The sequence below is a fragment of the Canis lupus genome, chromosome 7 (genome assembly GCF_048164855.1).
Source record: "Canis lupus baileyi chromosome 7, mCanLup2.hap1, whole genome shotgun sequence".
Classification (NCBI taxonomy): domain Eukaryota; kingdom Metazoa; phylum Chordata; class Mammalia; order Carnivora; family Canidae; genus Canis; species Canis lupus.
The window spans coordinates 15,256,137-15,317,084 of record NC_132844.1 but is presented as its reverse complement, the minus strand read 5'-3'; the positions used below and the strand labels follow the sequence as shown (position 1 = coordinate 15,317,084).

At 40.3% G+C, this 60,948-nt stretch overlaps 1 long non-coding RNA gene across 1 annotated transcript; it reads right to left on the bottom strand.

The window, feature by feature from the left end:
* Positions 1-21,458: 21,458 nt before the first annotated feature.
* Positions 21,459-22,342, bottom strand: LOC140636234 (uncharacterized). The gene is made up of 2 exons (XR_012033532.1): positions 22,192-22,342; positions 21,459-21,828 (listed from the first exon to the last, which is right to left on the bottom strand). It is a non-coding gene; the product is annotated as an uncharacterized lncRNA (long non-coding RNA).
* Between the last annotated feature and the right edge of the window lie 38,606 nt (positions 22,343-60,948).

The window sequence follows — 60,948 nt, the reverse complement described above, 5'->3', positions numbered from 1 at the left end:
AGTCGCAGGAAATGAGGACAGAAAAGTTTTGCACGCAGGAGAAGGAGAGGTTATATGAGGGTACCGTGGCTGTAACTGGAAGCCCTGAAACCCTGAGCGTGTTGTGACACTGTTGTGACATTTAAGAAGAGGTACACCAGACAATTTAGATTTCACTGTGACATATGCTGTATAAATTCTTTAATGTTTAGCTTATCTTGCACTAAACAGCAGAAGAATACTTAGTAAGTGCAAGTAGGTCAACATCACTTTAATTTGCATTATCAGTTCAGAAGAACATTTTACACTATATGTGTTGTGATAAAACACTGTGTCATTTCTGTCACCCGATGCAGAGTATTTTTAGGTCTTTGCACATTATGTGTAGAGATATTTGGTATTGCCTTTAATGTAACTTGCCATCTGTGTTCTAGTTTCTAAGCATTGGCAGAAGTAAGCTAAAAGCATTGGCCAAACTTCAAGGGGTTAAGATTTTTGCTAACAAATATGGACTATTTGATATGAAAACCATCATTGTTTGATATGTCAAATAAAACATTTGTCAATCAAAAGTCTTTAAGCACTGGGCTATGTGACATTTACTCTTTTATAAACCAACAAAGTCCCTGGTGGCATGCCTTTTTTCCTCTCATTTAAATAGTGGTAGGAGAACAAATCATACTTCAGGGCAAGTTGATAACTGCCAGTCACGATTCCTGCCTTGTTTACTATAATGAGGAGGGTAATAAATGCATCTGACCATTTCGGCTGGCATTTGCATAGATGAATGATTTGTCCAGTCAGTCGCTCTCCAGTGATTTGGGTCTTTTTGTCAGCACAAAGAGCATTCAGTCTCTCTGGAATTTACAGCAGCCAAGCTCTCATTAGCAAACATCCTTTACCATGAATGATTCAAATAATTACCACTGAAATAATAAACTGTTTCACAAAAACATTTTATTTGATGGCTCCAAACATCAACTTTTCTGAATTGTTGACATTCAAATAAGCCAGAGAGCTTCATTGTTAAGGAACAATGGCTCTCTTGTTAAAGGGTGGGCATTGTTTTACCTCCAATAGACCTTTAAACTTGGCCAGCTATCAAATGCGTCCCTCAAACTGCCAGCCAACATTCTGGGTAATCAGAGGGCATGTACCAGATGGAGCTGTTAAAACTTTACATATTCAAACTCCAGGAAATTTTCTTTAGATTTTCTTTTGAGGTTGCAAACCTAGAACTCCAGATTAATTAGCAGCTGCTACTTTGTATCTTTTTGCACCTAGTGGAGCCAAATAATATTAAATGTCCTCACTTATACTAAGCTATTCAAGTGCGAGTTCTTCACTGTAATGGTATTCTATGTGTATAATTAAGTGTTATTTGATATAGTTTTGGAGTTCAAACAAATGAGCAAGCAACAATTATACCTTATTATGATCTTCTCTAGTGCATAGCCATAGGGTTGCTCTCAGTGCATTACCAAATTCATAGCACCAGGCAGGCAGCAGTTCCTGTTATCAACTTTTTTCACCCTCTGCGCCATGCATAATTTAGAGAGTTTTATTAATTTTGAGCTGGTTTAATGTATGCGCATGTTCTAAAGATCTAGGTAGATTGTATGACTAAGTTTAGCTTTCATAGTGCAATTGTTTATGCATGTAAATGTCTGAAAAATATTTTCCCTCAAAGCTTAAAAAGCTATGGTTTCATTTAAATAGATTAACTTGCACATTGCACCTTCTTCCTTACCTGCAAGGAAGAATTCAGGAAGGGAACGAATGGAATATATTTCTGTGCTTTGCAAATTTCCTCATTACTTTGCTTTCACTTTCAAATTTAGACATGTTATATATAGCAAGAATGGAAAACCGTCAACAATACTGAAATACCTTGATGTTTCTACAAAATTACAACACGATGAGGGAAAATCGTGATCATCGGGACGCAAAATTTTTAAATGTTAACTTTGAGGGATAGCTTAAGGATGTTAATAATACCAAGTAGATTTTATAGACTCTATAGCCACGGTCTCCTAGAAGTCAAGGATATCAAAATTACCCTTTCAAGATGTGCTTGATATAGGCGGCCCCTTAAAATGGCATACCAGTGCTTAAGCTTCCATTTCTATCCCACAAAGATAGATGCAAACTAGAAACATAATTTGTCATACTTAAAATAATTTACTTTGCTTTATCAGGACTTTGTGCCCAAATTCTCAAGTTTCTCCTCTGCCGCTAGCTCAGAACCTTTGCCTCCGAACGGTGTGGCTTTTCTGTTTCCCATTCCCTGTGCTGCCTGCTTTGGTTGGTAATCATGGTCAAGACTACAGAGCCCATTTTTCATTTTGTTATTTGGCTTGTCAAACCAAAGGTCAAGAGATGATGAAGAAACCCTAAAATAGCCCAGGATTGGCAGATTTTCCCCTAAGTTTTCTAGTGGAATTTGGTGCTTATGAAAGTGAGGGAATAAAGAACTGACTCTAGCCATAAATCATGCAGGCGAGAGCTTTCCAAGTATTGCACGGTTTCAACTGCCTTGTGCCCAGAGGCCCAGAAATGAAAAGTGGGCATCCTACCATTAATAGTGCCATCCTCATGATCTTAGGGCTGAGGGCATGTGAGAAGAGCTTTCTGACATCGACTCATTGTTTATGATGGGAGATGTGGGCAACAAGTAAGTGCAGCCTTAACTCTTTACGTGTGACGTGACAGGATATACAAGGCGTGACTTGATACACGAGGGCTATAGGATTCCAGGATGTTAGTTCCAGGAGCGACATCAAGATCACAGTAAGCAGCAGAACTTGTACTTGAATCCAGGTCTCTTGGCAGTGAAGGCAGAGGTCATTCTCTGAGTGAGACCATAGTGATATGCCCCTGAGGCTCAAATCTTACTTGTGAGGACCTCTCTTGTTACAAACTGACACAATCACGTGCCCTATACGTACCCGAATTTCCTTTCAGGTCAATATAAATGATTCTGCACAGTGCTTGGCCAACAGGTCTTTCAGTGATGATGTGGCTCTAGATGCAGTGACAAGGATCGTTTGTGGTAGTGTTGGCAGTCCTTCCCCAGTGCTCTGAAAATTATAAATTCTCTGGTATTGTGCCACTGGAATAAGGGAATATGTATGCTCTTTTTTTTAATTTTTTTTTTTTTTTTTTTTTTTTTTTTTTATTTATGATAGGCACACAGTGAGAGAGAGAGAGGCAGAGACACAGGCAGAGGGAGAAGCAGGCTCCATGCACCGGGAGCCCGACGTGGGATTCGATCCCGGGTCTCCAGGATCGCGCCCTGGGCCAAAGGCAGGCGCTAAACCGCTGCGCCACCCAGGGATCCCCTCTTTTTTTTAAAACGCAGGGATTTTTGTTTGTTTGTTTGTTTAACAAAATATTCCAGGGACAGCTACTATCAATTGCTGAAATGTTTAAGCCCAGATCTTCAACTCACGTGGACAGAATATTATTTTCAGTTCCATTTGGAGGGGAAAAGAGAATGATCCCTGGTTCCTTTTGAAACAACTAATTCAGTCTCTTGAATTGTCCCAAAACTCTGATGTAATTGACATTGTGGTTCGGTTATAGAATTTATGTAAGACTTCCCTCCTTAATCAATGCACTGATAGGATGAAATTTTGCTTTAAGCTCTGTTATAGGCTGAATTGTGACCCCCCCCACCACCACCACCAATGCATATGTTGAAGCCCTAACCTCCAGTATCTTAGAATGTGATTGTATTTGGACCTAGGGTCTTTAAAGGGGTGATGAAGTAAAAAAAAACCTGTTGGGATGGGCCCTAATCCAATCTGACTGGTGTCTTTACAAGGAGAGGAAATTGGGACAAGAAAATATACCAGGGGTGCACTCACACAGAGAAGAGACCACTTGAGGAGGGAACAAAGAGCGCAGCCATCTGCAAGTCAAGGAGAGAGGCATCAGAGGAAACACACCCTGCCAACACCTTCATCTTGGACTTCCAGCCTCCAGAATCCTGAGAAGATAGATTTCTGTTGTTTAAGCCACCCAGTCTTTGGTATTTTGTAATGGCAACTCTCACAAAATGTGTACAAACTCCTTGAATGTATAACTTTCTCTTTCTTCTAAAATAGCCCTTATGGAGCCCTTGACCTCAGCCATATTTCCTCCCCCATCTTTTGCCTAGCTCACTCCATTCTCATCTTTCAGTTTTAAGCTTAGTTAACACCTCCTCCAGGAAGCCTTCCATCACTGTGCTGCCCTGGTCCAGCATTCCTCCGTTGGGTTCAGTTGCTGTCCCAACACTTATCCCACGGCGCCACGCAGCAAACCCGAATTAACTCTTGCAAGCAATAGCCAAGGACTTGCTCACTTGGAAGAGAAAAGAACATCTGTTATAGCTCTTAGCGGCATTGCTGGCTGTGTCTCTGTAAGGAAAACAAGAGAGTTCCGAGGACATGTGCCCTGTACTAGCTTTGGTGAAACGTTTTCCTGATCAGGACTGGTTTAAAAAGTAGAAAGCAAAAAGAGTTAGGGTAGGCAAGAAAAGTTGCAACCAAAGGGTTTTGTAAAGCCAGACATATGTCAGCCCATAAGTGGGAACAATATAAGCTAGAGAGAAATGTGGGGAAGTTCTGTTGTTAGAACGCATATGCAACGGAAAATTAGCAACTTGAGAAATAGAATAAATAGTAGTGTAAAAGTAGGATTGTTGGAGTCCTGGACTTGGGCTCTCAGGCTTGCAAAATGCCATGCCCTACCGACTGCTGGTCTCCTAGAGGCATATATACACATGTGTGTACACTCACACACACTTGCACACCTGTACACACACACACACATGTGCACGCACACGTGCGTTTAAAGGAGAAGCAAACTGGATAGTCCCAGAAGGCAGCTGTCTCTCATTAACACTTTACCTAATAATGTGTACTTTCCCTATTCAGCCTTTATTAGCTGCTTTGAGACTGTTTTTTTCATATCTGGTCCGATGTGGAAAGTCTTCTGATTGCACTTAACTAAAGCAAGAAATCCACCTACTAGAACTGCCTCCCTACCCGAAGTTCCCTGAGAGCAGAGGCTGTTTCCATGGCATCGTCAGTGCCCAGGGGCACAGGACCTCAAGCTCACTGTCCCCAGTAAATATTGTTCTTGAAGTGGAATGAACTGAATGAGGGAGAAAGAAAGAGTAAAGTCTAGAATGAGAGGAAGCAGAGAGGATGCTTTCTTGCTCTGGCTTATTCCTCAACTACTTGCCACAAACCCAAAAGCCTCTGGTGTTTGCATTTGTTCACTCTTTTTGTACTTGAACCCCTCTTGAATGACCGCGTGTATAATAGTCTTTTTTCATTTTGAAAGAGATGTATCCAAGTTTCCAGAGTTAGAATGACAAATTGTGCCCTTCCTAGCTTACTAGATAAATATACCGACATGACCCTTCCGACAACTTTTCCCATTTGACTCGAAATAGTTATCATGAAATAATTACAGATGCTCTCTCCTGTTACGTGGAATAATTGTCTCTCCCACCCCCACCCCTGAACTTAATCTCTAGGCTTTAATCATCACAAAAAATTTATTTATGCAAGGAAATAGCAAGTTATTCACTCAGCTCATTTTATTCACCATTGTCTTCTGATTTCTTCACACTACTTAATTTAGCACGTCAAGGTGAAACGATTAGTTTATCTCACCTTGACACGGCTATAGTCCACTGACAAAACACGTTTGTGACATTCTTGTTGGCTACTTCCTTTCTGGTAATAGCTACCTCCTGAATTACTTATCGGTGGATGATATTTCCAAGTCAGAATAAGTATGTGACCAGCAGGTAAATCTGGTCGATAATAAATCAGAACAAATAAGGGCATCAAAGCAAATGCCATCTCTTAGGACCACTGCACATGATAAGTGGTTGTTTCGGATCAACATCTGCTTTTACTTCTCTTGACGATAAGAAAAGCCCAATTAACACCCGCAGTTTAAAAAGATGCAACTTTTTATTTATCTAAGACTCTACTGCTAAAAACCTTGCCAGATTTACAATTCTAAAGACAACAGCTTTTTGTAAATGTGTTTTATTTGCAGTTATAATATCTATAGTTAAATCAGTTCATTAAAAATAGAGTTGTAAACTATCTCTCAAACTGCCATATTTGCGTGTTTAAAACAAAATGATTAAATCATATTCTTACACTGCATTTGGGTAGAACTGTGAAGTTGTCTAGTATTCAAAATAACGTCCTTAGTTAGGAAATCCTTTCTTAATTAGGATAGAGGTTAGGACAGTGTAATTTTATATTACACATCTAGTCACTCAAGCCAGGATTAAGTAAGTATGGTCCCTAAGCACTTCACCATGGTCGTATTTGCTACGCTTAACTGGGAAAGAGCTGTTACCTGTCTAGGTCTCAAGGCAAATGAGCAATAGGCATAGAAGCAGTAGAAAGAGTGACACCGTCTTAAGCCCAGAACAGCCCTGAACTACCCAGAGGTGCAGAGCCTTCAGTCTTGGGGAAAGCAGGTTCTTGCCTTTTGAATTATATTATTTCTTATAGCCCTACTTGGCTTAATTCTTTTTCACAAGAAAGCGAAGGGACTTTTTTCTTTTAATAAGAGCTAAAAAGACCCTAGAGTTTCCACGAGGCTCTGTTGTGGAAGAGATCCTATGAGCGAGGGGTGCATGGGCAGAAGGTGCTCTCTGGAAGGAGAGCCAGAGACCTGGGTCCCCAAGCGCAGAGCCGGCTCTGCTAATTGTGTGCTTTGGGTTTGCCTCTTAATCGCTCTCTACCTTTATGTCTTCATTGTTAAAATAGGAATACTAATAGCTGCCCTGCCTGCATAGTTGTTATGAGGATCAAATGAATTAATAAATGTGAGAGTGCTTTGGAAAAGTTAAAAGTGCCACTCAAGCGTTAGTTATTCTTATTTGGCTTTCATATTCTTCGGAAACCCCATTTATAATAAGGCCCTCCTGGAGAAGTAGCTGTTTCTTGAAATCCCATGAAAGCTTTGTCTTTGTATTATCTCTTACGGGTTCCTTTGGAAGTTCAGCAAGTCTGGCTGTTCCCTACTGTGCTGTGCATACATTGCCCAGAGCGATTCCAGGGCCGGCCTCCACAATGGGCAGTCTGCTCCGTGCACCGTCAGCTCATTGAGGATTGGTGCTATGGTGAGGAGATTAAAAATACATAGGCTATTTTTTGTGTTTTTCTGATTACAAAACTAATACTTTTTGTGTGCGTGTGGGAAAGGAAGGGTTTGTTTTACTTGCAACAAGCGTGGAGAACCAGGGATATTTACCAAAGCATGCCCCTTGAACAACAAGATTGGGGAAGTCTTAAACTAAGGAGGTACACATTCACGAAGGGGCACGATAAAGGACAATTCAGTATAGAATTGGGGCAGAAGTTATCCTAAGTCAACAGAGTCCAGGTCCTAGTTGATTAAAGTCTCCAGGGCCATCGAGGGTGGGTATCAACAGCTTTAGGGCTCCAGTCAGTTCTGTGTTCACATACTTAAAGGAGTTTCCTGCAAACAGGATGCAAGAATATGCATTACGTTAATCTTTGCTTTTGAAAAGGCAATGGGAGTTTTACTACTGATTTATTGTCTCTTATATGGTTAGGCTATCTCCTGGCCTGATAGTGGCTGTCTTTATATTCTTTTGTTCCCTTAAAATTTTTAACTCTAGAGGTCTATTTTTCTACAACTTTAACATACTTCAGGGGTTCTGCAAAAAATGGGCTTGGGCAGGTAGCATGCATCTTGAGAGAAAAGAACAAAACTGGAGGTATCACAATCCCAGATTCCCAGATACACCACAAAGCTGTAGTCATCAAAGCAATATGGTACTGGTACAAAATAGACACAGACCGATAGAACAAAATAAAGAGCCCAGAAATAAGCCCACATTTATATGGTCAACTAATCTATAACAAAGGAGGCAAGAATAAGCAATGGGGAAAAGACAGTCTCTTCAACAAATAATGTTAGGAAAACCGGACAGCTACATGCAAAAGAATGAAACTGGACCCACCTTTTAGCACCATGCACTAACATAAATTTAAAATGGACCGAAGACCAAAATATGAGGCCTAAACCCATAAAAACCCTGGAACAGAATATAGGCAGCAATTCTCTGACATCAGGCGTAGCACTGTTTTTCTAGGTAAGTCTTCTAAGGAAAGGGACACAAAAGCAATAATAAACTATTGGGATTACATCAAAATAAAAAGGATTTGCACTGCAAAAGAAACCATCAACAAAATAGAAAGACAATCTGCAGAAGGGGAGATGATATTTATACATTCTTAATAGAACATTTTGAATTGACAGAAACTCACAAAGAGAGAATGTAAGTTACCTACTACCTCAACACCAATCCTTCAATCCTACTACCTACACATAATTATTGTCAATATTTTGATACATGATCATGCATGGCCTTCAGGCCTCTTTCCATATATACATAATACAGTTGTGTATTTGGAAATATACATGTCATTAGGGACCATTTTTCAGCAGATAGGGACCAGATGTTTGTTACTTCCCCCTCTCCCCATCCTTATGTTGAAGTCTTAACTCCCAACATGACTATTTGGCAACAGGGCTTTTAGGAGGTAGAGTTAAATGAAGTCATAAAGGTGGGGTCCCAGCCCAATAGGATTAGTGGCCTTTTTAAAAACAGGCACCAGAGAGACAGTCCCCTCTCCTCCTACCCCTCTCCCGCTGCTCTCTCCTCTCTCTCCCCACCACATGAGGACACAACGAGAAGGCAGTGGTCCTCTGCAAGCCAGGAAGACAGCTTCATCAGATACCAAATTGCCTGGCACCTTGATCTTGGATTTTCAGCCTCCGGAACTGTGGGAAATAAAGTTTTGTTGTTTAAGCCACCCTGTTAGTGGTTTGTGTTCTAATAGCCTGAGCAGACCAAAACATGCGTATTATACACTGCTTTATCATTTATTTTTTTCACTTAACAAGTAGATGATGAACATTTCTCTGGGCATTAACTATTCTACACTGTGATTTTTAATGCTTAAAATATGACAAAAAAATAGATGCAACCTAAATTTTTAATAATCCCTATTGGACATTTTAATGATTTTCAATTTGGGGTTATTATAAATACTGTTGTAATGAATACCCTTGGATATTTATCTTTTTTACATAGCTCTCATTCCTCAAAGTAGAACTGCTGGATCAAAAGGAATGAATATTTTAAAAGTTTTTGATATATGTATTAAAATGTCCTCCAGAAAGATTGTATCAATTTATACTTCTACTGACAGTTATCTGAGGTTTCCTACTATCAAGAACTCCCACCAACAATAGGCACTATCACTGTAAAATGGTATCTGTTGATCTGAAGGCAAAGAGGTATCTCATTGCTATTTTAATTTGTATTTTTAATTCCTAAATTAATGAATTATATTTTTGGGACATTCTTTAAGGATAGCAAGGAAAGAATGTCACTCTTAACATATAAATATTAACAATTTTATTATTAAAATTCTAATTTTTCAATATGACATATACCTTACCACTTGTAGAGCACACCTAATCTACTCACCAACCCTGCAGCTTCCTTTTTTTTTTTTTTTTAAGATTTTATTTATTTATTCACAAGAGACACACACACACACAGAGGCCGAGACACAGGCAGAGGGAGAAGCAGGCTCCATGCAGGGAGCCTGATGCAGGACTCAATCCCGGGTCTCCAGGATCATGCCCTGGGCCAAAGGCAGGCGCTAAACCGCTGAGGCACCCAAGGATCCCCAACCCTGCAGCTTCTAATACAACTTCGCTGCTTTACTTTTCATGATTTTTAGAAGAAATATGGAATTTTTATAGGTTTTATGGAAGCTGGAATTTATGTCTAAATTAGCCTTAGAGAAACTTCTAGGAATCCTTAATACAGAAGATTATGGAATGTTTCAACGTAAATGATGCTGGTAATACAATAGGGTCTTTAAAATAGGTCTGTTTAATTTTACTACCTGGCTATTTTTTTCCACATGCCCTATATATCCATTCTTACTCTTCATTATGACATATACCAGGTGCTAAATAAATATCTGTTAGATCATTGAATGGATTAATGAGGGAATAATCTATTGTTTTCTCACTTTAAATTGAAGCAAATTGTATCTATTCTAAAACAATTCTACCCATTTCTATTCCCATGGCATCCTCCTTTACGTTCTTCTCTGCTATGATAAATTCTACTTCTTTTCTTGCACTATCTCCTGAAAGTCCCTCTTTCTGGAAACTATTGGACGGCTAAAGAGTCAAGGAATTGTGCTTCTCATGCTCTAACTCTGGCCAAGTCTTCTGCTGAGTTTCAAAGTAACAAGGGATAAAATTAAGGAAAGCATGAGTCACAATTTCTCTAAGTCACATGGAGAACAAATGACATGGTGAGTTCCCACTTTATTCTTTTGTTCAATCAGAATTCGCCATAGAAAATTTGCCCTAAATTGGTCTTGGAAAATTTATTGTTTATTTTTTTCAGCCCATTACCCCTAGAGGCTTTTTTTAATCTTTATTTTCTTTTACTGAGACTAACCTTGATCTACCCTCCACTTTTGTCCACTCCCAGTGAAAATATCTTTTCTAAAAATTGGTGTCTGTTTTACAGTCGTTTGTGAAGAGGCAATTGCTGAGAGATCTGTCATAACATTTTTGATACAGTTAAAAAAGAGTTAAAAGAAATTTTCTTCAAAAAGACCAGTACAAAAGTACTCCTACATGTACTAGGCTTTCAGATGCCTCAAATATTTTCATGAATGAAAGCCCTTTTGGTTATTTTCATTATAGGGGAAATTCTTTTGTGGAAAATTCAAACCAACAAAGAAAGCTCAGATTGCAGTTCTAACATTTTTCAGCAGAGTTGACCAAACATGAGTCCTAAATTGACGTATTATGAACACAATAAATAAGGTTTTAAAGGCTGGCTAGCACTGCAAAGCTTTTTGAAACAGACCTCTCCTTTATGTATCTATCTTTCTGGGAGTTCATGGATCATGAGAGGACATGGAATTCGAAAGCCTCTGGTTATTCTTACAATGGCCACAGCTAATGGACAGCTGGGCAGCAAGGGTCGGTCACTTCCTGTAGAATCATCTGTGATGAATCATCCTGGTTGCCAGCTTGGGAGTGCAGGAGCTCTTACATTGCCGACTAGAGTTATTAAAAGACTGCACTGGCATTGTAAAAGGTTAATTGCTAATGGATAAACAATTCAACCCAAACCATTTCTGTTGAATTCCTACTTTGTACAAGACACAAAGATAGTAGTGTTGGCAGCTTTGACATGAGCAGGGTGGTGTTGGTGATGGAGGTGGAGGTGGTGGTGTGTGTGCCTGTGAGGGAAAGAGAGTTACAAAGAGGAATGACCTAATCTCTGCCCTCAAGTGTGGAAATACTATAATGGAGGCAAAGCTAGGGGCTGTGGGAGCAAAGAGATGGGAGATACGTATTCTAAAAGATAGGGGACAGGTATGAATCACACAGAGGAGCCTAGTCAATGGCTCTAGTATTACGGTTTAAAAGATCAAAATTGAACTCCATGAAGTGGGTCAAGAGGAAGTGAATAGTTTCAGAAAGAAAGCGGTCTTGTAGGTGGCCAAAGAAATACAGCTTCCACAGACTAAGGATTAATTAATGAGCGAGAGGGAGAGAGAGACAAAAGAGACACACACACACACACACACACACACACACACACACACACAGAAAATGGCAGAAATCTCATTGTAAAAGAACCAGAATCTGGAAAAGCCCAAGCCATTTAGTGAGACCTACCTTCTTTCATGTTCTCATCTGTAATAATCTACCCACATATAGAATGTCTGCTCCACCGCTAGAGTGCAAGCTGCAAGGAGGCAGCCAATTTGTCTGTTTTGTTAATTGCTCCCCAAAGAGTATATGACACTAGTAAACACATAAAAATACCAGCAGAAAGAATATGTGAACATATGTGATAGATGACTTATAGAACCACAAGGGAGGCCTGTGTTCCAGAAGCTGGGGTTTGAGGACATACACCCCCCCAACACACACACACACACACACACACACACACACACATCATTATCAGGTGGTAGCATAAATCTGTGAACACCAAACTGCTAGAAATGTGTGGGCTAGCAGGAGATTGATTAGCATTTCTTTCTATTCTCCTGGATTGGCGTCTAGGACCCTACTACACTGCCATGAACCCATGGTACCGCATTATAAGGAAAGCAGAAAACACAATTAGAAACAAATGCCATCTTTGGAGCTTATTAAGAGTTAGTCCAGTTGGTTTTACTCCTACAGGGCTGGAGATTCGAAGGGAACACCAGAATCAGAAGCCATCAACTCATTTGGGAGTGCTGCGTGTGGGTCTTCTGAGACGGCAGGGTGAGGAGGGAAGGCTAAGACATGAGACTAGACTTTCACCACGTGCTGTGGCAAGAATGATTGAGCTCCCCATGGATCAAACACATACAGCAAAGGTAGGTAGGCAGAGGTCTGGAGTGAGAGGACACCAGAAGCAAGAGGTAGTGGGGCCTATTGCTGGAGATGAGTGTGAAAGGGTTGCAAGGGATTGAGCTGAGTGGACTTCCCAGGTCAGGGCATTGTGCAGTAGAGACGTGTGACCTCCCTGCTTCTTGGAGAAGACTTGGAACAACTCCTGGCCTGGATGCTCTCCCAGTGACGACCACCCTTCATTCATCAGACTAACTTCTCTGGACTCGTCGATCAGGTCAAATGTCAATTCCTCAGAGAATGCCAGACAATAATTATCTTTGTCATTTGTGATTAATGGCTGTCTTCTCTTCTAGACTGTGGTATTCTCAAGGGCAAAGGACCCTGTGGCTCCAGCTCACTGTGGCCTTCCACTGCCCAGCTGTGTGCTTGGCATGGAGCTGCAGCCTGATGGCCAAGGGGGGCCAGCTCTAGGTTTGGACTGCTTATCTGAACACTAGTGTCAGATTTTCTAACTGCACTGCTTCCCTAGGCCTCAGTCCCCTCACCTATAAAATGGGTAAAGGGATGCCTGGGTGGCTCAGTGGTTGAGCGTCTGCCTTCGGCTCAGGGTTCCCAGGATCGAGTCCCACAACAGGCTCCCATCAAGGAGCCTGCTTCTCCCTCTGCCTATGTCTCTGCCTCTCTCTATGTGTCTCTCATGAATAAATAAATAAATCTTTTAAAATAAATAAATAAAATGGGGTAAAAAGCACACTGACGCGATAGGGTTACTGTGAGGATTAAATGAGATCATACATGGAAAGTATGTGGCTTCGTGCCTGACACAGTTATGATCCACAAGCTAGACAACTTTTGCTTTTTATGACTGGCATTCAGTAAGTATTTGCTGAATTGAATTAACAGGAGCCAACAGTCTTGGGGGCTTACTGTGCCAAGTACCGTGGAAATGCTTTACATTTACTTTTTCTTTCCATCCTTCAATCCCTCCCTGAGAAAAAGGTACTACTCTCACCTTGATTTTACTGATAAGGAAGCTGAAGTATGAAGAGGTTATGAAACTGACTCAAAGTCACACTGTGGCTCAATTGGTGAAAACAGGTTAAGGTGCATCCCAGACCATGACATATATTGTCGGTCTCCAACGGGTTTGCTGTCAATGCTGCTTTATCTTCAGCACTGTCTTTTCTGGCCAAAACCAGAACTGTTAGCAAACAGCCCATCTTATATGAAAACATTTATTTTATATGGCTATGTACTGAAAGTAGATAATTTTCAAAAGCACAAATAGTCAAGGGAACTTCCTCTGTGGTCACATTTATTATTTCTCATAATTTGGTCACATTTATTATTTCTCATAATTCAATAAAATATGTCATTTGCATCAAGGTCATTTTGCTATTTGCTTTTATTGGACACAGGCAAATTTAGACGCTACTTTAAAATCTGCAAACCTTGAAGTGCATAATCATCACAGCATTGATGTAAATATAAATCACTTAAAATATATCAGAGTAGGAATTCTAAGAAAGTTTGACTGAAGAAAACATCATAGACATCTATATTTGGCTATGTTTACATCTACCTATGTAAATAAGTAACTTTCTATTCATACTCATAAATATTGAATTCAGCAGTACTTTATCTTTGCATTCTTACCTTTGAATGGCGCTCACACATTGCTCACTCGAAAGTTTAAAAAAAAAAAACTTAAAAAAAAAAAACAAAAAAAAAACTTTAGAAAGTAGTCCACCTAAAGCATTTGACTCAGAAAGCTAATAATTTTTTCCAGTTGTTTAAATCATCACCATACAGTGGTGCACAGTGTTTCCTTCTAAGTCTCATCTTTATTAAATGCACAGAAATTCAGTAGGCTGAAAGGTTAGGAGCTCAAGCTCTTGGGTTATACTCACCTGGATTCAAATTCTGACATGACTTAGTCAAGATATTTAAGTGGCATAATCCCTAGTGTCTCCATCAGCAAAATGGGATAATAATAGAATTTACTTCCCAATGCTATTATAATCATTAAGGAAGATAATAAGAGGGCACCTGCATGGCTCAGTCAGTTAAGCATCTGCCTTGATCCTCAGGTCATGATCCCAGGGTCCTGAAATGGAGCCCCTCATCAGGCTCCCTTCTCAATGGGGAGTCTGCTTCTCCCTCTCCCTTTCCCTTTACCCCACCCCTCCCCACTGTGCTCTCTTTCTCTCTCTCAAATAAGTAAATAAAATATTTTAAATATATATATATATTTTTTTTAAAAGATTTTATTTATTTATTTATAAGAGACAGAGAGAGAGAGGCAGAGACACAGGTAGAGGGAGAAGCAGGCTCCATGCAGGGAGCCCGATGTGGGACTCGATCCCAGTATGCCGGGATCATGCCCTGGGCTGAAGGCAGGCGCTAAACTGCTGAGCCACCCAGGCATCCCTAAAATATATATTTAAAGAAAATAATATAGCAGGTCCCCTTATTCATGGGGATATACTCCAAGACCCCCAGGGGACACCCAAAACTACAGACAATATGGAGCCCTATATATACTCTGCTTTTTCCTATACATACATTCTTATGATAAAATTTAACTTATAAAATTAGGCATAGTACGAGATTAACAACAACAGCTAATAATGAAAATAGAACAATTATAATAATATAATAAGAGTTATGTGTATGTGGTCTCTCGGTCCCTTTGGTACCATGCTCCCCTTCTTCTTGTGGTGGTGTGAGATGATACAATGCCTATGTGATGAGATGAAGAGAATGACGAAGGCATTGCAACTTAGCATTAGCTACGATTGACCTTCTGCCAATATCTCAAAAGGAGCATCTGCTTCCAGACTGCCGCTGATCTCAAGTAGCTAAAATTGTGGGTAAGATTGGACTACTGTAGTTGTGAGGGGCTGAATGGTGTTAACCTACATTTAGAAAAATAACTTCCAACTATATCTTTTAGTGACTCCCATACACCACTTGGTAGATGTTTAAGTAAATTGAATCAAAATTCAGAAGGTGAACTGTTTAGAGTCAAACAAAATAGTCTTAGTATGAGTTGCTATTTAGTTTTTCCCCCAACACATTCAAGGACTGGTTGTATAGGACTCAACCGGAAAGGTTTTGAAAATTTAGGATTCTGGTAACTCTGAAAATTCTGATTCCGTCAGAAGGTGTGATATTAGGCCACGAATGCATATTTGTAAAAGCCCCTCCAGGGATTATTCTGGTGGACAGCCAGGTTACAGACCATTACCAATGGTCAACTCAATAAAAAATTTCCCCTAGTACTTCCATTGGCGGATGAATGCCCCATAGATGGAAAGCAGATCCCACGAGTTTCCTGGTTAAAGACTGTCCATATCACAGCATCTGCAGCCTCATTCCAAAAATGAGTTTTTCAACTCTCTAAAGGTATGGCCAATGAGAAGAAGTCCCCAAATGGCATGAGAGAGACCAGAGGGAAGGGGACCTGAGCCTGAGCATTTTCCAAGGCGTCAGTGCCCCCAACACAGGAAACAGCAGCTCCTCCCACCCAGCGATTGAACTGAGTGGCATGCAGCCCAAAGGAGACACGCACCCCCACCTCCTCATTGGATTTCTGCTCTCCTGGATCTCCCTGTGCCATCTATCACAAAGGCGGTCAATAAATACTCATCAATTAATTATTGTAATCTTAGAGTCAGCCTCCCATTACAGCAGCCCATTCTGCGCCTCACCTCTGGGATGTGAATTTAGCCAACAAAGTTGATTTAATGACCATGCCTCCCCATTGAATCCTTTGAAAAACTGCACACATTTTATTTCTCCCGCCCTCAGGCCTCCTTTCTCCAGCCATGTGTGCTCATCCCCTGCCACACGCCCTCCTCTTCCTTCCTGCTTTTGTCACGCCTGCAGGCACGCCATGGAGTCATGTGCTCTAGGGTATAAATAACAGACCAACATTCATCTCTGTGGTGGCAGAGAAGCTGCTGCCACTTTTTCTTTTTCTTTTTTCTGGAAACCTGCCTTTGGTGTGACAGTATACTACAGCAGTTTGAAACATTTTCACAAAACATTTCTGAGTGAAGCAGGGAGAGGAGATGGGGAAGTGAAGATACTGCTGTGGCCTTCACACATCAGTTTATAACTTGCCTAAATATTTGTCATCATGTCAACAGCACTTAAACGTGAGCCAATAATTCATTTCAATCCAGATCTGTATTCTCTGAAGTGCTCTTGGGGGAAAAAGTTGCTCAGTGCTTCTAAACTTTTATTCCTTTATCACTGGGAAAATACTTATTTTTTACTTATTTAGGATCTTCTTTAAGAATCTATAACGAAGATGTAAATTCTCACAGAGCAGGCAACGTGTCTGGTGTTGCTCACCATTGAATCCCTCATAGTAAGCCAATGACTGATAGTAGTAGGGGCTTTATTATTATTATTTTTAAGAGTTTATTTATTTCTTCGAATGAGACACAGAGAGAGAGAGAGAGGTAGAGACATAGGAAGAGGGAGAAGCAGGCTCCCTGTGGGTATCTCGATGCAGAACTCGATCCCAGGACCCTGGGATCATGAACTGAGCCAAAGGCAGATGCTCAACCACTGAGCCACCCAGGTACCCCAGTAGGGGCTTTAAAAAAAAAAAAAAAAAAAAAAAATATATATATATATATATATATATAAATCAGGGAAGACACACTTTAGAAGAGTGTTGGGGGACTAAAGAAGACAGATTTGGGATGCCTGGGTGGCTCAGTGATTGGGCATCTGCCTTCGGCCCAGGGCATGGTCCTGGAGTCCCAGGATCAGGTCCCACATCGGCCTCCCCACAGGGAACCTGCTTCTCCCTCTGCCTCTCTCTCTCTGTGTCTCTCATGAATAAATAAATAAAATCTTAAAAAAAAAAGAAGACAGATTTTTTGCAAGGCCATTTCAAGGAGAGAGAACCCTCAAAAGATGGAAAAGTCTTTTCTTCTAGTGTATACAGAGAGAGGGGAAAGAGACAGTAGGGGAGGGAAGAAGGGGAAGTAAAGAGAGAGAGGGAAGGAAAGAAGGGGGAGGGAGGGCAGGAGAGACAGTGGGGGGAGAGAGAGGGGTGGAGAGAGAGAAAGATGGAGGCCGAGAGAGTGTGGAGGGAGAGAGAGAAGAGAGAGAGGAGGAGGGAGAGCATAATAACATGAAGAGGACAGTAGAGTATTCAAGCAAAGGAATCATGTTCTCTTCGCCTTTGTTGCCCTTGATAACAAGGGGAGTGTAGATAACAGATATGTACTTCAAATAGAAGTTCCTGCAATTGCTCCTCACCCCTGCCCCCCACCGCCATGTTAGCCTGACATGGTTTATAAGGCCCCACATGACCTCGTCCCTGCCCAGCTGTGCAGCTTCAGGCCCATCTCCACCATCCCTTCACAAGTGTGTACATTCCAGCCATTCTGAACTTCCTTCACATTCTCTTGGGTATGGGCATTGGCATATGCTACACTATCTGCCAGGAACACATTCCACCCCTTCACGAGCCAATTCTTTCGGGCCTTTAGGTATCTGCTTACATGTCACTCCCTCCAGAAGTCTCTCCAGGCCTTTGGGTTGGACTTCCTTTCGAGGTTTCCCTGTTCTGGCCTCTCCTAGATTGGTCCGTGACTGCTTGCGTAGCTGCCTCTGCTGAGGCCATAGGCTCCAGGGGGCAGTGATCAAGCCGATGTTGTTCACCGTTGATTTTTCAGCACTGAGCACAGCCTGACACACAGTCCATAAATGTTTAGTGAAGGAATGAAAGAAACAAAGAGGAAGGAGGGAATTCTCAGCCTGAGCCAACAGCAAGGGGCCATCTCAGCAAAGAGATGGTGGCTACACTGAGTGGAAGTTGCTTTTCCTGGCCTCTCTTAAGATCCATTTGGTGGAGTCCCAGAGGATGTGGGGAGGTGAACCTGATACAACTGAGCCCGAATTATGTGTAGGAAAGAAAAGAAAGAGTAAATGATTGCTAATAAGACTAATAGGTTTTGAAAATCAAAGACTATTTCCAATTAACACACTCATTTCTAGCTACGTATGTTACGAAGCAGCTCTTTTTGAATAAAATTGTCACTTAACATCAGACAGAAGTTCTTATTTCATTTTTAAAGCTTTATCCTGGCCGATGAGGAAAGAATAGGCCAACCAACATAATTCCATGCAACGATTTCGTACAAAATTTAAAAAACAAATAACTTGATTTTAGTGTATAGAAACAATCAAAAAGAAAGTCTTTAATTCATTTTAAGACTTGTGTTTTGAACATGGAAGTTTTTCCAGCTGGGAGCTATTACCTTGGTTTCTGCCATCTATACTCCTATCTCCAATGCTTACATGCTTGGGGTACTGTCCCAACAAGAACTGTTTTTTTTTGTTTTTTTTTTTTTTTTTTTTTAATCCTGGTTGAAAAAGAGGGACAAATCAAGTCATAGTAATGACGGTGACCCAGATCGGGAGATACCAAAAATGTCCAGACTGCTTTGATTTTCTCATTCCAGTGCCAAGTAATTTTGGGTTGTGTCTTTTCTACGAAAAGGCTTTCAGTTTCACTGCATGAATATAGTGTTGATGTAGCATGCACTTGCCACTGGGGAGACCACAGTCCTGGATGTCCCAAGCACTTGGGGCTCCTGTCTCACTTGGCTACTCCCCTGTTACCTGATGAGAGTTATTTATTTGAATTTTCTTCCCTCATTTTTTCATCTATAATGGGAAATTTTCTTAGGATTTTTTTGCAGTCCACCCATCTTATTTCAAACTCTTACATGATCTGTTTAAGATTTTAACCATTTTGTGTTTCTCTATCACTTAATTGGTTAAGGGCTTTGCAAATAAAAATCGATTGTCCAGAGATTCAAGAAAAGAAAAACCTGGCTGAAAGCATTAATTTAATGAGGATATCTGTTATCTGCAATTATCTATTTGATATCATCAACTGCTTCATTAGAGGGGAAAAACTATGTCGAATAATTCTTTGAATGCTACCAAAGCACTTAGCACATAAATATCCTAATAATACTCATTGATACACTATTCTAATTCTTTGAATGCTACCAAAGCACTTAGCACATAAATATCCTAACTAATACTCATTGATACACTATTCTAAGAATACTTGGCATTAATCAAATATCCTTTATCAGCCTATGATCATTTTTCATCTATGGGATAAGAAATTAGCTGATGAGATTTAATTGATATAGGAATCACCAAGGTAAACCTTAAAAAAATATGGGGTTTCAAGAAACGGAAGAATGGAATAAAAACATCCCATTAAAAAAAGATGCTAGTAATGCATTAAATGTCATACCTTTGAAATTACCTTGTTTCTTAATTAGAATTCTTCAAGCATATCAATTGAACTTGTCCTCACTGAGAACCACACCCTAGGCAAATTCAAAGCATGGAAGGGAATTATTTTCTAGTTAATGGAGCATGTAAGTTTATTTTAATATTCAAGGTTATGATGGGTGAAATGTAAACTGAGAACTTTTCCTTTTTATCACGGGTCATGGTATAATAGCAGTACTTACTTTATGAAATAAATGTCCAATTACCATAAAACAAATGGAAGGTCATTACATTTTACTTGGCTTTTGTATGCAGTCTATGAAATGTGTTTCCTTACAAATTGGCATGCTGTAATACTTTGTGTTTGTAGTCAATCCGGGGAGCCCAGCCTTATCTTTTCCTCATTACAAACCACATGGGCTCCATTCTAGCGGCGATAACTTAAGTCTTTCTCATCACTGAACCTTTGCATTAACCGTTCTCTCGGCTTAAAATGACTTCTTCAATTCTTCCACCAATCTACAAACCTTTTCTTCTTCAAGACATTTCGGAAACTCATCTCTCCCACATATTCCTTCCCTATGTCTTCTTTAACCTTTTGTAATAATACATATGTGAAGCTTGGGTCAGATATCCTTTTTCGCTAGATAACCCAAGTAACAAAGAAGTCCCTTATTTTGGCCTGAGAAAAGATTCCTGGTTCCGGCTCTCTACGTGTTTGTCTTTTGGGTGAGGGTTTTAGGGATGGAAGGGGACTACTAGTTAGCAGTGTGTGTGGCTCAGTGTTAGTTAACATCCTTGGGACAGAGTTTGCAGTATATCCCAATATTACCCTTCACTGTAGTGGGTCCTTGTAATTGTGTGCTTCTCGCATTTGCATTTGCCTGTCTCCACCATTAAATTCTATTTACTTCTTCCATTTATGATGAATCTTTTGAAACCAACAGTGATAGAATTACCATGTGTTTCTCAGAGGAGGAGTGAGGATTCATTGGTTGATGATGCCAAGGTCACAAACTCAATTGTCTTCACAGCCCAGGCAAGTTACATAAATGTGCAAAGAGACACAGTGTTAGACAGGGAGCAGAGGCTATGTAAGCTAGAGGGTACCTGCCCAGCCTAGAGGCATTCAAATGCAAAAATTCACAGCACCCCTGCCAGTCCAATTTGGCCTTCCAGTCACTAGTTTGCAACCCCTGATGCCCTTATTTCTTGCTCTGAGCCTGTGAGGTATGTTGGCGGTGACAGGGAGATTAGCTACATTTTATTGGTGAATGAATTGAGACACAGAGTAGTAACTTTATAGAAGCCACACAGGAAAATCAGCTTCATGCAGATGTCTTGTTCAAAGAGAATAGATTGCAAAAAAGGTGAAATAAAAAAGTATGATCTAAGACCTGGGAGTGAATGAGTAAACCTAATTCCTTTAAAGGAAAATATTCTAATATTTGGAGGTGGTTTTTCAGTATATTCGGTAAGTCTTAAAAACATAATGAAAAAAAAAAAACCATAATGAAATCAGCTAGTCCCTTTACTGTGATTTGGATATATTTACACATACATACACATGAACATAGACACACACTCACACATTTATTTTTATGATTAAATCCTAATTACCCTGGGAAATTTGGCAGCTTGTCCTTCCTAGGAGATTTTGGCTAATACGTGAACTACTTTGATTTATAGGAAACCTAATTTTAAGGGCAGGATTGTTCCTTGCCTAGATATCCTGCAGGTTTTCTTCAAGATGATGCTTTATTTACTGTTGTTACTCTTAGTTGTGATGGGAAAGGAAAGTTGGGAAAGAGATCCCAGAATCCACTATCTAATGTGAACGCTTTGAAATTTTTATTCACTTCTACTCCAAGCTGAGAAGTAGGCAAAGCATATTCTGCAAATCAAGCCCGTTAAAATTCCACTGCAAAGTGTGGACTTGAATGACTGCAAGTGGAGCTGTCAGTTCGTACAGGCATCACTGTCAAGGAGCCGTGTCATCTGTCAGTGTCGGTTCCAGCTCACTGTTCCACATAGAGGGAATGCACTGTTGCCTCCCAATTGATAACACGCTGCCAGAAGCATGTTACTTTCTCATCCGTCTTCTTGTAGCTGTCAAAAATGGAATCCATTAATTAGTTTGTTCTTGTGAATTTTAGTTGTTCTAAAGACATGTAAATTTCAAAGTAAGACAAATAAAAATCCCAACCCAAACCATGAGGCCAATAAGGGCTCAAAATCCCAAAGTGGCAGCTCTTGCTACAGTGGTGAGAACTGACCAGCTAAACTCTGCCTTAAGTGAATGTAATGATGTGGCTAGTTTCCCATCCCTTTTAATGAGAGCATGTTTCCCAAGGCAGCAGAGGGATGGAGAGTTCGAGCAAAAGGCGGGAGACGCCCTGAACATGGCTCTAACTAGTCAGGCAGTTTGACACAACTTAGGGAGCCTGGTTGCTGCTGCTACTGCATGATTACCTTTTTGTATGTTATTCCTCTCCAGTGGCTTTCAAAAAAAGTTTGATGGGCTTTATTTCCCTCATTTTGGTGGTCCCAGAAAGCCTAGGCAATTCCATAAACTCCATATACTTTAGACAGGGTGCCTCATGTGTAATTCACTTCAGCATTCCAATATACAGTATATCTGTGAATTGAAGGAATATTCTATAAGAAAGTTGAAACAAATATATTGAACAATCTTTATGTCTGGTGTAGTATATTGCAAAAATGAGTATGGTTCAGCTTAACCCAATTTTTTCTCTCTCCATCTTTTCGAGTCAGTGATAAAGGATCCCACTGACAGTAAATTATTTTATTCTTTTCAATTCAATAAGCATTTATTAAGTGACTACTCTGTGTAACTCACTGTGCTAGGTACTCTGGGAAATACAAAAATGATTAAAATACAGCTTGAGTCCTCTGGAAGCTCATGCTTTAGAAGAAGAGGCAGCTGCACACACGAAGAGCCCTAATTCAAGATAGACTGCAGGAGTTTACTGAAGAATGGGCTGGAGAAGAGAGGAAAGAGAGATGAGCTCTCTCCGGGAGGGATTCCTGGAGTGGGCAGTGTGCAAGCAAAGATTTGAAAGAAGGGACCGGTCTTCACATGGCTGTAACGTCCTCATGTTTAAAGGCTATGCCACATATGGAGGGAAAAGTATACACCAAAGCAGTGAGTCTGCAAATGACAAGGAAGACTAACCTTGCACAGGTGGAGATGTGCGGGGAAGAACTTTCCAGCATGAGGCCTGCCCTAGTGTGGTGCAGGGAGGACTCCGGGACAGAGACATCCTCCTAGCCTTTTACTAGCAGGTGCTCCCTTTGTGAAAAATGTATGAAGAAGTAGTTGCTTAGGATTACATCTCATGACTTGTAGCATAAATAAGTGTAGCATAAATAAATATAACCAGAAGTATCTGAGATTTTTTTCAGATTTAGGTTTGCTCATCTCCAGCCAGGATATAATAGGGAAAAATATGGTCACTCGAATGAATGGAAAAGAAGGTAAAAAATAATTTAGCAGAATCTTTTTTAAGAGCATCAAAACATTTAGGGAATTTCTGATTCTTTTCCAGCAAACAGCACGGACGGTCAGGATTATTTTAAGGCCCTGCAGAGAAGGGACTTGGTTTTGCTCATTGCCGAATCCCTCCAACTCAGAAGAGTACATGGCTCGTGATAGGGAATTCCAGCAACATCTGTTGATGGCCCTTTTCACAAAACCTATCAGTTGTAGCTCAGCCAGGTCTCAAAAGTAGAACAAACACTGCTCTGCTCAGCCGCATGCTCCCCCTACACAGGAGCGCTAGCTTTAGTTGGAGGCGAAATGCTATGAGGAAGACAAGAACTTTTTCCTAGGTGTAAAATATGGACATTTGCCGATTTGGCCAAAGTTCTTTCTTATGACTTGAGCAAAACAGATTTAAAAGGAAAGAAAACTTAAACCAATAGCTTAGAAAAATGAACTAGGACAAAGGACTTTTGCTAAAGCCAAGAATGATCGAAAATGCTAAGTTTCTTGCTATCAAACTCAATCAAGAAGGTCATACCCGGAATGAGGTGAGATGGGCAACTATTTGGTTAATTCAGTCCCCCTCTGGTCCATTTTAATTCAGTGAGCAAAGTGTATTTTGTATGAAGAAAACTAGTTTGACTTTCTTCACATGAAAATAAACCAGGTGACGGTAACAGGGCCCATCTTGGTATTGACAGGGGGAGGATGTTGATCAACTGCTTCACTGATTCAGCTGCAGATAATTTACAGGTGCTTCTGAGTCCAGAGGAGTCCATGTGGTAACCTCTCTAACCTGAAACAATGGGGGTCCCACCTAAGAAACATTAGTATCTGTTAAGGGCAGAGCACAGATATAGGCAGGAGCAATATGTCATCTATTGTACATCTACCCTTAAGAGTGGGCCCTGGGTGCAGATTCCTGGGGGCCCCCTTTTGGGCCAGGCCTGGATGGTGAAGGGGAGGTGTGGGCGGCAAAGGTGGGGAGCATTACGGGGTGGGGGGTGCTCATGGCAGCAGCCATTTTCCACAGGTACAGAAATATTTTAATCTCTTAATAGTCCATAGAGCCAAACCAGAGCAACCAATTGAAAATTATCTGTGAATATAGCATAAAATCTGGGTTCTATCCACAAGGAACTTTTAATGAGTGCTCAAGTCTATTCGGAAGAATATTCCAGCTGGACTGAACATTAGACCAACTGACCAGAGGAGAGTGTCCAGAAAATTGGCTGGGTCTTGTCTGTCTGTTAATAGATGCATTGCAAGAACTCAGATCCTGGCTAAAATGCTAGTCCCCGCCTGGCTTGGCTAGGATGGGTGCCTTTTAAGGGTGGTTGGAACATATCACAGAGAGAGAGCAAAAGGCCCCCTTGAACCAGTCGCAGTGTCATACTTCTATAAGGTCCTTCACGCACTCTGATACAGTGTTACTCTTCGCATCAAAATCCAGTTCACTTAACTTCTACACACATGACAGAACCAAACGGATCGGGCTGTTTGGCCATTCTAATCCCTTCCATTCAGCAGCAACATCTGGCTTCCCTCAGATCGGCTTTCCTCCCTCCTGCTTTCCCTTCAACTTCCCCTCACCCAGCCTTCTCTCCATAAGTGATTATTAAGCCTTCTGTGTCCTGGGGGCAGGGGATAGCTTTAAACCGGAGATCATGGTAACACTGAAGTGCACACAGGAACTCATGGCTGGTCTACGCCAAGATTCTTTCACCCACAGCAAACTACTTCCACCTTGCATGTAGCGGGTTGACAGGCCCAATGGGGGATGGATGCCATTAGAGCAGGTTGCTGTAGGAAGAGCTGCATCTCGGAGGAATAAGAAGAGTCATTCGTCACACGGTGGGTGAAAAGCTTTGCAGGTGGCACTGGAGCTTTCCCTTTGCACACGTCTCACTTGCTCTGATAAAAATGGGCCACTTAGCGTGGCCTCACCCATGCAAGTGCCATCTGATGAGTTGGGCGCCCACAAGGCAGACAGTCAAATCATTAACTGGACTTTGATCCCATCAGAGTTAGGTATCAGTCAAAAGTAGTTTGGGGTTACCTACCAAGAATCCTTTTGAAAAATGAATACATTTGTGGAAGTTAGAAGCCCATCCATGCCTTTTCCAACAGAGGAAACCCTTAGAAACACCTGATTTCTCACTTAACTTTCTTTTTTGTAATGACCATATTTATCCTTGACTATGAACTCCTGCCATAAAAGAAGACAGCCGTTTGGTTAGTTGTCTATAAATAATACAGCAAGATCTATTTACCTAATTTCTATATGTAGGTTTCCCCCTTCTAATTGAATGCTTTTTTTCTCTCTCTTTCATTAAAGTCAGCTTCCCGTGACCTTTAAATTCAGTTAGAAAAGTTAATCCTCTGGTTAATCTGGACCAATTGGTTTCTGAAACACCACTCAGTGACAAACCATTATTTCTAGCTCAGCTTTTAATTGGTTAGAATGTTATTGCTGCGAGATCCAGTAGCTGTCAGCTTTGCCTGCTAGCCAGTCTGAGCCTTCTGGACGTGGTCCAAGTCATTAAAGCAACATCTCGTGTTCAAGCCGGGGATATTTATCCTGAACCCAAGCCCAGTGCTCTCTCCTGCTCTTATTTAATTAAGGCCTAGGGAATGTTGCAGGGAGTCCTGCTACAGATGGAGGACAAGTATACTTTTGGGGGCGGGAGGGAAACCTTGAGGTTCAGCTTCTTTATGTTAAATGCTATTTTTAAATTATTAGGTGAAATCGCCATACAAGTCACAACTTAGCATTGATGCTAAGTACATGTTTTCTCAGATATTGTATAACCTGCCTCAGCTTTGAATTTGCCCCTGTACTGAAGAGCCCAAAAGAACCCAATGATGTCACCGTTAGGGGAATACTTACCCAATGTCCAACATACAGATAACTTACTACAATTATTTCGCTCTTAGGAGGAAGAGTAGAAGCTCTTGTGTTTTCTTTCTAATTGTCCTATTAGTATTCGAGGTGCCCTAACTAATAACAGATGATCGTTGCAGTCATCCTCCTTTTAAACAATCACAGACTCAAAGGAGATCATCCGCACGTATTTTTTTCCAGCGATGCACCCAGAGAGGGGGCTGTCTGGGGCCTGTTGTCAGAATGCGGGATTCGGGCCTGAGCTTTCTTCTGATGAGTTGAGTGATTTCGATGAAGTTATTCAATTTCTCTGGATTCCAGTGGCCTCCTCTACAAGATAGCAGGGAGATACTACTTATGATTTTCTTAGTGGTGAGTATTCATTAAAAAATAATAATAATAACATATAGAAAACACTTTGAAAACACTGAGAGCCATGCAAGCAAAATTTTATTAACATAAAATCATCTCATTAAAGGAGCTCTTGGAGTGACAGGCACAGTCAAGGTTTAGTCGCTTAAATGAGAGTCTTCTTTCTCTTGCGATCACAACTCACCCTTTCCTGGTTTCTAGTGCCCCGAGAGTTCCTGCTCCAGCATCTTCTCCTCACTGCTTCTGCCCTCAATTTGTCTGATCTCATTAAGGGGTGACAGGCAGGGAAATGCTTCTTCCCATTCCTGATGATTCCTTCTCTATGGCAATGTCCCTCACAAGTGAAACCCTCCTGATCCCTTTTCCTCATCTCACTTCCTTGACCCTTTGGTAGGTCAAGTGAGGTATTAAATCGATAAATTGGGGAAGAATGAACTGAGTATGCTTAGCTCGATACATCCCTTGCTGGCTCAGCACTGTGTGCCATCACTGCTTCCAAGCATGTAGGCTTCATGGCCAAGGCCCTGACCCAGCAGGGGTCATCCCTGAGAGCTTACCTGTCACCAAATGGGTAATTCCATCTAATTCTCGCGTTCAGCATTTCGAAGTCTTCTTCCTTGTAGATGTGAGCCATATTCTCCACTCTGAGTTTTATCTTTCTCCCCTTCTATTTTTTTTTTTGATTCAGAACTCAAGTGAAGAAGAGGGGTGCTCTTTATCATTTGTTGGACACCCCCATAAGCCCTCCAAACTTACAAACCTACATTTCTATCCTGTGCCCCTGCCTCTGAGCTCCAGATCCATATACCAATTGCCTTTTTTTTTTTTTTATGATAGTCACAGAGAGAGAGAGAGAGAGAGAGAGAGAGAGAGGCAGAGACATAGGCAGAGGGAGAAGCAGGCTCCATGCACCGGGAGCCCGATGTGGGATTCGATCCCGGTCTCCAGGATCGCGCCCTGGGCCAAAGGCAGGCACCAAACCGCTGCGCCACCCAGGGATCCCCCAATTGCCTTTTAAAGAATTCTTTCTGTATGTTCAGCTAGTACATGAAGCATGCATGCACACAAAAAAACCCTGAATTAAATTATTAAATTAAAAAAACTCTATCTCTCCCTTAGCACGTTAGATTGCAATCATGCATTTGCAGGTCTCAGCCTGAGAGCTGAGGCAGGGAACTGGATCTCTGTCACACGGGAAGACAATGCAGGAGCAAGAAGGTCTACTGAGTGAATAAACCAGTGAGGGAGCAGTAGTGAAACTGTTGGGACAGGGGTGCACTGGGCTAGCCCCCTCCTGCAATTTGGCTCCCTTCTGCTCCCTCAATTCCAGACTGATCCAAAGATCCTGTGTCAGGGCAACAGGCACAACTACATGAAGATTTCTGAGCACACAGAGGTGAGACATCAACTCCATGGGCCCTCAGCTCTGAGCGATTGGCCCAGCACCTCTATTCTGCTAACTTGGATGAGTCTGTCACCAGGCACTCTACAGGGGGGCACACCCTCCTCATCCTCTCTACCTCTATATATCCCCGAATTGGGCTGCCTCCCTCATCTCTTCCTAAACCCTCCCACTGCATTTTCTGGAACACACCCAAATTGCCTTTATCCTTAATTTCTCCTCCTACTGGTCCTTTTGCTTTCTTCTTTCAACTGAAAGCTTGCCATACCTGGAAGGCACTGCCTCCTCTGCAGCTGTAACAAGTGGCAGGCATTTTTCTTACATTCTGCCTCCAACTGGGCCCATAGCTGTCATAGGTAGCCCCCTTACTCCTCATTTCCCTACAAAATGCCTGACCTTCTACCTGCCTCTAAGCCCTCAGTACCTTTGAGGCTCTTGCCATCAGATACACCAACCAGAATCCTTGCTTGTTACATTTACTTGCCAACCCCTAGTCATCAGAGATGGTAGTGCCAGGCTGGTTGTCACCTCTCACACTGCCTCAGTCTTAATGCTTGGGGATTTTTATATTCAAGGGGACAATACTTACGATATTCTGGGATTCTCTCTCCAATGACCTTGACCTCTATCCTATCTCAGTCACTCACACCCATGGTCACAGTCTAGACTTTGTCATCATCAGCATCTGCAACTTCTCCATAATCTCAATTTCAAGCCTTCTATTCCTCTATTTCCTGCTTATTCCTTCTAGTACCCTGATTTCAATAATATCTCAAGTGGGGCTTCCATTCATTGACTCTACCACCCTTTCTCTGTCCACTTCCCCTGGTTTCTTTCCTAATCTAAGGGCATTCTGACAAATATATAATGGAAATGTGAAAGGAAGAACTGTAGAAGAAAAAACAGAAATGAGAGGGAATCTATTTTTACATCCCAAATAATAATCCTAACATGCACATTGAAGAATCCAAAACATTTCCTCAGAATTGGAGGATTTATTTTACTCCTACTGTTGGAGCAGGAAACCAACCTTCTGGACTATATGTAGTCAGAGTTCCAGAGCTGCTCTTGCATTACTCCTCATATCAAGGAGATCACGTAGGAGTCCTTTGCATAGCAATACAAACTGGCAGGGCTCAAAATACAAATTGTTTTGGTGGTATAGACTAATTTGGCAAAAATCTCTTACTCCTAGGGTCCTTCTGATGCAATGATTCTATGAAGAATTACAGTCCAATTTATTTCTGGAACCCATTCTACCGCTGGGCAGACAAATTCAACTTGAATTTTTTTTTTAATTTTTATTTATTTATGATAGTCACAGAGAGAGAGAGAGAGAGGCAGAGACATAGGCAGAGGGAGAAGCAGGCTCCATGCACCGGGAGCCCGACGTGGGATTCGATCCTGGGTCTCCAGGATCGCACCCTGGGCCAAAGGCAGGCGCTAAACCACTGCGCCACCCAGGGATCCCCTCAACTTGAATTTTATCTTTCTCTCACAGCATCTGATGAAGGGGCTGGTAACTTCATTAGAATAGTAGATAGGGCTGTTATTGTATATTAACAATCACTTCTAAAAAGACAAAGATGTACCCAACAGTGCTCATTGTTGAGGCACTAACTTATTATTGCTGTGTTAAAACAAGTCATTTGACAGTAATATCCCTTGAAATAGTTTGGAACTTATTTAAAATAATCCATTCACATTCAATGGAAAATAAGGTAAGTAAAATCTCACCTTAAAAATTCACCTTAAAAACTATTCCCCATATTGGTCACTTCTACTGGGGAGAAAAAGATGTCATTGAATACAGATTGGAAAGAATTAGACTGGAAATACCAATTAGGTAGCAAGTCTACATAAAAATAGATTAAAGTGGGAAAGATTTACGGATCTTTGGGGATTAAGATATTTATCTATCAATCGATCGATCATCTATCTAGTGCTGTGAATTTGGTAAGAAATAGCATTGTGTTATTTTCTGTATCTTTTCATTTTTACTACATATAGAATGAATTGTATCAGAATTGAGACAGAAAAGATGGATCCTTATTAACTCTTTGCCTAGAGAGGAAGAATTTCTGAGCATGAACTATTTGCCACTTAAAATCAATTAAGTACCAAGAGAGCCATAAACTGGCCCAGGGCTGGAATCTATTGTAAAACTTCCTGGAAAATTGGAACAAAGAAAAGATGCTAATTTCTCATAGTAGAGGGGGAAACATTCTATTAATTGGATCAGATTACTTTTTATCTTCTGGATTTTAGAGACTGACCAAGACAATAAGTACATTCAATAAATTTTAACCCAATCAATATGATGCAAAGATTAGAGAACTCCGCCATTCTTTCACCTGACAGGTAGCAAGGATCAGTGAATTAACAGAGGACTGCTGTCAGCATGCTGAATAATGTCCATGAGGTAGTATCTACTGGGAAACTTCACAAAGATTACAAAACTTCTCTAGGCCTCCATTTTCTCCATTTATATATTTATTTAAAAAATATTTTATTTATTTATTCATGAGAGACACAGAGAGAGAGGCAGAGACACAGGCAGAGGGAGAAGCAGGCTCCACGCAGGGAGCCCAACATGGGACTCGATCCCTGGTCTCCAGGATCAGGCCCTGGGCTGAAGGCGGCCCTAAACTGCTGAGCCACTAGGACTGCCCCATTTTCTCCATTTAAAAGCAATTTTATATATGCCTTTTAAATATTAAATTTATCAGCTTTTCCTCATTAAAACTATTTGCAAACTTAAACAGATTATGAATAGGCTTGGAAAGGGAGGGTGGGCAAAATAACTATATTTTCTTTTTTTGTAAGGTTGTCCTAAGGAGACTGAGCTGGAAGTGGGGCTGGAAACACAGAAACAAATAAGGACATTGCTGCAATAATCTAAGAAAGAGACAATGAATGTTGGCATTGGGGGATGAGAAAGGGATGGAGTGGAGATATATTAGAATAGAAAATATCGCTTCCATTTTCTGGTCCACTTAAAGCTAGTTGGTGGCATGGCTATACCCATTTCTTATGACCTACGGTTCTTTTCTCTTTCTCCCTTCTCCGTTTTTTTCTACATCTCACTTACTCGATTCCCTGTTTTTCCCCAATGTTCCTTCTTCTGTTACTCATATCCTAGCTCTACCAGTCAAGTCTATGACTTGGCTGGTCTTCTTCGAGAATCTAGGATCCCGAAGATCCTGTGGACGTAATGCATGTGACAGACAAGGGGTCTAATGGAGATGTCACAACCACTGATTTAATTGTAAATAGTAAACCACTAAATAATTTCAGGCACTAACATCAGAAACCTTAACAGGAGAGACCCCTATTTACTCCTCTGCTATTGGAGAAAATCATTCAAGATAAACAAGTAGTAGATAAAACTGAGGGGGAAGGTGAGTAAACAGTGATGGCAGTAATTGCAATACTTACCATCGGAGGCAAATTGCTTTCTTTTTGCTAAACAAAGTGAGTTCTATGGTAAAAGATGATACAGAAAAAAAAAAAAAAAGCTTTTGGTCATCTAAATAGATAAGTGGGTGGTGTGATGAGCACATGAGGCCAGGAATAGCAGCTCTTGAAACCCTCAAATCCCCGTGTCTGTCACCTGCAGATGGTCAAAGCCTATGTCAGAGGAATGGGTACAGGAATGGGTACTATTTACTACTATGGAAAAGTGTGTTTTAGTGGGAAGCAGTAAAAAGCAGTGACCAGAACAGATTATGGTCAACCCAGCACCATCCCCAGTTCCTTCTACACTCTTCCCACCATCCCAGGGGAGACAGCTGGGAACTATACTTTTCCAGAATTCTTTGTTTTGCAGGGTCCCAGATTAGATTCTGTGGGTGAAAGTCACTCCCATGAGATTTAGAGAGTGAAAGAGAAGAAGAAAACATCCTCTGGCAATGGCTAGTGCCCTGGCATTAGCAGGCAGGACACATGGAGTCTGTCTGGCAGCGTCAGGAATCAACTACTTTGTGCTGCAGGAAGCTGAAATCACAAGCAGTGACTTTCCTGTAATTCTGGCCCATTGTAGACTTTCTGAAACTCAGGAGTAGCCTCCTTGACCTTTGCTTTCCACGTCTTCCCCATAATTGTATAAGCCTCTAATTCCCTGTGATAAATCTCTTCCTGCTCAGATGACCTAGAGTGGCTTCTGCTTCACTGATGGATAGTGATGATAAGCTTGGCTCCAGAAAGTGCGGGTTACGTCAGAGCCACCACATACTACCTGAGGGACCTTGTACAAGTTTCTTAAATACTTGAAAAATAATTTTCCTTGTTTATAAAAGTAGGAATAATAAAATTAGTTCTGCCCTTCTCAGACAGTTTCATCAAAGCCCTCATCAAGGATTAAATGAGTTCAAGCATGTAATAAAAGCACTTAACACAGTGCCTTAGAGCAAATGAGCTTCAAAAACAATGTTAGCCATTCATTTTATGTATAACAATACTAGCAATAATGTACTCAACCAATAGCTGTTTCTCCTGCATCCTTGTGGCTAGTGCATGCTTGCCTCAGAACAGGGAAGGGGTGGGACGCCTGAGTGGCTCAGCAGTTGGGCGTCTGCCTTCAACCTGGGGCATGATCCTGATCCTGGTGTCCCAAGATTGAGTCCCGTGTCGGGCTCTTTGCATGGAGCTTGCTTCTCCCTCTGCCTCTTTCTTTGTGTTTTTCATGAATGGATAAATAAAATCTTAAAAAAAAAAAAAAAAAAAAAAAGAAGGGCAGGGCAGGGGAGAAGCTGCAACTCAGAACACACCCCTGGGCAGGGGTAATAAAGGTATGATTTCTGCAATTCTAACTTCAAGAGAATGACCAAAAACTGTGGATAAGGGGCACCCTGGGTGGCTCAGTCGGTTAAGCATCTGACTCTAGGTTTCAGCTCAGGTCATGATCTCCTGGTCCTGGGATGGAGCCCCGGGATGAGGATTCCCATTCAGTGCACAGTGGCTCCAGATTCTCTCTCCCTTCCGCTCTGCCCCTCTGCCCCTCCCTCCTCCTGCTCATAAGGAGCACATGGGCGCTCTGCCTCTCTAATAAATAAATAAAATCTTGAAAAAAGAAAAGGAAAGAAAAGAAAAGAGAGAAAGAAAAGAAAAGAAAAAAGAAAAACTCTGCAGTCAAATGCTCTACCACTGAGCTATACCCCCCAAGAAAAGAAAAACTCTGGACAAGGCCAGAGATCCATGGCATGACTAAAGCTAGAACCGATTACAGCTCTATCTGTTGCAACAAAAATCTTGAGCGACGGCCTGGAGGCTGTCGATTAGAGTAGAAATTGGGAGTAGAATGAGACTTCATTCCTCCAAACCTTGCTCTGTTCTCCTGGAAACTGTGGTGATTTCTTTCCATCTCTGGTTTTCTGTGGACTGGGTGATAAATATTCCAAAGAAACACAGAAGTTGGGAGACCAGTGGTGTTTGACCATAGATTGCAACACCGGATTAAACCGACTTGGCCCTCCAAGGAAAAGAGACCTTAATCATGAATTCATTAGAACCTTCCCTGTGATGTTAGTTTAAGAAGATACAAAACCAAAGAGAGGATGATTGTTTTGGCCTCATATCGGAAACCGTACGCACATAAGAGCATGACGTATCACAGAGGAGTGATACTTCTAAGGCAAAGTGGTGCCTTAGAAGGTATGCAGGGTGACTTCCTATACTTTCCCATCTGGGCTCCCAGGTGAGGCAGCGAAAATTGCCGTGGTCAGGGTTCCTCCCTGGGAAAGGTTGCTGGTGTCATTGAAGTCCCACTCTGCTTCTGCTCACCCAGAATTTGAGCAGAGTCATGTCTTGTAATTCTTGACGGCATGTAGCGTCTCCGAGTCACTAGCTCCATAAGGGAGGGCAATGATGTGAAGTACTCCCCAGAGCAGAGCTTATTATGGTTCAGGAGAAGGTGACAGGGTGGCCCCCAGGGAATGTGCTGGGCTAATACGCCCTCCCTTGATTCTCTTGGGGGTTTCCTTGAAGGGTACAAATGCTTTCCCTTGTACCCATATCACCCATGATTCCTGAAGGTCCACTGCTTCTTTCTTTCTTTCCATGGAAACTTCAACATATTTTCATTTTCCTATTCTGTCTTCTTCTATAAAGTTAAAAAAAAAAAAAACTTAGACAACTTAGAGACAGCAGCTATCTTTTATTGCCCCTTCTACTCACATTAGTTGACTGGAGGACATAGATAAGAGTCTCCTACTCTTAAAAATGGGGCTCTGAAGATAATATTTAGCTATCTAGTGTAATCCTGAATTCAGTGTTCTAGTCACCAAGATGCCGATGGGGATGAAGATCCACCAGATATTTTTTTTTAAGATTTTATTTATTTATTCATGAGAGACACACTGAGAGAGAGACAGAGACACTGGCAGAGGGAGAAGCAGGCTCCATGCAGGGAGCCCGATGTGGGACACAATCCAGGATCCCTGGATCAGGCCCCGAGCCAAAGGCAGACACTCAACCACTGAGCCACCCAGGCGTCCCAGCCACCGGGCATCTTTGTCTGGTTATCTTCACATAGAAAGTCCTGGCACAGAAGGAGCATCCCATGGTATGGGAGGAAGGTATGCAGATTACATACAGAAGTGGTTCATGGGTTAAAAGCTCCGCTAGGGTGAAACAGAGAGATTTTGCTTCTTCATCTCCAGACATCCTAGCCCTGGATAGATGGAGGGACTGAAATCCCAGGACACAGCACCCCAGCCCTGGGTTTGGCCCTTATTATAAACCTAATTGATGCTGTTGGTTTTCTTAAATGACACACAGTGTCCTTCTCCTGGAAAAGCTCTTACTCTGGATTCCTCTCTGATCATCAGCCTTTTGGAGCCCTCAGGAAGTTTAGTGGGACAGATGGTGTGGCCCAGCTAAAATTCTCAGAAAACAAAGTCTGTGTTCTCCAAACTGGGCCTTCACAACTAAAATTCATAGAAGGTAAAACAGAGGCAAAAGATAGTATTCATTTGTCACTCAAGTGTTGATTTAGGAAAAGCCAGGCTGAGCTAACTTCTGTTTTCCTAAGAAGTAGTCTTCTTATTTATTATTTTTTCTTTTTCTGTTGAAGGAGAGATTTAAGAATTCAGTCTTAGGGTTAATCTTTAACATTAAATATTCAAATACAAAAAGCAATAATGCTTTTAACTTTAAAATATATGGTACTCATCTCTATTGTTTAGTAGAGAAAGACACCTGCTTGAAAGGGTTTGAAAGGGACATTGACAGTTACAAGTAAACTGTCAATGTCCATTTGAAGGAATTATTTGAAGGAATTATTTCAGTTAATCATCATTTGAAGGAATTATTTCCTCCATTTGAAGGAATTATTTCAGTTAATCCTCAAAGGTATACATTAGGACTATTATTATCCCCATTTTACAGATGAGAAAATTAAACCTTGGAAGTATTTAGTAGCTGGCACAAAGTTATACCACTAACACTGAATAGGATCAGGATTAGAATCTAAGTAGTCTGATTCCAGAGCCTACACTCTTAACCATTGGGCACACCACCTGCAAGAATAAAGATAGTTTTCGGAGGCACCAGCTTTTAGGCTTCTGAAAAAATGGTGGCCAAGGGATGCCTGGGTGGTTCCATTGGTTAAGCATCTGATTCTTGGTTTCAGCTCAGGTCATGATCTCATGGATTTAGGAATTGAGCCTTGTGTTGGGCTCTGCACTCAGCAGGGAGCCTGAATTTCTCTTTCTCCCTCTCCCTGTGCCCCTCCATGTACGTTCTCTGTCTCTCTCTCTCGCTCATAAATAAATAAATAAATAAATAAATAAATAAATAAATAAATCTTTAAAATAAATGGTGGCCAAGCCTTTTAATTGTGGGACAGCAGTCCCTCTGACCCAACCAATGAGCCTTTGCTGTTGGCCCGACTACCCTCCAAACTCCCAACTTCCAGCATACTTTCTGTTTCATGGGCACAAATCCTGCTCCTTCTTCACCACCCAGCCTTGATGTGAATCTCAATCTAGGCTTTACCAATGATTCTTGAACTTAGACAGGTGGGACCCATACCCCTCAGGGAGGGAGCTACAGGCTTATTACCCCAAAGTCTTTGCATCACAAGGATTACTTTGTAAATTGTGTTATCAGTCTCAGCGGTTGCAATAATAAACTATTTACAATAATTTATTTGTCTCCAACCTAAGTCAATGAGAGCCATATCACATTTCTAACTCCACCAGAGCGATGAGCTATCAGTCTACACTTGAAAATAATAGTATCTTTCATTTGTGAGGAGCTTTCAAGGTTACAAAGTGCTTTCATATCTATTTAATTTTCATGAAAACTCTGAGCTTATTCCCACTGTCCCTATTTACAGATGAGTACACTGCAGTTCAGAGAGAGATAAAGTACCTGGGGCTCAAAGTCATACAGAAATAGCAGACATGACACCTAAAACCCAAGCTTTCCATCTCAAACTCTAGTGTGCATTGCTATTACGATGTTACTTAAGGTAGAATTTCACCTTTATTTATTTTCATTCCTGAGGGTAGATGTTCACAATGGTATGTGTAGCACATACTTTCTCATGTCCTCTGTCTGACTTTTAAGTAGATAATAACCACCTAATCAACCTGGATGACTTGAGTCTTAGATGATCTCTTCTGTTTATAGGAGTCATCTGTCATCATCCAAATAACTTTAACATTATACTTGACATTTGTAACTGGGGCTCAGAAAAATCTATAGTAATAGGCAACTTTTAAGAAATGGAATAACAGCTAGTTTAGTGTTACAGTAGACACAATACTGGATTAAGAGGGTGGAAAATGAGTCCCTAAGAGTGTACATTTGGGCAAGTCACTGCCCTTCCCATCTGAAATCTAAGGGTGTTGGATTAGCATTAGATCATCTCTTAAACTCTCATGTTTTATGGGTTTGTTCATTTCGGCTGAGATCTAAAGGAAGCCAGTGAATGTGAAGGCAATAGAAGGCCAGCAAAAATAAAGCTGGCTTATCATTCCCCTGAACCACCATGTTCAGGTCCCAGGTGACAAGAAGATAAATGCTGAGAAGAACATAGGGAGCTTGCGGAACTGGGTTGGAGGTGTCCCTGCAGAGTCTCACCCAAGCCACGTAGGCAGAGCTGCTCCCTATAGGCTTCCAGGGCAAGGGTGGCAACAACCTTCCCAGAAACAGCTCTCTACCAGTTTATCTCCTCAACCACATACCTCTTCTGTGCCCTTTTCCTTTTCTTCCAGTTTCTGTGGTTGAAAAATCTTTGATGATCGCCAAATGGTATAATAGCAAAACACAGAGGAGCTGTTTGGCCAAGAATGGGACTCGAACTTTAGAAACTGTCCTCTAAACAGTGGAGGAAATTGAGATTGAGTTCCAGCATCCATTCTTTCCCAGATGATTAACCACAGTGTGGTTTGGGGGCTTAGCTCAGCTCCAAGGGCAGGTTCCAAGACACATAGGCCAAAGGTGGGATTGTGGTGGTCTTCTGATCATTCTTGCCAGTAACTGGTTTAAAAATCCAGGTTTGGGCCAATCCACACAAGGTCTTAGTGTGATAAGAGGAAATGATTTATTCAAAATTGACTTTTCCAGGAAATCTCTGGGAATCTGTCTCCTATTATATCACCCTTGATCATTCAAGTGCAGCCATACTGACCTCCTTGTTTCTTGAACATACCTGAGGGTCTTTCTATGAGCTGCTCCCTGTACCTGGAGTGACTCTCCCCACACACTAAAGCTAACTTCCTCATCTCCTTCAAGACTTGGCTCAGATGTTACCCCCTCAATGAGACCTACTCTCCCCATCTTATTTCAAATTGCAATCCACTCATTCAACACCTCAAATTTCTTTGTTTTTCTGTTTCCACCCTCCACAATATCTTTTAAATATTCTATGTTGTATAATTGTCACATTTATTATTGCATATTTCCATTCACTCAAATGTAAGCACATGGTGGGGATCCTTGTTTTGTTCACTGCTTCACCATGCATGCTTACCCCAGTGCCTGCCTGGCTCATGGTCAGCATTCAATACATTCTCTTTATTGCGCATTCTTATAATCAACCACAATCTGGATCCATTTACTTGGGTAGATCTTATCTGCCAAAAATTTTATGAAGCTCAAATATAGAGCAGATAATGACATCATCATGATTCTAATCAGATTATCATAATCATCTAATAGGGACAATTTGAGAGAAGCTATTTTTTTTCAGTTATACTGAGAAACAATTGACATTATATTGTCATTATACAACCTTACAGGTTGATTTATATAAATTGTGAAAATGATTACCACAGTGGGTTCACCTAGCATCCATCTTCTCATATAGATACAATAAAAAGAAAAGAAAAAAAAAAAACGATTTTCTTTGTGAGAATTCATAAGATTTACTTTCCTAACAACTTTCCTGTATGTCACACAGCAACTCTGTCCCCAGTAGTTAATGTACCTCATGCCTGGAAGTTCACACCTTTTGACCACCTTCCCCCGATTTTCCTTCTCCCTACGTTTTGCCTCAATTGGTTTCTTTCCTTCTTTCCCTCAGTCCACATGTAAGTGAGACCATGGAATATTTGTCTTTTACTTAGCATAATGGTAAAGTATATCTAGATTTTCACAAGTGCTAGGAGTTGTGTGTGTGTTTTTTTTTATGGCTGAATAGTATTTCATTATATATATAATATTTAATATATATTTATATATACATATAGATTACATATATATTTATCATAACTTCTTTATCCATTCATTTATCAATGGACTCTTGTTTCTAAGTCATGGCTATTGTAAATAATGCTGCTATGAATATGGGGCCACAGATATCTTTCTGAGTTAGTGTTTTAATTTCTTTTGGATAAAATCCCAGAAGTGGAATTGCCAGATCATATGGTAGTTCTATTTTTAATTTTTTGAGGTTTCTCCGTATTGTTTTTCCTAGTGACTGTACCAATTTACAATCCCAACAACAGCACAGGAAGGTTCCCTTTTCTTCACATCCAGACAAGCATTTGCTACCTCTTGCTATGTGACCCTGCCATTCTAGCAGACATAAGGTGATATCTCATTGTGATTTTGATTTGCATTTCCCTAATGACTATTGATATTCAGCATCCTTTAATGTACCTGTTGGCCTTTCATATACATTCTTTGGAGAAGTCTCTATTAATAATTACATCACGACAACAGTCTAAACAGGCACTACTATGAGCAACCAGGACTTGGGGTCACCCTATTTTCTAGGGAGTATGGTCCAAGAAGCAAGAGTGAGGGACTGCAGAACAAAATGGGAAGGAGAGAGAACAAGCATTCTGGAGCTGCCTCCTGCTCGGAGTGCCTGGTTGCTTGATCCTGGGGACAGTCTGAGTAGCCAGATGCACTATGTCTCAAAAGCAGCTGTGCAGAGAGAAAAAAAGGGCAGCATTTTTGCCTCAGCCCAGTTAATGGCTCATCCACAGGGCATTTTCAGGCTGCATATGCACAAAGGCTAAGTAGGTTCTTGTGGAGGCTCTTCCAGGGCCTCCTAAGAAGCAAGATCTGATGGCATAGACCTAATGTATGAACCTCTAGGAAAAGCAAGAGGCCACTGCAGGAGTGACTGGACTAAGAGACAGATAAAGCCAAGAGAATAAAAGTGGTGAATAATGGAGCCTAATACAGTGATCTACCCTTTGAAATATGGAGTACTGCCTAACTGCAACAGGCCAGAGTAAAATGAAAAGAATTCAGAAGACACAGAGTCTGTCCCTTTTGATAATCAGAACTCCTATCCTAAGCTGTTATTTAATTTAATTGATCTCTAGATTTCTTTAATACCTTGTACCAATTCTTAAAAACAAAAATTTTCTTAAATCTATGCACAATCATCCTTTGTGGTACATGGGCAATCATTTTGCTTGGAAGAGTGGGCTTTTTTTTTTTTTCTTTTTAGATAATTCTTTTCTCCCCACGGATAACATGGCTTTCTACTGGAGACAACAACATAAAATAGATCTTTCCATGTCTAAGATATTCTATCTCTCTTAGCATTGTGATCTCACCATCTTCTTTTCTCCTGCCCCCTTTTCAGGCTACACATGATGAAGAGATGCAGCTTTGGTAGTCATAAAGGGTTAGGGCATGCAATGCCTGGGCAAAAGCGATGATGAAGCTTTTCCCTAAGGGGGAGAAATGAATCCCACATCTCCCATAGCATTTGGATTCTCAAGCTTTCAAAAATGCTACATCAGCATGGGCCAGAAACAACACAGAATATCTCTATTTGGTCTAAAAATAAAATAAATTTTAAGAAGTTGTTGTGATAAAATTAAAATATGGAACCCAAGAGTGCTCTAAAGTGCTACCTGGAGGTTTGCTGTGGAAATTCTATGAGCTAATGTTTTGTGAGCTTTAGTATTGTCATAAAAACAGTGGGGCTTTGCAAGTGGCTGCTTTTCTCTCTCTGAAAGAGCTATAGGTGGAATTTAGAAAAAAAGAACTTTAGAGAAGTAGATGGATTTGGATTTAGGGTTGTATACAACTTCCACAAAGATCTATTTATGGAACATCTGCAGATGTCTAAATTTGGGTGCCAGTCAACTAGGAAGACCAGAACCTCAGTCTTGCAAAAAATGGCTCATGGGCCCAATGGTAAGTGGCTGACACCATTCTTGAGGCCACACACTCTTAGGGGGTGATATGAGGCCTCCCTCAGGCTGATTAAGTGAGGGAGACAGCAAGGTATACATCAGGACCCATAGGACCTGACACTATAGCCCAGACTATAGTTTCACCTCTCCTGGCAAAATCCCATGAGCCCATCCCCTTAGGCAAATTCAGACCAATTTTAGGCAGGAAAAAAAAAATGTATTCACATTGATGACATATTCCTACTCCACAACCCTGATACTATTTAAAACTGTACACTAAGAAAAATGATTAGGAAATATTTTACAAGGAAGAAGCGGCAATAATTTTTAAATTTGAAAATATAAATTAGGAGGTAATATCTCTAGTTTCACAAGGAAAAGGAATCCCTCTTACTCAGCAGACTCCAGATTTATTTTCTGCATTTCTTGCAGAGCTGTCCTTTGAACAATTTCCCTTCTTTCTCAAGAAATGAAGGCCTATCTTAAAAAGTCAACCCAGCAATTATTAGAATTTCTCTCTTTCCTCCTGGAATACGCTTGAAAGAATACAGAAAAACACTCTGCTGTTTTTATTTGTCACTTCCATTCTGTAAACTCAGATACACCACTAATCACCTTCAGAGCTTGTTTCACAAGATTCTCTATGAAGAACTTCAATCTCTCACAAAGTTCTTGTGATTCTTTTTTCTTGTGGTATTAATTAATCCAAGAAGATATCATAGCAATACAACCAATGCTTTCACAGAGTCTTCTGCTAATTAAAGTATAATTAGCTCCTCAACTGAGACACAAACATTGCACCCAATCTTGGATTCAAGCATCAACCATCCACCCTTTAAAGAAGATACAATTTCTCTTCTTATTGCTAGTCCGTGTCCTTGGGCCAATTGTTTTGTCTTGCTCACCTTACTCCCTTCCAGGCTCCGAACAGTCACATAATTGTTTATTACTTTCTATCTGTCTCCCTTTCAGTCTTGTTTCAGTCGTAGAGTCAAAAATCATGGCTCTGATGTGCTACTTCTAACCAAGGTGCCTACTCTACTTCGAAGGCTATAGTGGTTCCCAGAAGCAGACTCAAAGTCATGGACTGTAGGGACTATTTCTTTCTTGATACCTGACGTTAGAAAATAACCATATCAAAGGCAAGCTCTTAACCCAAAGACCCATTGGTGGGCTTTGGGAGAACATGGGAATCCCATAATTACACAAAAGTTGTGTTTATGGTTGTATGTTTACATTTTTTTCTGGGGAAAAAGCACTTAAACTCCATCAGATTTTCAAAGTAGTCTATGACACTGCCAAGATCCCTGGAATAAAGAACTTCTTTGACTGACTTCTTTCACGCTTAAGGAAAAAGAATGTAGATCAAAATCACCAGAGAACCTAGCCCTCCCAAATGAGGTCAGGTTTGCTGAAGGAATAACAATTTGGGCAGTTTTTGAAAACAAGAAAATAGAAAAAATTGCCTATTAAAAAATATATTGTTAAAGATGGTATAGTCTAAATAAATCCCAAGTCCCTGGTGACCTCAGTGTGCAGGGCCCTGAGACAGGCTTTGAGACTGAAAACCCTATAACTGGCAGTCTTGTTTGCACTTGTAGATCCTGGGACAGTCTCTTCCATCCTCCTTCCTTTACAAGAAAAACCCTTTGCTCTGAAGGTGCAGAGCAAATAAATCCAAGTCTACATATGCAATGAATACGCCCCGGCTATCTCTTCTCTCTCAAACTATTGACCATTTCCCTCCATGGGTTTAGGCATCATAGCCTTTTGTTCACAAGTCAGAGACAACCAGGTCTAACGGTTTTACTAGTCATGTGTGACAATTCCATCAGCAGCACTGATATCACAAACCAATGGCAATATTATTGAATGAGTGTTTCGGTGCTAAGAGCTTTACATGCATTACATCATTCAAGCATGAAACGGTCCTAGAAGTAGGTATTACTATCAATTCCATTTCACAGATGGGAAAACTGATGTTAAAGAAACATTAATTTGTGTGTCCAGGCTCACACAGCTGGTGTGACAAAGGTGGGATTTAATCCCAGTTCTATCTGACCCCAAAGCCTGTCTGTATTCAAAACACTACTCTATAGGGCCACCCTCAGACAACTAGGCTGGAATGGAGTCCCCTCACGTTGCAAAGCAATTTTTCCAAAGTATAAATTTCACAGGTGTGCTGCAAAAGATGCTACCATGATCAATACTTGAAAATGCAAATGCAATCATTATATTATGTTCACCTCAGAACACAAAAGCTTGATTGCATAAAAATGCTGCTTTTATTAGTAAACAGGAGAAGGTTGAAACAGTCTTGCAATTTCTGTATTGCTTTATCACTACTAGTTTAGAGCATGAAAATTTGATCAAAGCACCTTCTTAAGAATTCAGTTTCATTTATATTTTCAGCCCCAAATATAAATATGGCTGTGGTACCTTTCAGGGACATTAAGGACACTTGTATAAAAATGGAATTGAATGTTGCATTGTAATCCTCTTTTTCACCCAGCAGAATTTGGAGGAAAAAAAATATACTTAAGCGACTCTGGAAGTCATAGCTCAGCAAAATGTCATAAAACAGAATATCTCAATCTGATAGCAAGTATTCAGGAATTTTATTTTTAATAAAAGCATCTCTCTTAGGTTTATAGCATCAAAACAAGAAGAGGTACAAGATTATAGTTTCATGACATGTGCCACTTAGAGAAAAAAAGAGAATTATTTTTTTCACTTCCTCTGATGTTGTCAAAGCAAATCATTGCCCTACTTGCTGCAATTCTCTCCCTTGTGAGGTATGAGGTTTGATAGGGGAAGATGGGACTATCTAGTGAGGATCCTCCATGTTAGACTGGCAATGAGAGAAAAGATAGGAATTGTAACAAACCTCCTTACCATTCTCTAGGTAGAAAGTTCCTCAAACTTTTCTCTCCAAGGATCCAGGGATTACCCCAGAAAGGATTCAAAAATCAGATTCCTGGGCTCTACAGGGCATGAGAGCAGCCTGGCCAAAGGGAGTCTCAGCCTCCTTGGCCTTCATTCTCCATTCTGGCCACCAACAGGAGGAACCAAGCAGAGAATTTGCAACTCAGCATTAGAAGCATTTGGAGGGAATTTTCTGAGAGCTGCTGTAATCAAAGGCCATGAAAATCAGGTGCAGGCACATCAGTCAGGAAAACAGCTTTGAAAACTCTTGTGTATTTGGCGGTTTCTAATTTAGAAGCCGGCTTTGCCCATCCACTGCTTCTGTGTTCACCTGATCTGTGGCAGTACTCACTCTAACCTGGCCCATTGGGAAATTACTATCACCTTGGCTCGAAATCAGTCAAAACCATGGAAATCACCATATGGTGTGACTCGGGGTTTGTCAGGAGGTGCGGAGAGAGCACCCTTCCTAGGCTGCAGCCACTGACAGTGCAGGCTCTTACGGAGTCACAGCTGGTGGGAGAAGCATGCTGCTAACTGGTAGGGGATGGAGGGCATTTCTGAAAGGGTCTCCCATGTCTCTTAATTTTTATGAAACCTAAATTTCTTCAAAAACTTAAGAAAAAAGTTGTATTCGGATAGGCTTTTATTTGTGCTGGGAAAAAAAAAACAATTTATCTTACATTTTAAGATGAAAAGCTGCCTAAAAATCACAGGTGAAGGAAGGATTCCATTAACTCATAGTGTCAACCAAAAAATGTCACCTTTCATGAATTATAGATTTTCTACAGTACTGTTTCATCTTAGCTGCCCACCTGATGTGGCAGGGAGTTAAAAAAGATGTTTCTCTTTAGCATAGGCTTTTATTATTTTTTTTTAATGGTGGAATGCTTTCACTGTATTTTTTTCTTAGCTTTGACTTTTTTTAATTTATTTTTTAAGATTTTATTTATTTATTCATGAGAGACACACACACAGAGAGAGAGAGAGGCAGAGACCCAGACAAAGGGAGAAGCAGGCCCCACGCAGGGAGCCCAACATGGGACTCAATCCTGGGTCTCCAGGATCACACCCTGGGCTGAAGGCGGCGCCAAACCACTGAGCCACCCGGGCTGCCCAGCCTTGACTTCTTTGAAAAACAATTTAATATCTCTCAACTTTATATAGGTCTTAAAATTTATTTATTTATTTATTTGGCCTTAAAATTTATAAGATATGTTAGTTTAATTAACATTTCTTTTTTCTTAGTTTCAATGAAATAAGGCATTTCCATAGCAATTTACCTAAATGTCCACGTATCCCTAAACTTCCTTCCTTATAAATATGCCCAGAGCTATCTTGACGTATACAGAAGACATGAAGCAGAGATCTCTCTTAGAGCTGCATCTGGCCAACCTCTGCTTTCCCCAGGAAGCGCTGCTCCTCTCCTGGGGTCCTGGGCAGTGACCCTGGGCCCTGCTGTAGCCCAGACTTCTCACTCTAGGTTAAATATAGGCAGTTCTTACCATGTCATCTACCATCAATAACCAACCACACTACCTTCTTCTCAATATTTTGTATTCATCTTTCCAGAGATATATGCTCACTGGAAATAAAGCAAATAATGTAAAAACTAAAAAGAATGGAGGGACCAGCTATGTATGGAAAGATTTGGAGAGGGAGTCTTCAAATTCAGACTCTACTTTAAAATACCCAGGTCCTGAGATCTTGCATATCGGTCATACCTTCTGAAATCTTCCCTGGCGTTGGGGCAACTACAAAGGATTGATGTCATGCCCCCAAATTTAGGGTTGACCTAATACTTGCACAATAAAATAAAATAGTAAACTAAAACTAAATTAAAGCAAAAATTTCCTCTCTAATTGTCCCAATCAGAGGATGCAAGCTGACAGCCCCCAGGTTTTATACAGCTACTTCCATGTGTTTTTTGGCTCTGTCGTCTGCTTACCTTATATTTTTCAAAGATGAATGAGGCATTTTTTTTTATTCTGTACCATAAGTCGCTTAAGCAGTACCACTCGCAGTAACATTGGAGTCAGGTGCAGAGAAGGTGGCTAGGGAGAGGAATGCTGATAAAAATGCCGTGGTGTTGATAAACTAGTGGGACATCTCATGTGTGGGGTAGGAAGTGAAACTGATCTGTGATACCAATAATAGGACAGGGTGGGCTATCTAGATGAAGTGTCTGGCAGGTTGCTGGCACTGGGTATGGCCACAGGACTCTGGGAGGCTGGGGACCCAGGCCAGAGAGCCGCCCCCTCGCATGCTGTTCCAGCCAGAGGAGACAAGACTGAAGAGGCAGGACACGTGGAGAGATGGGAAGAGGATCAAGTATAGATCCTCTGGGGGGAACAGCCACATTTAGGGGATCTGAAGTGGATCAGAAAATAGCAAAAGCGCCTGGGGAGCCATGAGGGATGGAAACAGGAGGGCACCGCATCGTGAAACCCCAAGTAGGGGCTCAGACACTGTGAGAGGTCAGGGACAAAAGCAGCAGAGAGATGCAGAGTCTGACAGGTGCAACGTTAACAGGTGAGCCCTGTGAGGGGAACAGTGGGGCAGAAGCCGGATGTGAGCATCAGCCAGGGGGATGGCTCCTGAAGAATAGAGGACATGAAGACTTCTTTTCAGAAAGCCAGGTGGCCCAGAAAAACCACAGAGAGCACAAACCACCTAATACTCGCTAGCCAAGCATCCCAACTGTTGTATATTTAGGAAAATAAAAGGAACTCTTATTCTGTTTTTGAGACACCTTCGGAACTTCCTAGCTATTGATTTCAAAATCCTCCCTTCCTCCCACCAAATTAGGCAATTCCCTGCATGTGCAGCAATTACTTGTGGTCAGGATCAGAGCTTGAAAACCGACCTTTTGTCTAAGGTCAAACAGCAGCACTGTGGTTCTGGCTTCCTCCTTGCCACTCAGCAGTTGCCCTGCTAAAATTTACTGAAAACAATTCCTCTGCCAGGAGAATTTGCCAGTGCTATATTTATTGATTCCAGAAAGCTGTGACAAACAACCATGATGCTGGGTGTAGTAAATTGTCAGAATATACTGTATCACCTAAAGCTCTCAATGGGCTCAGGTCAACACTGTGAAATCATCAAAATCACGGTGGTTTTCGGGCACCCCGAATCTGCCTGTTGATTTTTTTTTTTTTTTTTTGGAGACCATCAAACTTCAAGCTTAATATCATGTTAATTGGACTCTATATAAATAACCGGTCTTGTGCACATGCTTTGTGTAATGTCATGTTACAATAAGCTCGAGGAGCATTCAGTTGATATTATGCACCCTCCGAAGCTAGAAATCTCTTCCACTAAAAGCTGTTACATATCAGATTAGTCCTCTGCTATCTATGTTAGCTTTCATCTGCTCTGTGTTTTACCCTCTTAGAATAGCAATCTACAGTTAAGTCACAAAAAACATGATATAAATTTGTGGTCAGGAGAGGCCAGATAGCCACTCTGGCCCAGACAGTCATTTCCCACAATGTGTCTCTCCATGCTGAGTCCTATGCCTCAGGACTTTGGGCTGTGCACCCAGCATTCGTCAGGCTTCAGGGTTGAGCTCACGCTGATTGAGCTGGAGATGATGATAAAGGAAAAGCCACTTTATTAATTGATCATGAGAAGCCTAACGTTACAGCGGATCAGGAATTTAGCACAGCTCTTCAAGCACCTTCTCCTGCAGGAAAATCCACCTGGTGGAAGACAGCTGGAAACCAGGCCCTGGGTACACCTGGCCTTACCTCTTCGCTGCTGCTCACTGGCCTCGTGATCCTGCTCAATGAACCTCTCTGCGCTATAGGGTCAAAGGGGTGCAACTGGCACAATGATAGCGTTCTTTCGTGAGGCCATTGTGAAAATTAAGTGGACAAATTCATGTAAAATGTTTCTCAAAATGATAAGTAAATGTGGAATGAGGATTTACTACTATTGCTATGTGGGAGGATGAATCACGATCAGATTATTTGGTGACCAGGGAATCAGAGAAACAGTGGTTTGATGAAGAATCTTATTCCATTAATTTGCTTCTGAGCTATTTGTCATGCATAGAGAGAACCTCCTCTACCCAGAGCTATAAAATTATTCTCTTATATTTTAATCTAGTATTTTATGGTTTTTATTTTTCACATGTAAATCTTTGCTCCCTTTCAGATATATTTTGTTTAAGGAGTCAGCTTTACTTTTTTTCCTTAAATGGTTATTCAGTCATCCCATTTCATTGTGTTTTTTCTATCTTCTCTCTTGAAGGATGAATTTCTGGGAGTGGGGGCTTACTTTCACACCATATTTGCTCTTTGCTGGTATGAATTCTTTTTGAGGAATTCTATCTTTGTAACGTTTAAGTGATGCACATATGGCTATAGTTTTGGGTCACTTTGCAGATCAATATAGGGAAATTTTCTCAGAAAGGCAGAGAGCATTACATTGGGATCTCTTTCTAATTGGAGACCATTAGTTCAGCACAGACGCCTACACGTTGCCCTGGTCACCTGATGGGGGAGGGGCAGGGGAGCACATTTCAACAGGTGGCTGCTTGGTCCCATGAAAGGAGGACAGGGCCAGGAGCCAAACACCTGAGTTCTGACTCTGGAAAACTTATTTAATTTTTGAGCCTTAGAGTTTTCATTTACAGAATGAGTAAAATAATACCCGTCATTTTCCTCTCGAGATTTTATAAAGATAAAATCACATCATAGAAATACCTGTACTTGGAGAAAGCAGCAGTGCTCACCATTTTATGGGCTGTTAGGGACCATGTGATGCTTAAGGGACCTTTGGCCCCACCAAGGGAGGTACTTCTTGATCACCTCAAAGGGAACCTTAGAAGTTTTGGGGAAAGGAATCTACCTGGGAAATCAAGGATTGTGTTTAGAAAATTAAGAACAGTACTGGTATAATCAGGGATTTTACAGGACATATGGATGACCATACAGGTATCTCGTGATTGGAAATGCCTAAGCTGTAGGGCCTCTGCAGTCTTGGTGCAGGAAGGTGCTATTTAGTAATTGCAGATAACATAAAATACTTGCAGACTAACGGAACCAGAGTAACTCCAAACTGTGCCTTCACATCTCTTTCCTACAATCAATTCTCTCGTCTCTGACTCACACACACAACTAACACATTCACTTACTGTTCCACTCCCAATTTATACCTATGTATTCTCAAAAATTTTCGGAGGGAGGCCACTGTAGTGCACACCACAGTCTATATGAATGATGCACTCTGAAGTTGTACCCCATACACAGCCTTCCAGAGCAGCATTGTTTGGCGGTATGAGGGAGGCTATGTTTAAGAAAATAGCTTTAGGGACGCCTGGGTGGCTCAGTGGTTGAGCATCTGCCTTCAGCTCAGGGCCTGATCCTGGGGTCCTGAGATCAAGTCCTACATCAGGCTCCCTGTAGGGAGCCTGCTTCTCCCTCTGCCTATGTCTCTGCCTCTCTCTGTGTGTCTCTCATGAATAAATAAATAAAATCTTAAAAAAAAAGAAAAGAAAATAGTTTTCATAAGGTGTGAGCATCTCTCTAGGTGAGTCTGCAAACTTTTTATTCACAGAACAGCATGCTGTTTGAGAGTCTGGAGCACTCCAACTGGGGCTGTACCCAGAGTAGCAAAGCAAGCTAGATGACTCTCAAAATGGTCAGTCCAATTAGCAATCATTTTAAAGCCTTTCCAGTGCTGGCAAATGGTGTTCTAGAGCACAGATCTGCAAGCTTTTTCTTTGCCCATGAAAGGTCATATAATAAACATTTTTTGCTTTTCAGACCACATAAAGTCTGTCACGACTACTCAGCTCTTCCATTATAGCATGAAAGCACTCAGATATCATATGTAACATGAATGGACAACATGACTGTGTTCCAACAGAACTATCTGTGGTCACTAAAATTTGAATTTTATATGATGTTACCCATCTCACACACACACAAAGCCTTTGATTCTTTTTTCAACCATTTAACAAGATAATACCATTCTTAGCTTGATGACGGGCAAATACAAAAACAGGTAGTAGGTCAGATTTGGCCCACAGGGTATATTTTGTGGGTGGCTGCTTTAGGTCCCTCATCAAGGGTCACTCCAAAGAGACCAGTGAGAGCCACTGCTGCTTCTGGATTGTAACACTCTGGCCCAGTCTGGCCCCTGTGGGGACACTGAATCAACCTTGATCTGACAATGACCAGTCTGAGAGAAAGAGGAGGAGCTCATTACAAAGCTCTCTATTTCTTTGAGAGTCAAGATTCTCTGGATTCTCTGCCTTAGCCTTGTCAACGTTAGTGACATCAAAAAACTAGAAAATACTGCCTGCTGGTTCCTTACAACACTCTGAAAGTATTTAAGGCCATCTCACTTGGATTATATTCAGGAAGAAAGTCAGAGTTTGAACCCTGAGATGGCCCTTCTTTCCAGGCAGATCCCTATGTACATAGCATGTTGCAGATTAGAGAACATTCTCCCATTGCCTACATCAGACGTTGAGATGCCCTGTTTTTATTTGTTTATTTCTTGGTTTGGGGTTTGTTGTCATTATTGTTTATTTTTAAGAGATACTAAAAAAAAGATAAAAGAAAAAAAAACCTTAACTTTCTGCCACCTGCTACTGAATTAAGCACTGGTATGAAAATGTAATATTTTGTATGGTTTGTTTGATCACACTGTTCTCTGATGCCATATCTAATTTTTCCAGCCTGACCTTTCCTACAATTCTGCTGGCTCTTTCATTGGGATTTAAATGAAAGGGCAAAGCATCTTGCATAAATATAGAAACAGAGTAGGAATTGTATAAAATCCACTGAAGCAAGAGAAACTCAGAGCAATTAATGGCATTCATTGAATCTACTTGCTCTCAGGGAACTTACTATCCTACACCACACAGAAAACCTCTGGGTAACGCACTGTTTATTATTTATGGAAGAAAAGAGGGCTGTAAAAAAAAAGAAATCAAAGGAATTAAGTATGTCCATATATTGAAATCAAACATTGGCCAGACTACCATTTTTGAGTTATCTATTTCAAGAATAAAGGTGTGGATTGTTAGTGAGGACCTGTGTGCATGTGACCCAGCCCCTTCTGTAGGAAATATCCTTTCCTATGAAAACAACCCCTCCCTGCCCCCACACACAATAAGAGTCCTCCGTTTTTAACCTCTGGAATAATAGGAAATATGCCTAGGAATTTTCATAGTTGTTCAAGTCTAGATTAGAATCAGCTCCGAAGAACAGTAGGATGACCCATCAACTCAGACTTGGGCTCCTGGTCCTATCTTTTCATTTGAAGTTCCCAGTGACTTTGTTCTTTCCTTTCCTCTATTTTTCACTTCCTTTTATCTTTTAAAGTTAGTTGATTTTGAAAAAATTTTAAATTATGGAAAATTCAAAAAATATAACATCACATTCCATCATCCAAAAATAACATCTATCACATTTCCTTCTGTTACAAAAAAATTAAATATTGCAACTATAACTAAAGTCCCTTTCCACCTCCCAAGAAGCAACCTTTATCGTGAGTCTGTTGTATATCTTTCCATACCATTTTTGTTCCTTCCATACATATGTGAATCCACAAATATTCTATAGTGCTATTTTATAGATTGATATTTTAATAAATGGACGCATTCTGTGTATATCACTCTGCATCTTGCATTTTTCAATCAATACTATGTTTTTTAATCTTTTCATACATATTCTTTCTTCTTTAAAGCTGCTCATCATTCACACTATCCTTTGGAATTATTGTCTCTACTTGCCGGATGCCTTGCAATAACAATACACAAGCTCTCTTAATTTTAGATATTTTACTGCCAATCACCATGGGAAAATAGGAAATGCTAAACAAGAAATGCGGAAAATGACAGAATTTCAGAAATTTTAGTAAGTCCAGAAAATATAGCCCCATGCTATGATTCTTAATATCCTGGCCAGACAGAGATGGTGGCTGGAAACCCCACCAGTATTGTTCTTTTGTTTTTGAAAGCAGAATTCAGTAAACCTCATCCCTCCTCTTGACCTAAAAAGAAAGATCCTGCTGACCCCACTTCCTGTAACAAGACTCAGCCTAGACTCTTGTATTGGCATGAAGGAACCCAGAATAAATACTCTGTTAGTTCAAATGGGTAAGTTACTCTCTGAGGGCATCTAGACCAGATGAAACCCATTTCACAGAAAGATTTCATTGTTAAGAAGACAGAGTGGTGAAAAGCCTGGGTTCTGCAATCCCACTACCTGAATTTCTATGCCAGGTCTGCCCCTGACTAGTTCTTTGGTCTTGGACAAGTTTCTTTATATCCATGTGTAATATTGTCTCATCTCTAAAATGAGAATAATAATGGTTGTTTGAGGATTAAGAGCTAATCTATAATGAGTCCTTGATAAGTGTTAGTAGCCATTACTATCGTTATTGTTATTCGAGGTCCTGCAGATTCATGGTCCCCACATCGATTCGCAGTCAATGAAGAGAAATGAGCTTTATACCTCTTCCTGAAAACTTGTCATTTAGATGCAGTCAATATGCTGGGTTATCTAGTGATATTCAGTTTTAAGGGCAAGCTGAGCTAAAAATCCATACATGAATATAGGTTCAAAAGTTGATATCTCACTTACGTGCAGCCCCATGAATTTTCAGGATTAAAAAACCAGCATCATTACCTTCAAGAAGTTTTGTGAATTCACATCGGAATGCCAACTAGGGAATCAATATTTTAGCAAAAGTGCAGGCTGAAAAAGTGGCCCCTAAGGAGTGCCCTGAGGGCGAGGTGAGGCAGTTATCAGTACCAGGTATTTATTGGCTATGAAGATGAAGACCATGGTCAACAAAGACGATGTTTATTAGAAGCTGTGATTATTTTTACCAAACCAAGCCCACTTGTGTGGAATCATGGAGATACCCACAGAAATAAGATGGTTAAAATAATTTTTGGACACTTTTACACACTATGGAAAGTATTTGCTATGATTTTTCTTTATAGGAAGAAAGCTCCTGTGATAAAACGATGATGAAAAGCATTTATGAACTTTTAGGAGTTGGACCACTTGTGGAGTTTTCAGGTGAAGAAGCCACCTTTGCCAATAATGACAATTTTGTCAATTGTCAATTTTTGTCAATAATCATTTCATGAAACTCCTAAGTTCCAAAAAAAATCCCATAAATGAAATGAAAGCCAGTGTGTAGAAGAGAATAAAAGACAAGAGTTCTAAAGCAAGGAATTTAAAAAGCCAGTTGCAACTTGAAAGATTTTAAGCAAATGGAAACCACTAGGAAAAAAAAAAAAAAAAAAAAAAGAAATCCCTGCTGTAACCGCATATGGGTTAAAACTGAGGAGGCCACTGGAGGAAAATTCTATACCTGTTCTGAAAACAAAACATAGTTGGAGTGTCAAAGGTTTGCCTCAGTTGTGTTCAATACACATTCTAGAACTTGAACTTGATTGCTACTGAAAACACAGAGATGGTGAAGTTATGCAGGTATTTTCAGAGGCCCGAACTGTGCTCACCTTATGTTTCTACTTCTCCGGAAACCACTTAATTGACTTGTTTTTTGTTTTTGTTTTGGTTTTTTTAAATTGACTTTTTAAAAAAAAACTGTGAAGATCAAAACCATGAATTTCATGCCACAGAACACTGATTCAGAAACCATGCCTTCTCTAGCATTCCAAATTTCATTTCAATCATACATAATTTTATTTAAATACACAAATAATGATTTCTAATTCCCTAATAAGACATGATAGTCTCTGATTATGATTACATAAGCTCATGCTGAACTCCTGCTCTGGCCAGCTGTTTGGGTGGGGCTCTAATTCTACCCCAGGAGGTTGTTAAACAAATTTGTGCTCCCACCTGCTGCTTAAGATGCTTATGCAAGGTAATGTTGGCATCACTACCTGGATGGTAAACAGGCCTCATCCAGGTTATTCATAAACCATTTGCAATGAGGACACATTCCTCTGATTAAAGGATATTTTGATCTCAAAGTTGCTACCTGGATTCATGGCTGGATGGTTTTTGTCAGATTAGTGGTCTCTCTGTTAACAGACAGAAGTTATTTATCGTAGATGACGGTCCCTTGCCACTAGTAAACCATCCTTCATAGCACAAATATCAACGTCCAGTTGGATTTAAAGTATTCTCTAAAATTCTCATCTGACAAACACATGGTCTATCTACTACAGAAAATTTTGATATTGCTCAAATTAGGGTCTCGTTTCCTTTAAGCCTTTTAAAGGGTGTTATGTTATTAGGATTCTTGTTTCAGTATTGGCCAATCTCATGCACTTTAGGACATCAAACCCAAAAACAGGAGATTGATTTTTCTTCTAGCCCAAGATTTATCTTTTCCCCTTAGCTACTAAAACATTCCATTTTGATGCGACTTAACTTTGAAAGAAAAGTTATAGCCCATGGTAACATTTACTACATTGGGGTAAAATACATGCTCATTATAAAACTCATAATAAAAATAAATTTTGCATAGGAAGGACTTGGGTAAATTTGAGCCATAAGACAAAAAAAAAGCTCATCACACATTTGCTAAATATTAATTCTCTACTGAGCCATGAAATGGAGCAAAGTTCTAAAGATAAATATTAATGGGGAGTTTCTGCCAATACTATCCAAGAGAATACATTATAATAGTAAATATATCAAGTGAGAATTTCGTTTCCCTGGAATTAAAATAAGCTAAAACTTCCTCTTACAAAGAAATCCTTTAGTAGTTTGAATTAATATAACCTCTGTGCAATTGTTTTCCTTTAAACATTGATTATTTGGGACCTAGAAAGTCTTCCTGACCTTTTGGTCTTTTGAGAAAACTCTATGCACTATCCCTGTCAAATGCCTGCATGTTGACTTAGTTTTGATGAACATCTTGGTGGCTTTAATAGAAAATCTTGTATCCCAGATTTTTCTCTGCCCCTCCATGACATCATTTTAGATAAATTCTTAAAAAGAACAATGAAAAGGATATTTGAGATTCTACGATTTTAACAGACTTGTCATTCTCCTTCTTGATTTATTCACATACAAAAAAATTAACTCACACTTCTAGAAGTAATTACTAAATTTATATATTCATAGAAAACCAGCATACAAGTAGATGATATCACAATTTGATATTTATGAAATGCCAGTTTTCCATAAATATAGAAAATCAGCAATTATAACTGGAGCTGTTTATTAACATTTGGGAGAAAATAAATAACAAATGGACTCACTATTCATTAAAATTCTTCAATAATATAACAACTGTCCCCATCTCAAAATAGTCCTATGTGATAACCATGTTTTGACTTTAGTGCCACTTATGCTAGTAAGCTTACATTTAAAATAATCCTTGCTAAAATATTCTCATCAGCCTTTTCCTATATTTTCTTAGATATTTACAATCTTAACGTGTGTGTGTGTGTGTGTGTGTGTGTGTGCATTGGTTCAAAGTATAATCTTATTTGCTATCAAGAATATGACTTATTGGGCAGCCTGGGTGGCTCAGCGGTTTAGCGCCGTCTTCAGCCCAGGGCGTTATCCTGGAGTCCTGGGATGGAGTCCTATGTCGGACTCTGCCTGTGTCTCTGCCTCTCTCTCTCTCTCTCTCTCTCTCTCTCTCTGTGTCTCTCATGAATAAATAAATAAAATCTTTTTTTAAAAAAGAATATGACTTATTAGCCAGGATTGTGGATGAGATACTGAAATGAAGTTATCATGAATCTCTTCCCTAACTACATATGCATGTATATATGTATGTTTGGCTAGTCATTTTGCTCATGTATCAAAAGCAGAACTAGGTGAACGCATCTTTAAGAACATATCAGCAACCCTGGAGAAATAACCTCAGGATGCACGAGGACGGGCACTTTTAAGTAAAAGTTCACGATTTTAAGGAGGAAATAAGTGGTACATTCTTTATTGTCACAAAGTGCTAAATTTTCTAAAGAAAGTACTAAATTCTCCACCCTTTTGGTCCATCCCCCAGAAGTTCTTCAGGCTTTTGGTTTGTTATTGTTGTTGTTTTGCCCCTCTTCAAGTAACAGGGTTTTAGATACCATCTCTCTGCCAAGGCTCCCTTTAGCTATGGCCAAGAGAGCTATTTTAAGATGTAATTTTCTAGCCAGTATGTTTTTGGGTTTGGGTTGTAGCTTTTGAAGAAAGAAAAGGATAATGCACAAACAAAACATGTGTAAATAGATTGTTTTCTTAGAAAATGACACTTACCAGTTGAAGAATTCATGGTGTTGAGAAATTTGGCATGAAAATAAAGAAAGAAGGTAAAAAGATGTCCAACCAAGACCATGGGCTGTAACGAGCTCAGAGATCTGGTAGTGAGCCCTCCCCAGCTCCACCAGCAACACCCACTGGATCTTTTCTTGATTATCTGTGGATATGTGGATTATGCATTCTGGGGATCATTGAAAGACACATGGGCACCTGGGTGGTTCAGTCAGTTAAGTGACTGCCTTTGGCTCAGGCCATGACCCTGGAGTCCTGGACTGAGCCCTGCACAGAGTTCCGCATGGAGTTCCCTGATCAGTGGGAGTCTGCTTCTCCCTTTGTCCCTCACCTCACTTGTGCCCTCTCTCTCTCTCTCTCTCTCTCTCTCAAATAAATAAATATTAAAAAAAAAACAACTAGAGTTGGTTTTGTAACTCATTCATTTAACCCTTTCAACCAATCTTTTATTATTAAGTAAATATGTTCTTTCATGTTACTGATATTTTAAATATTGGCATTATAATCCTATATCTTTGCAAACTTCTTCAAGTATTTCTTTGAAAAAGTTTCTAGAAGCTAAGGTCCTTTTTAAACTTTTCTAGTGGTGAGAAATTTTGTACATCTCAAGACAAACTTTTTGATAATTGGACTAGTCCAATTCAAATAAAAGCTGCTCCTGATTCTCATAGAATAAACTGAATTCCCCTATTAGGCTAGAGTTTTTCATGTACTTACCAATGACTAAAAATTACTGTTACTCAAAAAAAATGTTTTCTATATTCTTTACTTTCTGTCAACCTTTCTTTGGGCATTTCCTGGTAGTTTCTTCTGTCTTTAGACTTACTGTTTTTTTTTGTTTTGTTTTTTTTTTTAAGAGACAGAAAGAAACTGTGCAAGCATGCACCAGCAGTGGAGGAGGAGCAGAGAGAGAGGAAGAGAGAATCTTAGGCTCCATGCTAAGCATGGAGTGGCATGGGACTTGATCTTATGATCCTGAGATCATGACCTGGGCTGAAATCAAGAGTTAGATGCTTAACCGACTGAGTCACCCAGATGCCCCTCTCTTTAGACATTTTAAAGTGGAAGGTGGAGTAACATAGGTGTAGTATAGTTTCACATTTGAAATTTTGCATAATTTCAACTGATATTCAAAATGACCCAAAGAACCATCTTCTATTTTTAGGCTTGAGCAGATATAACAGAGATTGCAATTTTTCCCCACTATTTATTTTCCCCTCTCTTAGAGACAGAAGACAGCCTTATGACCAGATATAAATTTATTTTCCAACCTTCTCTGCAGATCATTGTGGGAATATAACTACATTCTGGACAATGGGGTGTAGTGTACTTACAAGTGTTCTGTGGAGCTTCCAGCTTAATGGAAGTTGACTCCACTGGTATGAACATCCCTTTTATTCTTTTCTTATTCCTAATACATTATGTCTGGGACCTTTCTAGCCCAAATGGACTATGAAGCAATCTTGTGGTTGGAAGTAATGTCCCCAGATAGCAAAACAGAAAGGTCAGAGAAGCCCGTGTCCAATAACCATAGACCTTCCATACTAAGGCTCAGTTGCCTAACTTCCATGGCTCAGTTGCCTAAACTTCATTTATGTGTGAGAAAAACAAATTTCTGTTTTATTTAAGCCATTATTATTCTGGTTGCTTTTAATAGTTTTATTCTTTTGCTAGATACTAATTGCTTAATGCAATTCCTAACAGGTACAGGAATCATAAACCACAAGTGCTAATAGAGAATGATTATTAATTACCCGTGCCCTACCAGGAATCTTGCCTCAGTATAGGACACTCATAGTATACAAAAGAAGGATATTAAGGATATTATCAATGAAGAAAGCCATATAAAGTACATATCAAGCGTATATAATCAATTGTTTTGGAGAGAATCTTGATTTATGTGACAATCTTTATAACCCTGTATTCAACCACTAACCTAGCCTGATAGATACTAAACACTCATAGAGTTTACCATACATGTGTTGGTCTACGTAGAAACTCAGGGCTATGACTACATTTTTAGTAGCTCAAATTCCTTAATGCTCCCTGGAATTGTCAGAAGCAGGATAATTGTAACAATGACAAAGGTTGAAGTGAATGTCAAAGAGATAAACTGAGAGAGGAAATGAGCTGATGTTCAAGATCTCAATGATCTCATGTAAACATATGACTGTTTCTTAGAAAGCAATGGGTATGAAAACGCATGGAAAAGAAAGATTCTGATGGAAAAGTGTGGAGGAGAGAACCAAAGAGGTAGAATTTGTCAATTATCCCCTGAGTACTAGGCAGCCACAAAACTTTTTCCCCTCCATCTTGGTCCTGCTCCTTTTTGCTTCCTCCTTAGCCTACAATGAGACATAAACTGTAGAAAAATACATAAGGTAATGGGTGCAAACATTGTCCGACAATTGGAAGAGAACTCAAGATAGAAGGGAAGAGGAGTCCTAATCTCATAGGTCATAGAGAACTCATGGAGTTTGCTGTTTGCAGCAACTATCACTATCATATATCCCTGGGTTTGATTTCCATTTTAAATCCCTTTTCCTATTATGCAGAAATTGAATGATACATAAATAGCCAATTTAAATGTAAGATAACAATGATGAATATAATTTAAACAGCAATGTCATAAGCCATTTTAAATAACTTGTTAAAAATCCGTTTAAGTTTCATTCAACTGTATTAAAGTGTATTTTAATACAGTTAAAAATTCCTTCAGAAAACAACCATGGAAGCTTTGAATTTGAGGCCACCTGAATTATTGCTAAAGATCTGCCAAGAGAGCACTTCCAAATGAGTTTTAATGATATTAATGGTAGTAATTTCCAGCTGGGAAACTTATTGAGAAGAGAGAGGTTTACCTTTTTTTTCCCCCAAAAGTCAAGAAGAAATTGAAGGTTTCTGATAGCCATGGGAGGTAGAGTTAGGGTGAGATTCTGTCTTAGGTGTAATAATTTCTCTTTTTTACTTCAGTTATATAGAAAAAGCAAAGGAAGAATGATAAAGAGGGGAAATATTTTAGAGAACTGTTTCCTTGGGTAGCTGTTAAGGAGGTATTAACAGAAATTTCTGGGATAATTTCCCAGCTAGAGTACTCATCCAGCACATATGAAATCAACAATGGCCCTAGACATCCAATATAGCCATAAAGGACCTCATATGGCCCCAGAAAGATCTCAACTATTAACTGGAAATCAAGGAAAGTTGGATGTATCCATCAGTGTATCCCAGTGCAAAATCATCGAAGTTTATTCAAAAAGTTCGCTAGTAAGGATTATTTACTTAACAACTAAATGTGCTCTAGGTTTATGAATTTCAAACAAAAACTATCAGAAGCAGGATAGTGTTTGCTTGTTTCATGATTGTTTAAAATGGCTAGGATGAAGAAGGAAGCAAAAGACCCTTGTTCCTATTGTAACAGCAAAACCTGGAAAGATTTAAAATTATACTTGTCGATGGAGCTGCAAAGAACAGAGGATGCAAGGAAGCCTTGATTAACTGAATTCCAGAGAGAAATGAATACATCACAGGTGAGAAAAAAACAAGATAAGCTCCCACCTGCAGTGTCAGGTGCCTGATCTGAGAAAAATGGATGGAGAAGTCATCATGGATTCACAATAGATAAAGAGACTGCGGGGACATTCTAACAAAATGGGCTGCCAGAATGGCTTAGAATCTGGAAGAGATCCAGATGCAAACTGCCTGACAATTCCTTTCTTCCCATCCCTACCCAACCCTGTCCCAAATTATTAAAAAAAAAAAAAATCTATGAAGATGGGCCTGGAAATCAGAAAGAAGGCAAGTAGTCTTGCACTTAGATTCTTGGGCCCTGTGAGAGATTCATCCAATGGTCAACCAAAAATATCTGAAACTGTGCCCCAACTTCCTCCTTGCTTAGATACTGATGAGATCTACTCACAGGGGTGGCATAGGAGTTTGGGGTTGAACTGATCACAGGTGATCTCCATCTAATGAAAGCTGCAGCTGGGCTCCAGCTCAATTTCACTCTAGGAGAAATCAGAACCAACTGGCCTCCACCTAACGGCCAGATAGGGGAAGAGGTTTAAATGTTCTGGGAAATAAGTAAAACAACAGAAAACCTTCCCTTGGTCTCCACCGGTTTATATATACCATGTTTGGAACGTACAAACTTATGAAACTTGAGAATGAATAGGAAAACATGAACTACATTAAAAGGAAACACATCCATTTTAGACAGATATTGGTATTAGCAGATCTCCAAATGATTATTACCAACACACTAGGGCACATACTGGAAAAGATGGATATGATGGAGAAAGAAGAGTGTTATTGCAGGAGAACAACACAACTATTTTAAAAACATCTGTGGAAAACTCTAAAACTGAAAAATGCATATCTGAAATTTAAAAACAATCATTAGAGAGGCTTAACAGCAGATTGGACACCACAGAAGAAAAAAAAATCCATGACCTTGAAAACAGGTCAATAGAGATTATTCAAATGGCCAGAAAGAGAAAAAGACACAAAGAATAATAAACAGTACCAGTCACTTCTAGGATATAAAATGGACTAACACACATCAACTTGGAGTTCCAGATATATCCACATACATCAGGTTTAAAAGTGAAGAGGAATTTGGAAGGATTGCCTTGCATATATTTGGTGGAACTTCCTGTGAATCTCTAGTTACTTCAAAAGAGAAAGAACAAACAAGGGTCAAAATGAAGGTGAAACAAAGACATTTTCAGATAAATGAAAGCCAGAGGAATTCAGCAGCAGATCCACATTACAAGAAATGCAAAAGAAAGTTCTTTAGGGTAAAAGAAAATGATACTTCATGGAAATAGGAATCTACACAAAGGAAAAAAGAAGGCCAGAAATAATAAATACATAAACACGTATGAAAGATTATTTTTATCTTTTCTTAATTTCCTTAAAAGACAATTTTTCTGTTACAGGCAAAAACATTAGAAGTGTTTATGGGGTTTATACCATATGTGGAAGTCAAATATCCAGTCAAATGTAGGACAACAAAAGCAAAAAAAAAGAAAACAGCAAATACACTCAGGGAAACTGGAGGTCTTTTTTTTTTTTTTTTAAGATTTTATTTATTTATTCATGAGAGACAGAGAGAGGCAGAGACATAGGCTGAGGGAGAAGCAGGCTTCCTGCAAGGAGCCCCATGTGGGACTCGATCCCGGATCCCAAATCACCCCCCTGAGCCCAAGGCAGATGCTCAACCGCTGAGCCACCCAGGTACCCCAAAACTAGGGGTCTTGAGGACTGTATCTGAGTCAGATCAAAAACCTGGCACAGACTAGTGACAG